We start from the raw sequence: 72,089 nt of genomic DNA on the forward strand, positions 1-72,089 counted from the left end.
TTTTACAGTGCATTTTTAAACAGGAACATGAATGGCAAATCATAACATCTGTCAATATTGTAATTGTAAACAAACCATTTAAGCTACCTATAGCCTTAAATATGTAAAACTCATCTATAGAAGATGACCAACATCTATCCATCCTTGGAACCAAATCTCACACAAAACATTTCAGAAACAATGTTTCAAAAAGTCAAAATATATAAAAATATATACTCTTATCTGTAAGTAGTAACAATTGGTTGTAGGGAGGGGATCCTATAAAAACTAGTTCACCAATACTGTAATTACTTCATATATATCGTTCACCATTACGGCTCTGTAATGGTTAGTCATTTCCACAGATTAATATCTTGCTTGAATCTACCACTGCTACTATAGACAGCAGTTGAATGTTTTAGTATAAATAGCAAGACATGGTGCCTTCATTCTAAGACGGTGCAATATCATATCATATCAATATGGCATATCTACGGATCAGTCAAGTCATTTTTACTTATAATAAAGCCTCAAATCATAACAAAAGTTATCTCATGACACTTTACATTAGGGCTATTATAGGCAATATCCATATTATATCAATATCATGATATGAGACTGATTTGGGATATTGATATTGTAGGCCTAATACATGGCATAAGCGTTGACTTTCCCAGGTTTTAAAGGCTACAGGACAGTAAAGTGAGGTACCCTACTTTTCTGAATATACCTGACTGTTAGTTGTTCTATAATTGCCTTTACCGACTTGGTTATTACATAAGCATTATTACTGATTACTGATTATTTATTTATTTTTGCTCCCAACAATTCTCCCACGAGCAAAGCACTTACCAAAGTTATCCGACCTGGAATATATACCCAAAGGAACCACTTTTCTGTAGTCCGTTTTTCCCGTTCTTCTTGTAGGCTACAGACAGTGATTAATTAAATGTCCATGTCTGGACAGCCACCTACCAACCAGAGCTTCTTAAGGCGTAGGCTACAACAACATGCTGAACAGCAAGCATCTTCATAAAAGCACTCTGTTGCTTGCCTGGCTGAGAACCCAATTGAGAGTTGTTTATCAAGAGTTGTTTATCAATATGAAGATGAGAATGTGTTGTCAAATGATTCAGCAAAATCTTGTTGATGTGTGTGTGTGTGTGTGTGTGTGTGTGTGTGTGTGTGTGTGTGTGTGTGTGTGTGTGTGTGTGTGTGTGTGTGTGTGTGTGTGGGGGTAGAAGTCATTGCGCAATAAGTGTAGCAGCAGCCAGTGCGTCGCTGAGCTCATTAAAAGCAGTCAGGTGCATGATGATGTTTTCGCCCCTGGTGGTGGATACTATTCGATCGACGACACAGAGGCTATTTGCAAAATATCCCCGTATGCAAATAGGATTGGAGCCTTTGCTAAACAAAATCCCTAAAAGTCTTATTATTCTGTCACCTGATATTTTCATAACCTGTTTTTTTCTATCTTTAGGCATAGCTAATAAATAGATAATAAAGGTGTAATAATACATACATACATACATACATACATACATACATACATACATACATACATACATACATACATACATACATACATACATACATACATACATACATACATACAATTCATATAGGCTAGCTTTTCTGAGTAGCCTACTCAAAGTCTATTTGCAGATGTTTTATCCAGCTTTTGTGGCTGATGACTAAAACTAAAATCATCATCACATTTTGAAATTATTTTATCAGCAATATTACAAATTCCTACTCATGAGATGTAACTAAAAGAACAAACAAAAATCAACAACAAGTTGATATTATTGGTTACCTTGTAGCATGGGTGGCCAATGGGGGCGTGATAGCTATGAAGAAGTGGCGTGATCATCAAAACATTGTTTTTCCCTAAGTCATATCAACAAGGCCTCGTTTCCAGTTGTTTACTTCAACTTCCATTTCAATCTGCGCAACACCACCTGGAATGCGGACATTGGCAAACCATGAGTGGAAGGAATAGGCACAACAACAAGGCAACACGACCAAGCATCTCCCGCAGCATGGGGAACAGAGAGTATAGGCAATAATCGCGCATTACAAAACATTAGATGGGATTCGACCAGGATCCCATCCAGAGAGACACAACCACCCATCATCATCATCACACTCACACATTCAGCGCGCAGAAGCACCTGCGGTAGAGAATGACAGCCAGAACACAGAGCCCACTGAGCAGTGTTGCCAGATGCTGTGAGAGAAACAAGCGACCAGGTCTAGGAAAACAAGCCCAAAAGAAGCAACTAGGCCAACATGAGCACTTTAAAACCTATAGCCGATCTATAAGCTATTTGAAAATAGCCGATCTACAAGCTCACAATGCCACGGGTTGTCGATCTGCTATTTTCAAAAACTCTGGATTTTTTTTGGAATATTGAATATTTTTTTGAAACCTTCTAACAATACAAATGCTCCCCTGGGCACAAAACATTTTCATGAAAATATTTGAGAACCACTGGTTTAAATAATTCATAATAATAATTGAAAGCAAGACTAAATAAGCAACTACACTTTAGAAACAAGCCGAATAAAACAATATATCTACAAGCAACTTTACAGAAAAAGAAGCCCAAAGTCGCTTCTAATAGGCCGACATGGCAACGCTGCCACTGAGGCTGCTGCGTATCAACCCAGCCGCTGCAACAAGCCCGAGGATATTATTATTACTCAACTTCACACTCACGCTGAAATGAAATGCGCTCCTTCTTTGCAGCTCCCGGTGAAGAATGGATAAGAACAAGTGCGCTTCTCTTCTCTCCACTAAAAGTGTGTTTCATATCATAATAGATGACAGGTGCAGCCGCGAAGCCTGAAGTCCCCGTCAGTCAGTCAGTGTGATTAGTCGCATTCTGCCCCGGAGCGCAGCGCTCTGGACGGTAACCGGAACGCTCGTCCCAAAACACGCTCGCCCCCAGGAGGACCGCCCCTGTTCCTCTCTCTCTCTGGTGGTGCGCGGAGGAGTAGTAGCCTAATAGAGGCTATATTGGGTGTTTGCAAGATGATTGCGTAGATTTTAGATCCCTTTCCCTCGGCCCAAGTCAAGACTAGAGTACACTCCGTCTTTCTCTCTGTTCCTGCTTTTTCATTATATCATGTCCATGTGACACACTGACTCAGGCCTCTCTCCGTGTCAATGGAAACTTAAAGGGACCTCCCACGTGATGCGCTCCTTGCGCAGTCACGGTAGGCTCTGTGTGTGTGTGTGTGTGTGTGTGTGTGTGTGTGTGTGTGTGTGTGTGTGTGTGTGTGTGTGTGTGTGTGTGTGTGTGTGTGTGTGTGTGTGTGTGTGTGTGTGTGTGTGTGCACAGGGAAGTCAGTCAGATGATGACATAAGACATCTGTCATTAAAATTAAATAATGAATGAATGAAGGAAACGAATGAATGAAAATAGACTAGCTATTTCAACAAAGAATACAAATATTTCAGCATGAATACTTTCTAGAGTTTAAAGGGATATTCCACTTTCGAAAAAAATGTGGGTCTTTTTATCGTCTACTCAGGCTTTTGGGAGCACCCCAGACAGTTTTTAAGTTGCTTGATTCAGTATTTAGATATTTGATATTCATTTTATCAGACACGCCCCCTTCCTATACAAACCCATTGTAACTTCAAACTTCATTTTAACCATGTTAGATTCATCGTAAACACCCGTCCTTGGTCCTGGTGAATGATACTGTCCTTCTAATACGTGAGGAGACCGTGTTTTTTTAATTACTGTTTTCATTTATTTTTAATATTTTGTTTTGAAAAAAAAAAATACAATACTTTTTTTTTTTAATAAATGAAAAAAGTAATTAAAAAAAACATGGCCCCCTCACGTAGGAGGGCAGGATGAGTCACCAGAACCAAGGACGGGGGTTTTTGATTAATCTAACGTGTTACAACTGGAGTTTGAAGTTATAATGGGTTTGTATAGGAAGGGGGCGTGTCTGATAAAATGAATATCAAATATCTAAATATTGAATCAAGCAACTTAAAAACTGTCTTTCCCCACAATACCGATGCTGGGGTTTAGTGGTTAAAATTAAATAATGAATGAAGGAAATTAATGAATGGAAATAGACTAGCTATTTCAACGAAGAATACAAATATTTTAGCATATAAATAGTTTCTAACTTTAGAAGAGGAAAATGATATGGCAGGCAGATGACAATTATGATTCCGGACCGGTGAGATGGTGCCATATAGGCTACTCCGGTGGTCATTTCTTACATCTTCGATGATCTCATGTTGTGTTTATGACATCATTACAAGATGTGACTAATGCAGCTGGGAAATAGTTTAAAGAGGTGATCTCAGGGCCCGCCTCTCCATGCACCATTCAGCATCCAGATAGTGTCAGACAGAACAACTACCCACAGTGACTGTCTGACACTATGATTGTGACTTTGAGGTACTTTTTCCAGTACTGTCAGTAGACGACAGTACTCTTTCAGTGTTGCACTGGGTAGTTCACCCCCCAATTTTTTTAAAATATCAATTACACACCATGAAGCCTTGAATTCATGGAGATTTTTTAGTTTTTGTCGCATTCCTGAGAGAATAATTTGATTACAGGCGGAGTCTCCGGTAGGAGACACAAAGAGTCTCCATTGAGTCTCCTATTGGGAGACTCCGCCGGTCATCAAATGATTAGCCTCGTTCTCTCAGTCTATCAAATGATTGACTTAGGAATGCGACAAAAACTAAAAACTCCCCATGATTTCAAGGCTTCATGGGGTGTGTAATTGATAGACAATAAGTAATCTTTTGGGTGAACTCCTTTAATGCCTAAAATATAAATGTAACATTTTAATTTTTAAATACTATCGTATAGAGCGTTCCAAAAATCCTGAAGGGGGCGTCAACAAGTGTGTCATTTGGTAGCGGCGGACATCTTTGTGCAGGTATAAACAGGTTGACTTAACATTGCCCCCCACCAGTATGTCTGCAGCTACTATGCCACGCCCCCCGTGGTGACGAGACATTGGCACGCACTATAGGGGAGAAAATGTGAACGCTTGTCTTTGTTCCATATTGCAAAATGATTGCTTGATGAATATGTTAAGATGTCTGTTTGGGTTCAGATAACTCGTGATGGGCGTTAACCATAATTTTGTACTTCATTACCAAATTTTACCATCATTTTATGGCATTTAGATTCATTAATAGATTAATAAAAGAATCACAAAATAATCAACAAATTAATTATTATTATGAAAAGATTACTTTTAGCCATTATGGCTAGTTGCACACATGTGTTAATAAGATAAAGCCATTTGTTTACATACAGAAAATGCTTCCTCGTTAGCATACTGACATTACAGTATGTTGCCCTCTGCTACAGCTCAATAAGGAACAACCGTCCTAAACCAATGTTACGTCTTTTTACTCCATGTGAGAGAGACATTTATGTACTGAAAATGTATGTCCATTTAACCTCTGTCTAAGGATTCAGTTGACCTTGCCAGTTTTACTCAATAATAAAACCATTCTCAGTTTCTCACTTGTCGACCCATTGACCAGGCTTACATCCTTACAAATTAAACTTGACCACTGCCCTTCCATTTGCAGTAAGTGATGCGGGCGCCTGCCAAGTGCTGGAAGGGCACTTAGAAGAAAGAAAGCCATTATCGTTCTTTTGACATCGCCAAGCCTTGTGGTACCAAGGTCTTAGGGACATACAGTAATCAAAGTCAAACTGAGGCTAAGTTATGTGTAACATATGCTGATAGTGTGGGGCAGAGCTGTAAGCTGTGTATCTACGTCTAGCCCCCATCCCCTATCCATCCCTTCCCAAGTTCCAAATGGTTACCCCTTTGAGTGTGGGCCTTGCCCCACACATACTGCCAGCCGAGACCGTGTGAACATACCAGAAGTCCAGTGTTTCTGTGGTTCGCGGACCCCCTGTGGTTTGAATTAGAGGGGATTACAATTCTCACCAACAAAAGACACCTCTCCATTCCCTCAGCTCGTTTTTGTCTTATCCTCCCCTCTCTTTCCCATGCCAGGGTTGGTGAAGTGACACTGCCAAGTACAAGTGGCCCCTTTGTGTCCTCAACCTGTGAAGGTATGAAATGAAATAGCAACAGTTTGTTGACATTTGTTAATACTCTTGTACAGCACTTTAGTAGAACAAAATGTATATAAAGCTGTAAAAAAAAATTATACAGAGCTTGTTCCGTGTAAAATAGATTTATCTATAAGGAGGGGGGCAAGGTTTTTCCACAATAATTAATTGCCAATACACTTTTGATCCACTGCATGCTTGCTAACCAATCAGTCATGGACCACTGACCTTTTTACCTTGGAGAAGCAGGGAGCAGAGAGATGGAGAGGAGAGGGATTGAGAGAGAGAGAGAGAGAGAGAGAGAGAGAGACAGAGAGAGAGAGAGAGAGAGAGAGAGAGAGAGAGAGAGAGAGAGAGAGAGAGAGAGAGAGAGAGAGAGAGAGACAGAGAGAGAGAGAGAGAGAGAGAGAGACACAGAGAGAGAGAGAGACAGAGAGAGAGAGAGAGAGAGAGAGAGAGAGAGAGAGAGAGAGAGAGAGAGAGAGAGAGAGAGAGAGAGAGACAGAGGCAGGGAGGGGGTCGTGATTGTCAGATACTACAGTAACCGGAAAAGAGCTTGTGTTTACTGGAGTCGTGCCAGCGTGCCATTATACATTACTCACCAGTCACCACATGATTCATCATTCTTTTAAGACTGAGGTCACCTGTATCTGTATGGGTATATTTTTGAAAAGGGTACACACAGTAAAAATCAGGTGTTAATGTAAATGTATCCATTTTAACTGAGAGTGTACACTCTGAGATAAATGAAGATAACTGGCATAACGATTTAACCACTTAAACCCTAACTCTATGCTTAAAGCCCAGCATCGGTATTGTGGGGAAAGCTTTCGCTGAAAATGATCGACAAGCTCACAACTCGACGTGTTGCTTCGCATTGTGAACTTGTCGATCGGCTATTTTTAGCCAAAGCTTTCCCCACAATGACAGAAAATACACTAGTATTGAGCCCTGTGGGACTCCGGTTACCCATATCACTATGAATTGAGTACATGGGGACCCCATTTGAAACAAGCCATAAGGCTTTCATGGGCTTTTCAATCTTAGTTAGTTGACCTTGTATTTAAACTGTACTTTCATGTGCACATTTCTAAATAAAGTATTCAATCAATCAAAACATAAGGGGTTTAGTAAGACAGTGAATGCTTTTGCCCACCAAAAAAGAAAGAAAAAAAAATCCATGGCGCACTCACACTGTCTCTTTAAGACGTGTCGTCATGACGTCACAGCTCAACCGTGTCGGGGTTAGCTGCCTGCTAGCCCGTTAGCTTCTTCTGCTTGTTATTTTATGTGCAACAAGATGGCTGTCGTTCCCGAGAACAGAGTCCTCTCCTTCGGCGTTTTTAAATGGAGCTCTTATTCCTCCACATATTTACCGGAGTGAGTAGTGCACGTAACAGCCGGCCAGATGTTATGCATTGTTTTTTCCCCCGGTAACGGGTGTTCTTTATCGTGTTTTCCCAGCTTTGGCCTGCTGCGGCCTGGCTCGGGTTGAGATCCAAAAAGCTAGCTTAGGTCGCCCTGAAAGCTAGCAGCCAGGCTAGGCTAGCTCTGCAGGCGCGTTCGGTTTGTGTCCCCGCTCAGCTCGCCCGCTGTTGTTGACACTGTTATGTTTGCGTTACGCCTCGTTTATACTTGTAGTTGCGTGCCGGTGTCGTGCTCAGTAAATAGCAGATCTACAAGCTCACCACGCGTCACGCGTGGTGAGCTTGTAGATCTGCTATTTACTGCATGCCATTGCCACCCAAGTATAAAATGAGGCTTTAGTTGTCGGTGGATGCACAGCATTTTGTCCGGAGTAGCTATTGGTGTTGACATGTTTTGAATCAATAACTTAACCATCGGAATGAGTGAAATACGGCCTGTGCACTCATTAATAATAGACAATAACAACTTATTATCTAGTAGTAAAATCAATTGGCAGGTGAACTGCTCCACCCACGTGACAAGACGCTGCCCCGGGTTAAGTCTGAAACGAGTGAACCTCAAGTGACTCCAGTCCGGGTCCATAGAGCTCTCTGCGTTAGCAGATGCGGCTAAAAGCAGGTTGTTTACTACAGTGGTTCTCAACCATTTTAATTAGAAGGACCCCCAGTTTGACATGCATTAGGCTACGGACCCCCATTTTAATGGCATTTCTATCTCTGGACCCCAATGTATATTGTAAAATCTATGTTAATTTAACTCTTAAGAGATTTGGTTCCATTTGTACACTCTCAGAGTTACAGACCCATATGGGTCCATTTGGTTCCTAACTATCCATCATTTAGCTGGGGACCCCCTCAAAGACCCCTGGGGGGGACCCCACTTTGAGAATCACTGGTTTACTAAACCCGCTCACTAGACAGCTGTCTGCTGCTGCCTGCCACTAAAATACCCCATCAACCAGGGGAGAACCATTTCTGTGCATAAGGGTTCCCAAATCACATCGCAAATGCATCATTATCATTCATTACCCATGTAGGACATTTTTGCCTGTTGCTGTTTCGTTAAACTTTGTCTCAAGCTACAAGTTTCGCCCTAAGACTGTGTGTGTGTGTATGTATGTATGTATGTATGTATGTATGTATGTGGATGCATTTTATCGAGTCTGACTTTTACTTTCCTATCTTGATCATAAATGTCAAACTCGATAGAATACATCTATGATCTTCTATCTATCTATGGTCTTGATCCAAGGCTAATATAGTGTATTAGTAGCCTATGGCTGCGACTATCACCTGTTAAACAGCTGGACAGTGGACAATATGAGATATATTGTCAGTAATAACACACTGAACCTCATACTGGTTAGGCTAGAAAACACCATATCGGTTTCCATCACAGTTTTAAGTTAGGTTATCACACACACTGACCTGGTTAATAGGCCTGTCACAATTATTACATTATCCCAATTATTTTTGATAATCGTAATTATTTTTGCATAATTGTATTGCATAATCTTTTCCATAGGTCAGCCAATCTTTAATGCCGAAAAGCACAATTAAATGCATGGCAATTAAACGTCAAGTGAAAATTAATGATCGTGCCAACCCTACCTGGTTATTATCGCCTAGCCGCAAGCAACTCTTACATGCTATAATGCTATTTGGCATCTACAATTGCAATACCAACCCTTGACAGCCCATTCATCCAAACAGAAAAGTCTTATCTGATTGTATTAAACAGAGTTAAACTCGCCAAGATTGCAGCTGTACAGAAAGCTTGGATTATCCTCTTTGTATCTGCCAAGTTTTTGTTTCATAAAAATCCACCATAGACATTTAGACGATATTATGAGCTACTTTCTGTCAATAAATTCTGTGCAGATGATAATTTTGTTATAAAAAGTGTTAAAAGTATTGAAGTGCTCATTGGAAATCACTCAACGGTCCTGCGTACCACCAGAAATTGCAAATAATGCAGGAGGACGTTGCATTATTGAAAACGAGTGCTTCCAAACTCGAACACTTCGAGTGTAATAATCACCTGCACCAAATGTATTGACAGAAAGTAGCTCATAACTTGTCTACGGTGGGTTTTTATTGACAAAAACTTGACAGATATAAAGAGGATAACCCAAGCTTTCCGTACAGCTGCCATCTTGGTGAGTTTAACATTGTTTAATACAATCAGATAGGACTTTTCTGTTTGGATGAATGGGCTGTCAAGGGTTGGTATTGCAATTCTAGTTGCCAGATAGCATTATATAGCATCTAAGAGTTGCTTGCGGCTAATTATGCCCTGCATTTGTAGAAACATCTTGGTGGATAAACCCAACGACCAGTCCTCCAGGTGGTCTTCTGAGAGCAACTACCCACCACAGGTAAGGATACTGTCCCTTGTCTTCTAAATCGTTTTTCTATATTAGTGGTTCTCAAACCTTTTCATGTCAAGGACCCCCACAATACTTTGTATTTGGCCGTGGACCCCCATCTCAAAATATTTTGTTCCAGGCAGGGGGACCCCCAGAAGCTAAGATTTGAGTGAAAAATGTTCTCTTTAAAAATATATATATATATTCAAAGATTTGCACACATTTTCCTGATAAAAAAAAAATAGCAGAACTACATGCTCAAAGTGACGTGCTATGAGCTTGTATATCTGCTATTTCTGAATAGCCAAGTATAAAAAAATAGTTAAAGTGGTTAAAATCTAAAATGACGCAGATGCTTTCCTGGTAATAACGGGTTAAATCACACCACCAGTTATTTTTTTTAATTTCTTTTACGTTTAGTTCCACTAACCTTATTCATTCATTTTTATCAAAACATATTATACGAAACAATTCTTGAGTAAAAATGACCAATATTGCTGCGCACTGCATTAAAGATGTGGTGTCAGTATCACAATGCTTACTTGCTATTGCATTTGCACCCCCCTGTAGTACTGCAATACTCTAATATAGAATATTCACCACTGTGGAAGACAGTATGTGTGTGTATTTGTAGACAATCCGTTTTTCACATACTCTGCCTTATTCATTCACCAAATCAAAGAGAAAATTGCATTTGAATGACATAACATGAAAGTAATTTACTGTCACCAAGAAACTGCTGTGGTATTCCTACTAGGATTTCCCAACTGTTGGGGAGGGAGATGGTTGAGAAAATGGCAGGTGCTGCTGGTGCCCCTCGCCCTTGTTGGCATGTAGCTCTTCTGTAGTGTGGACTGGCAAAGTTTGCTGTTTTGAACCATGTCATGGGAAACTCCAGTGTCTCCTCGGCCATGAATTCTATGACACCATCCACAACAGCCATGTTTGGTAGCCGATTTGTGTCTGTTTGTCATGTTGAGTTCCTTCCGCATCAAGGTTACTCATGATGATAGTTCACTGTGCGGTCGGTGGCACTTACGCTTGTGCTGATTGGTCAGCTACTGCTGTCTCAGGCCTGATGCGCCATATCACCTTCTGTCCCTTTGTCACTTCCCATACCCTCTCGACATGTCTGTTTAGATGGCCAATTAAGCAATTGCCTCATTTTGATTGTCAAATGTCTTGACATAGTCTTGAGTCTTTTTGTGGTTAGGAGCAGAGGAAAGTGCTCTTTTTCTTTTTTGTATGGCAAGAGGAAATGAAGCTTTTCAGAACATAGGTTAACCACTACCGCACAGAGTACACATGTTATGTAAGCAGTGTATTATTTGCCTCATCCACTAAATGATACAGAACTGTGGCATATGCGTCCGGGTGGTGCAGCGGTAAATGTCCTGCCCACCACTATGGAGACAGAGGTTCAATTCCTCCACAGTGTCTCCTGCTTGGCCGGGCTCTCCATAGCCGCGGGAAGATGTTTTAGGGTACGGGTGCTGTATGCGCGCACATGCACGCACGCCCAACGGTTATTTGCGGTAATTTTCCGCTTTTTAAAACCTTTTTGGGGGGGTTCTGTTACTTTAATTCGGTTGCTTCAGTTCCAGAACACATATTGCACTAAACCCCCCCCCAAATAACGACCAACAACAAACAAATATGTTTTTAATACTTTTTTTTATTTATTATTATTATTTGTTTTCATACATTATTTTCAGGGGGTGCTGCAGCCGCCCCAGCACCCGTACTTCCCGCGGGTAGTGGGGCTCTCCAACAAATACAGTTGGCCATGTTTCGCGTGTGGCAAGCTAGAAGGGGTGGACATTCTCTGTCGCTGAACTAGTGACTCTTACAGGCTGGTCATGATCAGGGCACCTTTTTAGCAAGGAGCGGAACCGGGAGGGACAGTGTTTTCTCATCACTGTCAGGTGAAAAGAAGCGGCTGGCTGTGTATCAGAGGAGACGTGGTTGTCTACACCTCCCCCAGGGCCCAACAGTAAGGTTGACACTGACTGGGACTATACACATGGGCTCGAATTTACAACACTAAATCAGGGGAGAAAAAATTGTTGATTAAACCATTGCCACAGTTCCCTCATCAGTTCAACAAAACAAATCAGAGTGTTCTCTATTATAGATAAGGTTCCTTTTTGTAAGTGATGTCTATCTTAGGCAGCACAAGTCATCAAAAGAGAAATGTTGAGAAGTGTCCAAGGCTGTGTTATCGTGTATGCCCTCTTATGCCAGATCAAGACGATGTCAAAAGAATGACATTGATACCAAAGATAATTATATGACAGTCAAATTTTAAGACATTTAGATCCAAGGACGCCATACATCATGGTGGGCAATGCATTCATTGTTGTTAAAGTTTCACCGAAGCATAATATTGGTGGTGACTCCCTGAGAAATGGGTCACGATTGTTAGAATATACAGTATACAGTAGCTGATGTAAAAGCATGACTCTGTGGGGCTGGTTGTCTGCGTCTGAGTGGCACGTAAATCTGTGTTCTGGAATCTGCTCTCTCCAATCGCTCTATTCTACATCTGAAAATAGCCGACCTATTTTTAGATGCCGTCATACAACGGAGTATAAATTAAGCATAAGTCTCCCCAGTGATTTCTTGTTAACTGTCCTGTGTAGATAGGAAACAATGACACGCGATGTGCCTCCAAACCATGTATTGATATTAGTTATCAGTTATCACATGGATAAAAATAAAAAAAAACATCTGAATGAATATACTAAATAATATAGTACTTTATATTACACATGTGTACTGTACTTGTGAATATATGAGTAATTTCTGCTGTTGTCCAGAATCACTAATACTTGAATATCTGTTTGCTTTCTCACCAGTACTTAATATTGAAACTAGAAAGGCCTGCAATCGTTCAAAGCATCACGTTTGGGAAGTATGAGAAGACTCATGTTTGTAACCTGAAGAAGTTCAAAGTGTTTGGTGGGATGAGTGAGGAGAACATGACAGAACTTCTGTCCAGGTGAGATACGGTAATATTGTGTTAACGGTAGTTAAATCCAACATATTGCTTACAGCAGCTCTGGTACAAATTATACTGATATTCTTTATATTATAAAATGTAATTTGTTCTATAGTTAAATTTAATTGATGTGTGAATTCTGATACTAATGTTTTATTGTTACTGCTAATTATGATGCTAATTGTATTCTCGTTAAAGAACTGCCCTAAATTAAGTGCAAAGCCACCCAAAACTTATTGGAAAACTGCTTTGGAAACTGCTTCTATGGATTTGTTTGTACAGTGATATTTTTTGACTCTATAAACAATGAAACTTTATACCCTTGCCAGTAAATCCCTGGCATGTATCTGGGTACCATAAAGGATGTAATGTGCTTTATGAAAGGGCTCGATCATCTTTATGTCTCTACCACTTCCTTCTAGTGGCCTTAAGAATGACTACAACAAGGAGACGTTCACCTTGAAGCACAAGATTGACGAACAGATGTTTCCCTGCAGATTTGTCCAAATAGGTGAGAACAGTTACTATTCTGGTGACTCACTGGGCTAACCAGCCTATTATTATATACTCACAACAGGATGGATTTAGGAGCTCGGGTGGCGCAGTGGTAAAGTGTCATCCCACCACCACAGAGGTTGTGGGTTCGAATCCACTGTGGTGCATCCGCCGGCTTTGTCGAGCGCCTATATACGAACACAATTGAAGGGAAGCCGGGCGGGGAGGGTGATGTTTGTCACTGCAGGTACTCCTACAGGCTGAGGAGTGTTGGGCGGGAGGAGTAGAACGAAGGCTCTACGTCCTCCCGGTGGGGGCTCCTCACTGACAGGTGAGTCAGAAGGATACAACAGCAGTGACAACACAGCAATGTGTGTGGGGAGGAATTGAATGGCATAATGACTAAATTAGGGAGAAGAAAAGGGTAAAAGGAAAAAACAGTATGGATTTGAGTCTAATAATAATAATATCTGGGATTTATATAGCGCTTTTCTAAGTACTCAAAGAAGCTTTACATGTTTCTGTTCTACAACATTTTGTTCTACCTCCATCCCTTATTCCATTTTTTATTGTTTTGTTCTATGGAAATGTTCAGTGTTATAGCTGTCTTTTATTCATTCTGCTTTAATTTATTCTTCTGTAAAGCACTTTTTAAAAAGTTCTTTACAAATAATGATTATAGTGATGATCAAACAATTTGTGAGCAAAATAGAACTGACTGAGCAAAGAGTGAACCAAAATTAAATGCACACAAATAACCGAGCATTCTCTGCCCCGCCCCCGACCCTATCCCTTCTTTGTGATAGTGCCACTGATGTCCTGGGGTCCTAGTTTTAACTTCAGCATTTGGTACATAGAGCTGCATGGCATTGAAGACCCTGATGTGGTGCAGCCCTGCCTTAACTGGTACAGCAAGGTAAGCCCTGTGCCCGTGTCTCGCATACACACACAGAGGAGTTGGTTGTTATAGTGGGAGCAGAGCGTTAGTAGGGACTCGTCTTGGCATCATTGCAAGTTGAACACAGGACCTATAGAGTCTGTATTACTGTGCCGTTTCCTTCCTGTTCCCGCTCCTCGCTGTCCCTGCAGTACAGAGAACAGGAAGCCATCCGCCTTTGTCTCAAGCACTTCCGGCAGCATAACTACACGGAGGCGTTCGAGTCGCTGCAGAAGAAGACGCGGATAGCCCTGGAGCATCCCATGCTCACGCACCTCCACGACCGGCTGGTGCTGCGCGGAGACTTTGACGCCTGCGAGGAGCTCATCGACAAGGCTGTGGGAGGTACTGTGGTCCCGGTCGATGACAGCGGGGGCAGGGCTCCCAATGACGGAGTCATAATCACGTCATTTCAGTATCATAGTTGACAAGCACATACAGGCACACATCATACTGGGACAATAGGACTTCCCATTTAGTGCAGCAGTTCAGTGCAGGGTACAGGCTGACATAATGCAATGATTTACATGTAGTTTACATATACCACTTACTCAGATATTCAGCATTCGTTCACAGTGTACGTTGGGAGCTGAATGTTCCAAAGGGCAGGAACATAAACATTTGAATATCACTGCTTGCACTAATGTTTGACCTCTCTCTCTTTCTCTCTCTCTCCCCGCTAGACGGCTTGTTTAATCAGTATATCAGCCAGCAGGAGTACAAGCCCAGATGGAGCCAGATCATCCCCAAATGTAACAAAGGTACACCCGCGCAAGAACCCAACCAAGACGACATGAACAGTGAGATCATCTATTCTCAAGCAGGGAAATATCTTCCCAACAAGCACAGATAAATAAAAAAAAAGTACACTATGGAACCCACTGCCTTCTTGCAGCTAAAGTGATGTCTCTGTTCTCTTCCCTCTGCCCTCTGCTTCCTCCTGTCATTTTCCTCACTAACTCCATCCCATTTATCTGTTCTACTCTCTCTCACTCTCACTCTCCCCCTTTTGTCTATATCCGCCTCACCCCTTCTCACACTCACGCCCCGCCGTCTCCTCGTTCCCTCCCTCTCCCCCCAGGTGACGGTGATGACAACAGACCAGGCATGAGGGGAGGACATCAGATGGTCATAGATGTTCAAACTGGTGAGTCTGGTGGTGACCATGACACATTGAACAGCCCGTTTTATCCAATGCCATGAGTCATGTGCCCTAGCACAACAGAAATTCATCAATTGGTTTTAATCAAATTAAAGTTCCCCCCTTTTCCGACAAAAAAGAACGCTGACACTGGGGGCATTTCAAAAGAGCACATTAATCACTGCCATTGTTTAGTCACAGACACACAACTATTGTTTTTATAGTATTTGGCTAAGCACTTCAGTGGTGTACTTCCCCACTGGCCTCACAAAACACAAAGACCTGCATTGTCGTGTGTGTGTGTGTGTGTGTGTGTGTGTGTGTGTGTGTGTGTGTGTGTGTGTGTGTGTGTGAGAGAGAGAGAGAGAGAGAGAGAGAGATGCAGTGTCTGTATATTGTGTGTGAGCTGTGAGAAGGCCTTGCATCCCTCTGGTCTGTGTCTCAGGTCTCACACACTGAGCTCTGTGTTTGGGTAGCAATAGGGCATAATCAGTTCAAACGCACTGCAGTAACCCAGAGACCCCGGGGTTAGATCCCAAGGCCAAACACAGCCGAGCCACACATGGTTAGAATCTATTTTAATGTGAGGACTGCGGTGGAAGTGGCACACTCCCATTGCCATTACGCTCTTATTCAAACAGTCAAGAGGGCTCGACGAGTGATGGGATGTTTGTTTACCGAGTAGAGGGTCTGGTTTTCTTGGATCAAGTAGCACCTGCTGCAGTTCCCACACTTTCAAGGTATCGGCATACATGGCAAAAGACAACTGTGATATGTTGTTGCTGAAGCCTGAAATGCTGTGCACTCGTTTGACCGGTGCCGTCTGTGTTGTCCTACAGAGACCGTGTACCTGTTTGGGGGCTGGGACGGCACACAGGACCTGGCTGACTTCTGGGCCTACAGCGTGCAGGAGAACCAGTGGGCCTGCATCTCTCGAGATACAGAGAAAGAGGTGAGACAGGAAGAATGCATGAGAAAGCCAGGGCAGTGCAGATTATGGTTGTGATTTGATCAATGAATGTCAGAATAGGACAGGTTATTGAAAAAAACATATAATTTGATACCAGTGGTGTAAAGTAACTAAGTACTGTACTTAAGTACAATTTTGACGTACGGTTACTTTACTGGAGTATTAAAACAATTCTATACTTTTACTTCTACTCCACTACACAATTATCTGGGGGCACCACCTTTTTGTGTAGAAACAGGAACTATGTTTGGCTCCTCCCCTTTCTTAGTCCTCTTCCTCCTGGGTGCTTCTGTGTTTATTCCTACCAACAACAACTACATGTTTAGGGCAGTGGTGCTGACAGATTCAACTGTTTGCAGAATCTCTCTTGAGAGCAGGGTTTCCGCTAGGCATTTTTTGGGCCGGCCACCAAGGCCGGGAGGATTATATTTTACCGGCCAAAGAATACATTTACCGGCCATATATTATAATTAACGTCACATGCGTGTTTGCACTGCATACATGCACCCAACTGATCATTACACCTTGTTACGTTAGATCTGCGCTTCTTTCCACTTTATCACAGATGCAATCTGTTTCTGTTTTTATAGATAACTAAATTATATGATCTACTATATCATGCAGAGATGTCGCTTGCCAAAAATGAAATGAATAAAGTGGGCATGAGTGAACTGCTGCGCAACGAATACCAAAACGCTCGGCGCTCGCCCCAAAACACAGTCGCCCCGGGGAAAATCCGGCGGTATTTGCCTGGTATTCCTAAAGATATCAGTAAACTATGCCTCAACCTAACCTTATTCCAGTGATGTGTTCTACCGTGGTACGCTGTATACGTAGTATGGCCTGTAGTTTTTTTTTCGTCGCCACCGTATACCTTCAAAAACTGTTCAAAACAGCGTATCTGATACGTTGGTACGCATCTGATAGGCCTACGCTGCACCCAGTTGTGGCTGCTGGCTGGGCTGGGGGGCGCAGCAATACAAACAGCAAAAATGACCGTCTGACTAGTCTAAAGGTCCTTACATACCGGCGAATATAGCGAATATACGCAAAATTCGGACTTGTTCCGAATAATTAAAAGACGCTTTTTCGCTTCGCTTTTTCGCTTTTTCGCTCCATGTACGGAGCCATTGACTTTATAAGGTTTAAAAAAAAAACGCATTATTCGCACGAATAAATCGCCCCGGTGTGTAACAACCTTAACTCTGAGGTGATGGCTTATCATGTGCGTGGCTATTGTTCTTGAGGTGATAATTATTGGCTACTGGTGAAGGAATTCACACATTTCAACGACCTGCCATTCACTTCATTGAACGTAGGTCACTGAATTGAGTACTTCATTAGTATTCAAATTGCGGGTCCCTTTATCGACAATTGGGTCCGGCTTGGTTCAGATTCTATCACCTCGGAAAATCCCGGTTCTGTTTATCAACACCCGAGCGAACCACCCTACTCAGCGCTGATTAGGAGGAGACACAGCTGTGTCTCTCAGCTGTGTTGTGGCGTATCAAAATAGCAGACATACAAGCTCACAACGCGGCGCATTGAGACGTGCTGTGAGCGTGTAGCTCTGATATTTTCAACGCGCGACACCATCGTACAACGAATAGGCTATTCTATAAATGCAGCGCACAGCAGCAGCAGCAGAGCAGGCTGTCAGAATTAAACCACACAGTCAGATCATGATAAAAACTTTAAATTATTATGATTTTAATGGTTGTAGCCAACTACTTTATCCAAATAATAATATTGATAATAGGCTTAAATGATAAAATAGCCTAATAACAGCATTTTCCCAACCGGCCACGGTGGCCGGTGGTGTTTATAATTACCGGCCAATTTAAACATTTTACCGGTCAATGGCCGGTAAATACCGGCTAACGGAATCCCTGCTTGAGAGATATCTTGTTCACATATGTCTTGTTATTTAGATTTGTTATAGCTAAGAATGTTATTTAGACAGATGCTGGCTTTGATGTTTACCTGGTACCCACTAAATAGTTTTTCTTTCCACTCTACTTTTGCATCTATTTTACCCTGTTGTTAGTTGACGAGGGTTCATGCCATTTACTCTGATCTCACACTTTTAAGTCACTCTGGTTAAGAGCTTCTGCTAAATGCCCAAATTGTAATTGTAGATTTATTTGCTGAGAAATTTCCAGTAACATCCAGCCCTAGCGCCAGAAACCTTATTGCATTAGGATAATTCCAAACATGTTTTATTAGTTACAGCCATCTCTCTTGCCCAGTGTCAATTTTGTCGACGAAAAATGTTTGTCGACCACCTTTTTGCACTGACGAAAACTAAATAAAAACTAAGCTATGATGACTAAAACTAAGGCTAAATATATTGACTATTTCGTCAATATATTTAGACTAAAATGTTAGGGAGGTACTAGTGGAGAAGAGATACAGTAGAACTAAAAGACAAGTCATTTTATGTTTGGTTGTGCTCTGAAAATGTCGCGCTGCGACACGTTGTGAGCTTGTAGATTGGCTATTTTCAGCATGCAACCAAGAGTAAAATCAGCCATTATGACGCCATCAAATCTAGATTTATCAGACTAAAATCTTATAATATTTAGTCGACTAAAACTAGACAAAAACCAAAACTTTTCAGATGACTAAAACAAAATGAAATTTTATTCAAAAGACTATGACTAAAACGTAATCTAAAATTTGCTGTCAAAATTAACGCTGCCCTCTTGCCATTTGTGCAGAGCGGACCGAGTGCGCGCTCCTGCCACAAGATGTGCATCGACTCCCAGCGACGACAGATCTACACGCTGGGCAGGTACCTGGACTCCAGCGTCCGGAACAGCAAGTCCCTGAAGAGCGACTTCTATCGCTACGACATCGATGCCAACACCTGGACGCTGCTCAGCGAGGACACGTCTGCCGACGGCGGGCCCAAGTTGGTGTTCGACCACCAGGTTAGTCTGCCTCCCATCTCTTGTGTCCTCTTATTGTCATCTGTCGGGACATTTGGAAATTAGGACCAATGACAGCCTTGATGAATGCAGGTAAAATGTGGCTGCGGCTGGTAAGTATGTGTAATTAAAAAAAGGATCTAGGACAGTGGTTCTCAGGGACTCTCAGGGTTCCTTGAGGGGGTTCCAAATGGACCCTTACAGGTCTGTAACTCTGAGAGTTATGGGGCTCACTGAAATTAACCCATTAATACCTGAAGCCGATTCTACAAAAGTCTTCCAAATCCCAAGTTTCTAAGTTTCTATATCAGTGGTGCTCAAACTTTTTCATGTCAAGGACCCCCAAAATTATATGTATTTGGCCAAGGACCCCCATCTCAAAATATTTTGTTCCTGGGGGTCCCAGAAGCAAAGATTTGAGTAAAAAAAATTAGCTTTAAAAATATATATATTCAAAGATTTGCACACATTTTCACAATTTTTCAAAAATAGCAGATCTACAAGCTCATAGTGCGGCACTCTGTGCCGTGCTATGAGCTTGTATATCTGCTATTTTTGAATAGCCAAAGTGTAAAAATAATGCTTTTCAGCTAAAAATGACACAGATGAGTTCCAGGTCTTAATGGGTTAATAATAGTCAAAGTGCAGCTAGAAGTTGGATAGAATAATACAAATAGTACAGCAATAGTATAAAATAGTAGTGCATCAAGTGAAGCATTCCAAACATTACTGTAAATGAAATGTATGTATGTGATAAATGACGTGGTATGGGATTGGCACAGACTGTAAAACTCACCGATACCAGCATTTTAGGCAGTATCTGCAGCTTTTCCGATACTGGTATCGGTATGGGAACATCTCTAGCACTAGCAGGTGTTCAGAGAAACACGATGTTGCCTGTTGAGATGTTGAAATTGGCTGGTGAATTTCGGAACCAATTACAGAATGTTACGTTTCCCCACCCTGGCTCCCGCAGACAGAACAGGCATAGACAGGATTGCATCAACGAGAAGCCAAGAGATGCCTGGGCTTCTTTGAGGCATTTAGTAATTCAGATGGGTTCCAAGAAACCTCTATATTTGAAAAAGGAGAAACTCTAAGGCAGCTCTTCTGATAGCAAAAATATGTTAAAAGCCAAGTTTTATTTCTTGGCTAGTACATTGAAGAACATTCGGCCAACACTGGCCCTCATATTAAACACATTCGCAGGTGGTATGGTTGCAGCTCAATGGGTGGAGTCCCACAATGATTCAATTATCCATTTAGGCAACAGTATCATTATCAGTGAAAGTCTGCCTATAAAACATAGATAATAGAGACAATCTTACAAAAAGTCAAGTACAGACTACTAAGTGTAGTATTTACATGTAATGACAGCAAGAACTTCTGAACTAATTGCCAGAAAACCAAAAGAAAGTCACGTTTCTCCACCCTGGCTCCTTCACACAGAACAGGCATAGACAGGATTGCATCTAATGGAAGCCAAAAGATCTCTGGGCTTCTTTGGCACATCAGATGGGCTCCAGAAAACCTCTAGTTTGTTTGATATACACACAAGCCAACAGTGGTTCTTCTAAAACTAGAATTTAGGCAGACATGTTTTAATATTGTATAACTGTAATCCATTGTTCCAAATCCAACAGAGTGGGATCCAGAGTCTCATCCCGCTGTCCTTTTTGTAACCTCTCTTTTCCTTCCTCGCTTCCTCTCGGATGTCCCTTGCACACACCCCCACCGTCCCCTCCCGCCTCCCCCCCCGTCAGATGTGTATGGACTCGGAGAAGCACATGATCTATACATTCGGAGGTCGGATCCTGACGTGTAACGGCAGCGTGGAAGACAGTCGGACATCGGAGCCTCAGTTCAGTGGCCTGTACGCCTACCAGTGCCAGGCCGGCACGTGGAGCCTACTACGAGAGGACTCCTGTAACGCTGGGCCAGAGGACATCCAGTCCCGTATTGGTCACTGCATGCTCTTTCACACCGTGAGTCATCCTTCTCTGTGCCGCTGCGGGCGCATTGGCCCCACAGGGCCAATAATAGAAGAGGGGAGGGGAGTAGTTAAGCACTTTCAACTTGGCATCCCTATTTTGGCCATGTCACAATACCACATAACACACATTTATTTAGGGTTAAAAAAAAAACTCCTCTATACTCTATTTTTTGTGCAATGAAGTTAATAAGGTTTAAGTAGTTAAAGAAGAAAGAAATAACATTGACTGCAGCGATTTACCAAATAAGGATGCATGCATTTCAGTCTGTGAGCAAGCAGTGTTTTGGTGCTGTGTTCAATCTGTCGTCAACAAATCAATATGTGCACGAGAGAAATTATGTTTAATTGTATTCAGATTGGCCAAATTCTGTCTATCCCAATAGTACTGAAAATGTTGGGTGAGTTTATTTATTTTTTGGTCAACATTGTTCAGTGCCAGAGGCCTGATGTCTGTTGTGGCCAGTTAGTAGATTGTAGCCAAGATAATGTGGAATAATGGGATATATGTTAATCGGGGGAGAAAATACCAATGTAATGTAGTACGCAGAGGACACGCCTTCCGTTTTGCGTCTTAGCCATGAACTGCATGAAATGTGCACCAGATTTCCTCTGCTTTCAAGGAGCCAAGGAAAATAGGAACAGTGGGAAAATGTCAGCTATTTAGAGTGTTGGCGTGAACGCGGTACTGACCGAGCTAGTCTTCTGCTCTCTTTCACCCTCGGTTGTTCTCACACCCTGTCTTCGCCTCTTTGTTCACGTCCCACTTCCTTGGCCTCTCTCTACAGAGAAACCGCTGTCTTTACGTGTTTGGGGGTCAGAGGTCCAAGACGTACCTGAATGACTTCTTCAGCTATGACGTGGATGGAGACCACGTGGAGATCATATCTGATGGGACCAAGAAGGACTCGGGCATGGGTAAGATTTGTGACATACCTGTCAGCTCACCCACTGCAGGGTTGTAGGTCTAACCTGCACTTAAGTATGGGCAGGAGGCCTGTTTAAGAGGCATTTGAAGGGTTAACTTCCAAAAGGCTATCTTTTAATTTTGTTCTATTTTTAGTATTCAGTCTGTCATGCTTTGTCAAGTAAAGCTAAAAGTAAAAAAAAAGTTAAAGTTAAAATTAACAGTTTTAAACAAGTAAGACATACCTCTGGTTTGAGGACCGTAATTCCGATTCAGACTTTATTGTCACATCACAGGTTTACGTGTGTAAAATTGGGTGAAATTCTTTGTCGTACACGCAGTTTCAATGGCATTTTCATGAAAGAGGTAAATAATAAAGAAATGAAAGAAGCAAGGAAAACAAGTTGGATTTGTCAAATATTTCTTATAAACTGCTCAAAAAAAGTTCGGAAACTTAACTTTGGTCAATTATATCTCCCCTTTAATTATACCAATTGGTATCGTGTTTTATATAATTTTTATCGTTGATTAGTCACCTTTACAACGAGTTACAGCTTGTAAGGATCGGGCATTCGTGAAATGAGCAACACAGCTAAACGTGTGGGTAGCGCCTCCAAAAAATGTGCCAAAATCACCCAATATGCTTCTGTTGGTAATCGCTCTTGTTTTGAGCAAGCTGAGCAAGGTGTGTGCCAGTAGTCAAAGGTGTGCGACTGCCTCACAGGTGAGTGACTGGCACCTGAACATGGGTTCTGCAACTTTGTTGAGTTAGTGTTGATGCTCCAAGCAGCAACACTGCCCCCATGGAAAGTTGCCACGTTTGTCCCTTCAGGATAAGGCCCGTGCAATAGGGCAAGTAAAGCTGGTGCTCCGTTACGCAGATTACGCATTATTTGATGTCAGCCCTGGTACCATTTGCAGGCATGTGTGTGCCAGTCACAGGTGTGTGACTGGCACCTGAGCATGGGTCCTACAACTTTGACATCTGTCTTTGGTACCGTTGTGCAAATCTTGCCTATAAATCTGGTTCCTCAGTGAAGCAAGGGGTCTTGGGTTGTTGTCTTCCTTGTTGACTTCACCAGTCTCACAGAACTTAGTTCAAGTGTGTATAACGGAACATCAGCTTCACTTGCCCTATTGCACGGTCCTTATCCTGAAGAGGCTGCAGAGTTCATGTGCAACCTCTTCCAGAGAGAGATAGAGACACTAGAAACTCTGCTGGAGACACAAAACAAACTGTGTAGACTTGGCCCTTTGAAATAAAATGTATTTAGGCCCTTTTTATTTTTTGCATTAGTCGACTGCCAGTCGACTATTGGCAATTAGTCGCCAATTAGATTCGACTAAACAAATCCTTAGTCAGGGACAGGCCTACCTCGTTGTAAAGGTGACTAATCAACGATAAAAATGATATAAAACGCATATTACCAATTGGTATTATTAAAGGGGAGATATAATTGACCGAAGTTAAGTTTCCGAACTTTTTTTGAGCAGTTTATAATAACAAGCAATGTCAAATACATTAAAGGTGCATGATTAAAAATGTGTTCGTTAAAAATAGCGGATATAGAAACAGTCCCTTTTGTGTGAGGTTAGAATAGCAATTAAATGAGGCAGAAATGGCAGTAAACTCCATGCACAGTGTTTTCTTTGAGTTCCAAGCAGGAACTCGTTAAGCACTGAGATGCTCGAGTGTTGTAAACCTGGCCCCACAGGCGCAGATAGGACATGGTGTGCACAGCGCTCGCCGTTTGGCACAACGCCAGGCAAACGGGAGAAGGCAATTGTCCTCCTAGTTGCATTTTGGGTATGTTGCTAGGCAACCAAAATAAACAGGAGTTTCTGTCACTGTGGGATCTTCATCAGACATGTAATTAGTATACAAACAATGGCCGACATACAGCTGTAGAAACATGTATGTCAACTCGTCTTCTTTGGCCAAATGGAAACAGCGCAAAGAACAAGAACAATGTAAGAGATTCACTGGCGAAAAAAAAAAACATTCAGAGATTATCAACTGCAAAACCAACCTTCACACTATTTAATTTTCACTTTCCAGCCAGACTGTTCATGCTGCATTTGGTGATTCTGTTTCATGCACATAGTGGCATGACCCATGATGATTGGTCTACTTTTGAGGAGACAGACATACTGTACATGTAACATACATCCTACTATAATTCGACGGGACGCGCGCGGGGGAGAAACTGCGCGACAGGACGTGCATTACCCCCAAGTTTGCAACTACTTTCACCTGCGCCCTTCACCGGGTATGGTCTAGTACAGATAATGCAGGCAAACCCTGTTCTGGACGGTTTGGCTGTCAGCCATGCTGTAAAAACGGTTGTCTACCATTTGTTTGTTTGTTTTTGTATGGTGGATATAGTTTCTCTTACATCTATGATAATGCCAATTTCTATAAAGAGCATCTTGTAGGACAAAATGAAAGCTTAAAACAGAGTGAAAGAAAAACTAAATCAGAATTGTTGGGATAATTACTGTAAATCACTGTAAATAGCATCCCTTCATGCCATGTTTGTAGTGATGACTGAAGCTGCTCTTGGGAACTGTAAAATGTCCCCAGAGAGGACAACATCGATTTCACCACTAACAGGAATTTTAAATTTAGTCCAGGCCAAATCGATCCCAAGAAATTCACACCTAGTCATCCTGTTCTCTACCCCTGTAGTGTTACTTTTAACACAAGCCTGCACATTATATTTCCTTGTAGGCCCTCTAACAGTTAAGACCTCTCTTCTGTCAAACAGAGAAGTGAGCACGTGTGTTGGCCTGCACATTAAGCCCCGCAAATAACAACAATGCGCTCCATTTACAGGTCAGCTGACTCATCGGCGGTCGTCTGTGTGTGTGTGTTTGTGTTGCGGCGGCACCGTAGTCTCATGGGTAAATGTGTGTCGTTTCCCGTCAAGACCGCGCCTCCATTGGATAAAATAAACAACCCCCTTCCGACTAACAACCCCCCGCCGACTATCTCGAACATATGTACGCCACCACACGATGCTGAAGACTCTAAATGGACACTGCGGGGTCCAGTGTGTGTCGTTGTGGATGTTTCTAGAAAGAGATAGCATCTGTTCCTGTCCTCTATGAGAGAGGATGTGACAGATTCTCTGCAGCACCTGGTTAAAAGCTCCGGCAGCACAGCAGTCGGCCACTTCCTGCCCAGATACACAGATTGAGTGTGATCCCTGCCACCCCGGCAGATTTCGCCCGCAGCACAGTATAAATAGACGTCCATCCATAGGCCTCGTGCCTCTGTATCATCCCTAACAGCAGGGAGGGACCAGGGGAGAGGGAGGGCAGGGCTTGGGACTCGGGCCGACTGTGAGAGGGAAAGGAATCAAAAATATCTGAAGGGATGAGCAAGAATGAAACAGAGAGAGAGAGAGGAAGAACACAATGTATTTTGGCAAGAAGGAAGCTGCAAGCTCGAACATTGCTCTTTCTCTGTCTCTGTCTCTCTGTCTTTCTCTCCCTCCCTCTGTCTCGTAATAGTTCTTGAATGTTTATGGTTGCAGCGGTCGGGGCCAGACGCACTAGCACTGCAACAACAACATCTCCACGCTGTTCATTTCCATTTCATAACTCCTGCCTAATGAGCTCTTCCTCTGTACGGGGGCGCAGGCTGTCTGCTTCAGTATGCCTGTGTGTGTCTATTCTCATCTCATTCCCTTCAAATTAAATTGAAAGAAACATCGAGCCAGTTCAGTTTGGCAAACGTTTATCCTCCTTAGATATCAGTGCGGCATGATATGTTTGCCACACACAGGCCTGGTGACTTGACTTACTTGGCTTACCGGACCTGGTATTAGTAATAAGTTAATATGTCAGCATTGGAATGTAACAAGGATGAATAATAGATCAACAGCCTGGCTCTTGTCAAGCTCACTAGATACACAGCTTATTTTCTTTATGGTGCTTTGAAAAATTCATTAGCATATGGATGTATTAAAACCTACGAAGGCTGACTGACTGATGTTTGGATCAGTTGTGCTTTAGGATGACTTGTTTCTCTCCCATCTGCAACAGAGGCTCACTGTCCAAACAAGACATTACATTAGGCCAGCCGAGTTTGTAAGCCACCTCCGTATCTAACCTGTTCCCTTGCCATGTTTACTCTGCAGAAGGAAGTCCAGCATGTGTTGACATTTATCCAGTGAACCGCTGTGTACTGCAGGGCGCTGGGGGGTGATCATACCGGTTGAAATTTGCATCACAGTCCAGTGTTCTTTTTCCGGCTCCTCCGGGTCACGTTGCCATGGTGGCATATTGCTATGTTATCAAGCTGTTATGCTTCAATCGCCTCTCGTTCTTCCATCCGTCGATTGGTTAATGGTTTAAAAGGTGCATCTTTAACAGCGAGATGTCAGATGATGCTCCTCTGCTGTCTCCTTTATGTTTTACTATGCTAATCTGTCCCACTGGCCCAGCTAGCTTCTAAACATTATCATATCTGTCATTTCTGGCTGCTTGCTGACCCAGGGCAGCTTTCTACCTACTGTGTTAAAGGGGATAGTTTGGAATGGATAGCTAAGGCATGTGTGATATCTCTTGACTTGACCTCCATTTGTAAGTGCTACTGTTGTGTGTGTGTGTGTGTGTGTGTGTGTGTGTGTGTGTGTGTGTGTGCGTGTGCGTGTGTGTGTGCGTGTGTGTGTCTGCCCCGCCCCTCAGTACCAATGACAGGTTTTACCCAGAGAGCCACCATAGACCCTGAGCTTAACGAGATCCACGTCCTGTCAGGCCTCAGCAAGGACAAGGACAAGCGGGAAGAGAACGTCCGCAACTCATTTTGGATCTACGACATCGCCCGTAACAACTGGTAACCAACCGCGTTATGCTTTCTTTCTTTCTCTCCCTCTCGCTCTCTCTCTCTCCCCCTGTCTCTCTTTATCTCTCTCTCTTTCTCTGTTTCTGTCACACACTTGCACAAACAAGTTGCATACAAATAAGCGGTTTATATTAGTCAAGACCTTTCGATACAATCGCCACCGCCGCGTATCATATTTCAAAGGATTTCCTGACCTTCCGAAAACGACTTCAGAATTATCCCCCTTGCCCTTCGAAAAAGAAGCTGTGTGTGTGTGTGTGTGTGTGTGTGTGTGTGTGTGTGTGTGTGTGTGTGTGTGTGTACCACCTCAGTAGTGAAACTCAGTGTTCCGCTCTCTCTGATGTAAGCTGCTTGGAACAGTAATTCTGAAAGAACAGTCTGTAGCCTCTCTTGTTCCAGTACATTGGTCTCAGTAGCTGTTCTGTTACAGCATGTCAACTGAAATAAGTTCATAAGACACTTCAAGCGTAATGTTTATGTGCACCCGTTCCTCTATACTAGAGGGGGGGGGGGGGCGTACAGCGTCCGCTCCAGGGCTTTTTCTATTGCCTCTAATGTGCGTCTGTTGTGCGTGCGTGTGTGTTTCTGCTTAGGTCATGTGTATATAAGAATGATCAAGCGGTGAAAGAGAACCCCAGCAAAGCTCTGCAGGAGGAGGAGCCTTGTCCGCGCTTCGCCCACCAGCTGGTCTACGATGAGATGCACAAGGTGACCACACAGACACTTGTTTTATTGATCTATTGTCTTTTAACCACATCAACCCTAGCCCCGAAAATGACCATTCTAACACCAACATGGGCGGAGCTACAAGTTCACAAAGCATCGCATATAATGCAACGTTGTGAGCTTGTACTGTGGATCGGCCATTTAATCTTTCAGCGAAGAGATTTGGCGTAGAGGGGGCGAAAAAAGGAACGGGCTAAGTACAGACCCCTGGGGGACACCTGTCAACGAAATGCATATCTAGAGGGTTGAAGTGGTTAAGTGGCTTGTAAATCTCTGATACTAGTTTTGTTTTCCCCCTGGTAAAAATGTATGTGGAATCTTTGATGGCTGTTCAGGCCTCTAGATATAGTACACACACACACAAGTACAGTACACACACACACACACACACACACACACACACACACACACACACACACACACACACACACACACACACACGTGCGCACAGACAGACATAGACACCAGTTAGACCAGGTTAGCTTAGCATGTACTCATTCAACATCCTGTGTCCAGGTGCACTACCTGTTTGGCGGTAACCCGGGAAAGTCCTGCTCTCCCAAGATGCGTCTGGATGACTTCTGGTCCCTCAAACTGTGCCGGCCCTCCAAGGAATACCTCCTCCGCCACTGTAGATACCTCATCAGGAAATACAGGTGTGGTATTCCACCAGTGTGATCATGCCACTGAACTTGACACTGCCAGGATAAGAATTGTTTGACGTTTACTGCCCTCTAGTGTTCTTTTTTTGGAACCGCAGCCCAGTTTCCCCAACACTCTTGATCTTCTGACTTATACAATTGATGTTTCTTTTTGGTGGGTCCGGGTCGATTGCTAGGTTTGAGGAGAAGGCACAGTCAGAACCACTGAACGCCCTGAAGTACCTGCAGAATGACCTCTCTCTGACTGTGGACCACAGCGACCCAGAGGAGACCAAAGAGGTAGGGAAACCGCGATAGGAGATGGTAGTATTTACTAAATACTACCATCTCCTATCTACTTATCCTAAATACTATTTAGGATAAGTTCAATCCGACCGATGCCAGATTTTTGGTTCCAATCCTGATTTTGGAGAATCATAGAACACAGATTACCAATGTTATGATCGATACGTTGACAAAAAGTGTAACATTTTCTAATCAGTAAAAAAATATGTTGATTGATTACATTTTCTGTTTCAGAACATTTAACGTACGTATACAGAAAAAACAAAAAAACATTTTATTTAACCACTTAAGCCCTTTTCCTGCGTTGCGATACGTAGATCTGATATTTTTGAAAATAGTTTCAAATTTGTTTTAACTATCGCCTATGATGACATGCCCAAAATGGGGATGTCAGGTGAAGTGGCACATCGACTGCATAATCGCCGATAAAGATGTCACCAAAAAAGACAAATAATGGCTGATAAGTTTGTCCTCGGGCCAATTTCTTTCTACGTCATTGGATGATGGGCCTGAACACAGATCTTAATTTAAGATCTGAACCTTTGACAGACCGTCTGATACAATGATCAATATATGAATTGCTATTTATTGCTGTAAAAGGTACTAAAGAAAGATTTATTTTATGAATGCATACCGATGCATTCATCAGAAAGTGTGTGTAATCAAATGTCACAGGTGTGTAGCTAGATATACTTGGGGTAATCATGAAGGCCACATCCTTTATTGGGGGCATTCAGTTAATTAAAAGAGAAAGGGGGGAAAAGAACACCTGTAGACAGACATACGTACTCCCTTTTGAACAAAGATGAACAAGCTCTATAGAATTGGAGGTTCAAGGTCTCTTAGATATGGAGAGAAACTTTATGAAACACATGCCTGTGAAGCACTCCCAACATGGATAAAAACATTCTTACGGTGGGGGTAGATTCTCTTATTTTGACATTACAGTAGAGTGCTTCTCACACTTTGTAATTAAAAGGATCTCCAGTCTTAGGTCACGGACCCCCATAACTCTGAGAGTGTACAAATGGAACCAAGTGGACCCATAGGGTCCACTTGGTTCCATTTGTACACTCTCGGAGTTACAGACCTTTTTTAAGAGTCCATTTAGTTCCAAACTACAATTTAGCTGGGGACCCCTCGAAGCCCCTCAAGGACCCCTGGGTCCACTTTGAGAATCACTAGCCTATATGTGGGACTGTCAGATATTGTAAATAATTTACAAAAATAATTTGTATATCATCACTGGCAGGCAAAGTTTGGCACAACCTGTAGCCTAATGCTGTGTTCACACTCGCAGTTACAAAAGATGCAAAGTTATTCATTAGAGCAGCATAATCTGTCAGAGATGCTGTTTGCACAGCGAGCTTGTTGACGACATCAAAGCGTGCATTGGCAAGCAAGAAAAATATAAAGGAAAATAAAGCCGGGGGTTTAATAAGAACATGGAACTAGCGGACAGAAATAATTATTTCAACCCCCCCATTACAAGCAGGAATTATGTGGAGAGCAATGGAAGTGGTTAAACATCACGTTTTGTAGCTTTGTAGATTTTGTAGCAGCTACAAACATCGGCTGCAGCTTTGAATCTTCATTGAAAATGAATGGTAGACTGTAGCTTTGTATCTGCCAGTGTGAACACAAGCATAAAGGTCATTACACACCAGCGATTATGCGAATAATACGCAAAATTCGGACTCGGCCCGAATAAATAAAAGATGCTTTTTTTCACTCCGCAAAACTGATTTGGAAGCTTGCATTGACTTTATAAGGTGTTTTTAAAAAAAACGTATTATTCGCATGAAAAAAAACGCCCCGGTGTGTAAGGACCTTTACACCGCACTACAGCATGTCCAGAGCGGCCTGTGATTTTTACTTAACCCATTGAGACCTGGAACTGTGTCATTTTTAGATTTGAGCTAAAAAGCATTATTTTACACTTTGGGCTATTCAAAAATAGCAGATATACAAGCTCATAGCGTGGCACCGAGTGCCGCGCTACGAGCTTATAGATCTGCTATTTTTGAAAAATCGTGAAAATGTGTGCAAATCTTTGAATATAGTATATATATTTTTAAAGCGAACATTTTTAACTCAAATCTTTGCTTCTGGGGGTCCCTGGCACAAAATATTTTGATGGGGGTCTGCGGCCAAATACATATCATTTTGGGGGTCCTTGACATGAAAAGGATTGAGCACCACTGATATAGAAACATAGGTTTTTCAGAATACTGTTGCGATTTAGGAGACATGTAGAATCGGCTTCAGGTCTCAATGGGTTAATCCATGAGGGGAATTCACTCCTTGAACGGCTTATTGATGAACTATTAGTGAGCCTGCAGGTGGAAGTGCTTAGTCACCGCCATTGAGCGTGAATCAAATGTTGTTTTCTCTGTGTTCAGTTCCAGCTCCTGCCCTCAGCCCTCTTCAAGTCCAGCTCTGACTTCATCCCTCTGGGTAATTCTGCGTCCTGTTCAGTATCCTTCACAGCAAAATCCGGAGTTTTAAATTCTTTAAAACTCCGGATTTTGCCATGTTCCTCAACCCAAACACCAATTATTATGACGCATTTATTCAGTATAAACCACATTACATAAGAAGTCCTTGTTCTTTGATCCCATGGGTCCTTTTGTACAGTTTCCTGACCTTTAACTATCTGTGGGAACACACCTTCCTGTTGGAATGGAGTTGTAAGAATCCTCCACCCACAGACTGAACTCTCAGTCTTTCTCTCATTCCATTTCTCTGTCTCTTTGTCTATTTTTTTTGTCTACTTTCCTTTCTGCACATCTCCTTTTCTCTCTCTCTCTCTCTCTTTCTCACCGCCTCCTCTCTCTCTCTCTCTCTCATTCTCCTCCGCCTCCGTCAGGTTTCTCAGACGTGGACCAGACCTACGCCCAGCGTACGCAGCTCTTCGACACGCTGGTCAACTTCTTCCCAGACAGCATGACCCCGCCCAAGGGGAACCTGGTGGACCTCATCACCCTGTAGCCCCCATCCCGCTACCAAAACACAGCCCACACCGCTGGCCCCTCGCGCCAATGGGACTTCCCCCTCGTTGGACAGAGGAACGGCAAGTTATTTTTCTAGACACGAAACACTCTTGTCACCCCGAACCGTGACCTGCCCGTGGACTGCATTCGTCTGCTGCTCCTCTCCCCTATGCTGGTATTAGCTGTGGTAGTGAACCAGGCGGGCGAATGAGGGGCCCGTAAGCAGACGCACACGTACGTGGGTTTGACAGAGGGGGTGGGTGGACACGAATACTGAACAACACTGTGTTTATTTGATCACGAGGAAACAAAAAAAACGCCACAGCGGCCCGTGTCGGTGTGTGTGTGTGCAAGGTCCTGATATCGTTTTCTTTCTTTTTTTGACAAAGAATTAGTTTGAATTGGGAGTGCGTAGAGAACCCCATCGAACTCTGCCAAACGTAGCTTTAGCGTTAAACTTTTTCACTTGATTTCAGAAGGTTTACATGAAGAGGATTTGCACGCAATGTTTGCTTGGCATTAGTTGCTCATGTTCGTGTAGTTATTCCCCATTTTTAAGTTGTTGTCTCCCCCCCCCCCCCAACTCCTTACTCTTTGTTCTCCATTGGAAAACATTGACGTATGTGCAGTCGACCACAAGCTTAGGCATTCATCCTTGTTTTGGGAAAGTAGATGGTGAAATGAGACCCATTGAATCTTGCTTGTGTTAAGATTATCGTTGCTGTCGGGCAGAAACCTTGTATGTCCAAAACCATAGCCTGTATGGATCCAATATAATTATTATTTAGTGAGAAATTAGGATACATTTAACTTCATCTAAATATCTATTTATAATAAGCCCGCAGACAGATTTAACCTCTTAGACTTTCAACCTGGTAGTTTGGGCTTGTCATTATACAGCAGGTGAAATGGTTTAAAAAAATGTTCAAAACTAGCAGATCTACAAGCTCACAACACCTCGCATCATGATGTCACGCAAAAGTAGCAAAAAATAGTTGCAGACCTGCAAGCTCACAATGAATCGCATTGTGAGCTTGTAGATCTGTTATTTTTGCCATTTTTATAATGTCACATGACAAAATTTAAAAGGGTGCAATAATTTATGGAGAAAAAAATACATCCAATTTGGAGATAAAAGGTTTATGCCAGACAACGACGTCATGTTGAAATAGTCCTAGGTGATTCTTTAGTTTGTTTGTTTTTTGCTCGCTAACTGCCCGTAATATCCATCTCTATGATACAAATGGTCGTTCAGACATGGGTGGTCAACATTTTAGTAGTGCTGTAGAAAGAATAGAGGAATGATCCTAAAAATATAGGAATAATCCTAACATATAAAGTATATAATTTATAAAAATATAAAAATATATGTGTGTGTGTGACTTGAGCCTGCCAGTGCCAATAATCCAATGTTCATTGAAAATTCTTGTAGAAGGAGCCGTTCTTCTATTTATCCTGTTATGTTGCCATTGCATATGGTCAGTGTGATTATATGAATGGATGAAAACCCCAATTGTTTTTCTTCCAAAATTCTGAGTGTTCACCACCGTTATTTCCCATAGTTGGAGCAGGCAGTATATATATATATATTCATTTTAAACACACTCTCGCATGCACGCGCAGATGGCTCTAGTTTGCAGTTGAAAGGATTTATTGAGTTCTGACATACATCAAGTGGTCAAAGTTGGGACAAGCCTGTTTGACACGTAACCTTATTCTCCGGCTGCTCTATGCCCTGATCATAGGTGCTCTCTGCCCACTTTATGCAAAATGTACACACTTGAAATTCACCACACAGTGATATCTGTTTATAAAAAAACACTGTAGCTTCTCAAACTGTCCTATTCGAGAACTGTCTACGGGGAACTAATAGTGACACGAGGAATCAGTGCTTCAGACCCATTAGGAACCGTTTTTATTTGGTTGAGGTTTGCCTGCTTGGAAGGCTTGTGAACTCCTTTTTTTATTTAATTATTGTTATATAAGCTGCTAAATTTGACAGGCTTGTGATTTTCCACCCTGGTCATTATTACAATGCTTGTGGAAGTGAACCTACTGTCTAATATCTGTGTACAGTGATAAAAAACAAAACCACAGTCTTTCATAGCTCTCAATAAGACTAATGGGTTGTTTAATATAAAAAATATTTATTGATAAAGCAGCACCCGACTGTCTCTCCTGATGATACACTAAGAATAGTTGTGATGTATTTTTTGTTTTGTTTTTTTACCAATGGAATAAGACTAGTCTGTATTTCAGTAAAAAAAAATATTCCAATTATGTTTGTATCAACCAGAATTTTCAAATTGTGTAATATTATTTGTACAGTACACTTCCTCTCAACCACAAAAATAGGATCATGTGAGATGTTTTCTATGGAAAATTCACTCCATTAATCATTTAAGTCATGTGTTATAACTGCTAACACATCTTTTCAAAACGTTTTTTTCGCTTTGGTCACATCAGTAATCAGAGAGTTAACCACTTTCAACCTGGCATTCCTATTTTCGGCATGTCATACAGGCGGAAACCTTTTTTTTTTTTTTTTTTTCAACATTGTGAATAGGGCTTCAGTGGTTTAACTCATATACTGCCTAGAACGACTAAAACGACTTCTGTCCATAAGCCATGCCTGCCAAGAACGACTAAAACGACTTTTTAAAAAATTAAAAAAATTAAAAATATTATTATTTTTTTTTTTTTTTTTTTTAGATTTTTTTTTTTTTTTTTGACCCAAAGACCAAGGAGATATGATTTTTCGAAGATATAGACTCCCATCCACTTCCTTGTTAACTTAAAACTTAAAAATTCTTTATCTCGGCTCCTGAGTACTTTTTTTTTTCAATGAAAAATCTTGGCGGTGTTCAAACGGGCCAGAAATAATTCTGGCAGTGAATGAGTTAACAAACAAACAAACAAAACAGGAAAAGTTCAGATCTGTGGAGATTGGCCGTTAAGAGGTTTAACCACTTAAACCCTATATACTTATTTGACCGGTGTCCCTAAGGGAGCTATACTTTGCCCCCCCATTTTTCCCCTCTTCACCAATTGTCTTCGCAGAAAATGGACAATCTTCAAACTAGATCTGCTACTTTTGCCGAAAGTTTGCCCCAGAATAGGCACTCGAAGGTGAATTAATAAGCAAAAGGCGTACTTTAAAGTAAACTTTCTGCATGGAATGGCTGTTTGTAGACACGCCTTTAAATTTTGTGTCGATTTATTTATATTCTGCCACAGTGAAATCTCTCTGGTACTACTGACATCGGAACATTAGCCCAGCTCAGCTTTGCTGCTTGACTCAAGTGGTTGAAAATGAGTCCTGAAGGAATGAATCTCATCGAGTTCCAATTAATCTGTTAGACCTGGTGATTTCACAGCATTCAATTTCTTGGCCATTACCATTGTCATGCATATGTTTTTGAGAGTATGTGTGTTTGGTATTGTGTCTGTGCAAATGTTTATTTGCCTATGTGTCTGCTGCCCTCGTACAAGCTGAGTGGAGAAAGTTCTGTAATATCAACATGTACTGGAACAAAGACAAAGTACAAAAACAAAGGCTACTTTGAGAATTTCTATTTATCATTTCACAAAACCCTAGGGCTTATTGTGACTGCTTAAAGATTTGTTTATTTTTGTTTATGCCTGAAAAAAATGAGAACCGTTTGAAAAAAAAAAGGAAAGCACCTTTTGTAAAAACAAAATGCCAAATACACTTTTTTTTGTGTGCAAATTGTAGCGTTAAGATTCTTGACACAAATTTAGCTGGATGGAATGTTATTTTTTCATCTCTTTTCTTTTCATTTGACCCTTCCTCCACCCCTGATCATGACTCAGGAGTAGACTGGTACTCTTGGGTCGGGAAGCACTACTCTGTGGATAACGTGAATGTGTAGAAATCCTTGTAGTATTGCATTGTATGTAATGTATATAACGAATAAAGATTGTATTTTGTTCAGGTTTTCTTAATTCACTCTCTGTGATGTTTCTTCAACATTGTGATCATGCATACTGTACATAATAGTCCTGCCCATGGATTTGATTGGAAAAAGAAAAAACACTTTATTTGCAAATCTTACAAGAAAATGACATTGCCTTCGTCAAACTGCAAGGCAATTGACAATTTTACAAGTTCCAGTGTGTCAGACCCCTGTTGCTTGGCTTCATCAGCAAACAAACCATAAATATATAAAATACTGGTACATACTTTGGTGAAAACTTAAAAAGTATCATAAAAGTGAGACTGTACACAACAACACAATGAGAAACAACATAAATCGGGTGTATTTTCTTAGGCTTGTGGTATGAATGTATGAGCTTGTGGTATGAATGTAAATATATAACATTTTACTGAGTGAAAGGGAAGTGAAAGATATCAGTTGATTGACAGTGCAAACAATCAAACGGCAACAAAAATAAAATAAAATAAAGTCTTAAAATGTACACACAACGCTGTGTGGTTCGGGTCCGTAATGACAAGTCAGCCGTTTCGGAATATAAAATGGCTCGACTATGTACAGCATCAATAACAGTATAGTAGTGTACAATCATCCTACTATTTACAGTGTTCATTTCCCTTCGTTTTGTTTCCGCAGAAACTTCCATCCTGGCAGTGTCTCTACCGACACGCTTGTTCTGCATCAATAAGTTCAAATTTGTACCTCTGCGGCCTTCACAGCCATCGGCAGGTCCTTCTTGAGCTAAGACACAGTAGTCAAAATCACCAGGATGACTTAAGCCCGATTCATACCGGGGGTCGCATGCTGAAAAAAGCCAACCTACAAGCTCACTACGTTTTGCGGATGCAACGCGTAGTGAGCTTGTAGGTCTGCTATTTTCGGCATGTGACGAGCATAAATTGGGCACTAGATTATCCTGAGTTCTAAAACATAAAACTTGTCAGGGCTGTTGGTGGTGCACCCCATTCGGATGCTATCAATGTATTGAATGGGAGATTAGTTTCGGACCAGTTTCGGAAGCGCGCAGTCTCAAGCGAACTGGAGCCACGTGAGGTACCACCGAGCGAGCTAAAGCGAGCGAGTTGCCGTCCTGAACGTTGCGACATTAGCTTGAGCCTACTCCGCGCGGTTCGAGTTATGTACCCATAGGCACAGAATCGTAAATCATGTTGTGGGGACTGCGCTGCCTCCGAGTAGGTCAGTAGCTCCTGATTACGCCCAATGAATGGTCTGATAAATCGCGGGTAGGTCAGTATGTTGCCTACTCGCCCATTCAATGGTCTGATAAAATTCAATGCATTGATAGCATTGGAAGCCGCTGCGTAATGCTGTTATGGTTTTATCTTTCTGTCCTGGCATCATCTGCCTATGGAAGCCCATTTTTGTCATACAAATAAAAACAGCTTGATTATTTGTTCTTGCAATTCCCACTTTATAGCTCTTCTGAGGCTGTTTATTCTTCTTGTAAATTGTGTATGATTACCTATTGAGAGCGGAAAAAAAACACAGAATAATTTTCAGATATTAACTACACTTTAACCCTTAACCCTGGTGTCCCTATTTTTGGGCATGTCATTATAGGCGAACATTTTCAAAAATATTGAAAAATATGATTCTTTAAGAATAACAAAAACAGCGGAAATGGAGGATGTTCAAGCTCACAATGTGTCGCATCGCAACAAAGTATGTAGGGCTTAAGTGGTAAAGTAAGTGGCTAGATACGTTTTTAAGGATTCAGGCCTGTTTATTTTTATTCAGTGATGGAAATTAGTTTCCATACGGACGATCTTGCAAGTTGATACGTTTGCAAGATTGTTTACTTCACAAGACTAACATTTTTCAAAAAATATATTATTTACAGGTGCTTACTGCTTATGTATAAATCAACACTCTTTTACTGGGTATAAGAGAAGATGGAGTGCATGCCTCTACCCATTTGTCAGTGACCATTTGTTCACTTAAATTTACTTGAATCTATAGAATTTCATAAATCTAAGTGGCACTAGGGATTTGAAATTGTGCTACGTAGGTTAGCACCAGATCTAAATGTCTGTTTTAGGCCTATACAAAGTAGGCACAGACAGAACTCAGTCAGCCTCCTGTTCTGTGCATCACATTTCCAAAGCCATTATGTCAGTGGTATAGGGCATAGCAGTGGCGACAATTTTCTGGTTCCACTCAAAAAAAGGCGATGCATTTTTCTATAGAGATTTCCAAAAATATTTATATCAATTATTCACAGAATAAAATGTTTTATGTTCATGAATCACCAGGACACTGGATGGCTTGATACTAGGCTTAAAATAATTGATATTAATATTTTTAGAAATCTACAGTATATGGGAAAAATGCATGGACTATTTTTGAGTGGAACCAGAAAATGGCCGCCATTGCTATGCCCTATTCCCGTGGTTCCCCCCACCCCCCACCCCCCGTCCAGCAAGTACTTGTCGACAATACAACATGTATGACATTCTCCATTCCTTCAACCCTCCTTTTGTTTCCTCTTTGTTTTGTGCCATTGGACGCTAAAAAGCTCCAAAGTCTTTATCGGTGGGTGTGAAGACTGGAAGGTGGAAGCAGATACAACACATCTAACAGAACATGACTGAAGTTCTCACTCTCAGTTCTATGGGATGTATTTCTATCTGTATCACTCTCTGGAACAGCGGTGTCAGTGAGCAGTGTAGATCAGGGTTGTGGTGGAGGCGTGTTATCGGCGGTTCAGCTCTATTAGATCCTGTCCTTTTTGTCTTGTTCTCGTCTCTCTCTCTCTCTCTCTGTCGGTCCTCCTCGCTCGTCCCTACAGGTGGGTGTCCTCCTCGTCGGGAAGGTCTTCCTTCAGCAGGTTGTCGATCGGGACGATCCAGCTGTCGTTGAACTCGCCGTTCAGGGCCATCTTCTTCTCCTGCATCTCCGGCTGCACCTCCATCACCTCCAGCGTGGGGTTGTCGTGGTACCCGTTCTCCACCGTGTGCAGCTCCTCTGTCAGATGTTGCTGTGGAGCCAAAAAAAACAGGTGATCGGTTTAAAATTGGTTATTGGAATTGTCCATGCAATGGATTAGGCCTTGTCATAAACTATAAATACAATTTACTGTAACACAGTAAAATCCTCAATGTAACTCAGAGAGTTTACAAAATGTAACCAAATAGACTGCTACGGTTCCATTCGGTTTTGTACACTCTGAGAGTTCAGAGGATTTTACTGTGAAGCCTCCACTGAATACAATTTCTGAGACTAGCCTCAACTCTTAAACTGGCCCATTTGTGTTGGGTCTTCTTACACTGCCAAACCCTATGTGATCATTTAATATAAACTCAGAGGGTAAAGATGTATCCTTTAGAGGTCAATTTCAACACTCTGTGTTACAGTTAGCCCTTTAAGACCTGAGGCCGATTTACACATCATACTATAATTCTAGTAACCTCTGTCCGTTTGTAGTGGGTCTGTAGTGGTAGGTGAAGCTACCCGGTTCTCCTCAGTGTCTGGAGCAATTGCTCTGAATTTGCACACAGCCATTGACCATTACCATCTGAACTTAACTGTGAAGCCCGTTTTTCAATTTCATCAAATCTCAGCTTCTTATTAGCGTTGTAGTATAAAACACTGTCGCCATGGTTACGGGGCTGCCCAGCTATGGGACGAACTGCCTCCCGGGTTGCCAGATCATGTGCGCATATCCCCCCACGGATGCGTCGACCGGGTATGGTCTAGTTTCTTCTAATTCTCCTAATTTATACATCTTTTCTGAAAAACGTATGTTTCTATATCAGTGGTGCTCAAACTTTTTCATGTCAAGGACCCCCAAAATTATATGTATTTGGCTGCCAACCCCGCATCTGAAAACATTTTGTTCCAGGGACCCCAGAAGCAAAGATTTGAGTAAAAAATGTATAGATATTCAAAGATTTGCACAGATTGTCACGGTTTTCCAAAGATAGCAGATCTACAAGCTCATAGGGTGGCACGAAGTGACGCGCTATGAGCTTGTATATCTGCTATTTTTGAATAGCATAAGTATAAATGACACGGATGCTTTCCCGGTTTTAATGGGGGTTACACGTTACAGTGTACCTGGTTCTCGTGGTAGGGTTTGCGGTGGTGGGCATAAATGGCGAGGCCAACGATCATGACCAGCAGAGCTCCACAAGATGCCAGGATGGCAATGAGGGTCGAGTTGTCGGCCGACTTCTGTCACAGGAAAGGGGAGAGAGAAATTTGAGATGAAGCCAGGGCCTTTTTTCAGAGACAAAAACATCAAATCTTAGTCCAAACTTCTGTTTGATCATGAAATAAAAAGATATGGGTGTTGCGCTCTGAAAATAGCAGATCTACAAGCTCAGTAGCCTGTAGATCGGCTATTTTCAGCATGTGTAAAAGTGTAAAATCAGCCATTACGACACCAATAAGGCACCACCAAAATACACTTTAGTCGACTAATTCAACTGTAGATTTAGTCGACTATAATCTTGTATTTAGTCGACTAAAACTAGACTAAAAGTAAAACATTTCAGGTGACTAAAATATGACTAAAACTAAATGGAATTTTATTCAAAAGACTATAACTAAAACTAAATCAAAATTTGCTGTCAAAATCAAAACGTACACGTTTTGCAACCTGTTCCTTGCGACCACACTGACCTAATATCACACCATGGTTCTTGATGAAGACCTGATGAATCCAATATCATTGCGTACCGTATTTAGCTCTACAAAGCAAGGAGACTTACCGTTCCGTTTGCCTTTGTGATCTCTTCGTAGTACTGGGTTGCAAGGGTTACATTCACTGTAAGAACAAAAACAACTATGATTATGATATGTGGGCAGTGGTGTAAAGTAACTAAGTACATTTACTCAAGCACTGTACTTAGGTAACATTTTGAGGTAGTTTTAATTTACTGGAGTATTTCCAATTGTCTATACTTTTACTTCTACTCCACTACAATTATTTGAAAACTTTAGTTACTAGTTACTTTGCAGATATAAATGATTACATTATAAAACATACATTAACCACTTTTAGGCCTATTTTACACATAGGCTATTTGAAAATATACTTTGACACCAATACTTTTGTACTTTTGCTCAAGTCAATTTTTACTTGTAACAGAGTATTGCTACACTGCAGTATTGATACTTTTACTTAAGTAAAACATTTGAGTACTTTTTCCACCACTATGTGGGTAGATGATAATATTAGGTCAAACTGGTGTACACCATGATTATCCATGACAGTTCAGTGACTGGGTTTGGCAGAGTGGATTGCTGAAACAGTTTATTCGGTTGGGTTACCTGTGCCCTCAATTTGTACGCTGTGGAAATGTGTTTTGCCGTTGTGTTGCCGCACGGTCATGGTGCAGTTGGCAGCATTCATGGCTTCCATCAGCTTCGTGCACACTTTGCCGAGCTCCTTATTTTCTTTGTTCTGACAATGAGACCAAACATGTCAACTTAAAGGGATTGTTCACCCAAAAAAAAAACATTTTTTTCTATCGATTAGTAACCCCATGGAGACGTGAATTCATGGATATTGTTTTGTTTTTGTCGCATTCCTAAGCCAATAATTTGATAACCAGGACCGTTAGGCTCTTTGTGTCTCCTACCGGAACCGCTGCCGGTCATCAAATTATTGGCTTAGGAATGCGACACAAACAAAACAATATAACAATATTCAAGTCTCCATGGGGTGACCAATCGATAGAAAAAGTCATTTTGGGGGTGAACTATCCCTTTAAGCGTTAAGCCTGATTTATTCTTGTAACACAAGTGTACAAAGAGCTTGTAGATCTGCATTTTTCAGTGCGCAACGCATACACTGTATGGACAATAAATCATTGGAAAGAAATCCCTTCTCCAGACTCCCCTGATTCTCTGACCGGAATCCAGTCCATATTCGCCGCCTCAACCAGTATATTATTTTAAAGTAACCGGAGGTGTCCCCCTTCGTTACACGCACAACTAAATATAAGTCTGTACACATCTCACACACACAAAGTCACGTTGACCCAGATTGCACCATCCCATTTTTATCCTTGCCCTGAACTGTCAACGTAACAATGGTTGTACTGCTGATGTGACATCACTGTCCTTTGATCGCTGTGTTCTAGAGTGCGACGAGGGGTCAAAGGTGAACGCCGAGGTCATAACTTCCTCTGCTGTGATGCGTGGATTATTCCTGGCGTTTTACAGAGCGCCGCCAGCTGTGTCGTGAGCCCCAAAAAAAGGAGACCGAACGTTAAAGAGGTGTGGGAAAGTAGGAAACTAGTGAAAGGCAGGAAGGGTTCCCATTAAGATAGTTTTTCCACCCGGCGGCTGGAATCCTTTTATTTTTAAAGCGTTGCTTCACTGTTTCCTGCCTTGAAGCTGGAAACAGAATGTCTAAGATCACATCAGTGTTTCCTCTTCCTGTTCCCTGGTCTTTCTACAGTGACTTCCAATTATGCTTCCAATTTGTGCGTGGTTTGGTGCTGACCAGCGCTTCAGTCCACATTGACCATATTGACATGGTGGCCATTTTGCGCTTTATGTCACTGCCAGGAAAACTCACCCTTTTGGGGTGCGGTTATGTTTAGGCATGGGTTGAGCGAATTAAATGTACTTAAAGGTCAGCATGGTTAAAGGAGTAGTTCATCCAAAAAGTTACTTATTTTCTATCAATTACACACAAAGCCTTGAATATATTAATGGAGATTTTTTTGTTTTTGTCGCATTCCTAAACCAATAATTTGATGACCGGAAGAGACCCAATTGAGTCTCCTACTGACCAGCCACCCCATCAACAAATTATTGGCTTAGGAATGCGACAAAACAATCTCCATGAATTCAAGGCTTCATGGGGTGTGTAATTGATAGAAAATAAATATCTTTTGGGTGAACTACTCCTTTTAAGTTTAGAAATGGTTTAGTATGGTGTGACAATTAGTGACAATCTCAGGGAAGGGAGGCTAACCGGCCTACAATCCGGCGTCTTTATCCCTGACGTGCCCTTGAGCAAACCATGAATCCCTAAACAAGCTCACAATATTACTATGGCGCAGGCAAAATAATGTAAATAATATATTTAAAAATATATATCATTTAAGATGATTGAAATTACTTTCCAAATTGAAGAAAACATTTGAAAGAATTATCTGTATAAAAACATTTGATTGGAAAAGGAAGAAGCTCACTTCCCATGGACAGGAATAATGACAACATGACAACCATGATGAAGAATGAAGGCCACTGGGTGCAATTACAGAAACATCTTACCTCTTGCCCTTTAGTAAACTGTAAACAAAAAAGAAAGCAGAGAATAGATTGTTAACATTCTACTTGTGTGTAGAAAAGATAACTGTGAACTTAGAGGTATATGTTGGCATCAGAGTATCATCACAGATGTACAGTGGTCAAAGATATCTGGTTAACCCATTAAAACCGGGAAAGCATCTGTGTCATTTTAGATTTTAACCATATTCTATACTTTGGCTATTCAAAAATAGCAAATATACAAGCTCACAGCGCGTCACTTCATGCCACACTGCGAGCTTGTAGATCTGCTATTTTTGATAAATCTTGAAAATGTGTGCAAATCTTTGAAAATATATAAATATATATTTGGTCCCTGGAACAAAATATTTTGAGATGGGGGCGAGGGGGGGGCGGGGGGGTCGGCGGCCAAATACCACATTTTGGGGGTCCTTGAGATGAAAAAGTTTGAGAAACCACTGATATAGCAACATACGTTTTTCAGAAAAATCGGCCTCAGGTTTTAATGGGTTGATATAAATCAAATATGCCATTATTTTTCTCACATAATATCAGCACTGGCTATCTGGAATTGTCATCCGAGTCTTACCGAGATTGTCTTTGTCGGCGTTTCTATGGCTGTAACTGTTGTTGGTGGTGTTGGTGGTGGTGGTGATGGTGTTAGTATTTTTGAGGGGGTGGATACAGCAGCTGGTGCTGTAGTTGTGGACTGTAGCAGTGGTGACGTAGTGACCTTCTTCTCTGTGACAGCAATAGTAGTAGGTGGTAGTGTGACCCCGTTAGAAGTCCTGGGTGTGGTCTTCACAGGGCTTGTGGTTAATGCCGTGGAAATGACATTTCCTGATGTCCCTTCATATCAAAAGAATAAGAATAAGCTTTATAGAATGCAACAGGGAACTGCGTCAAAAGTAATGGGGACTTGTGTCCCACATGAGGATAATTTGACCATTGCATCCCGGTGGTAGAATTAACCACTTTCAACCTGCCATTCCTATTTAGGGCATGTCATTAAAAGGCAAAATAAATAAATAATAATGTTCAAAAGATTTCAACATTTGCAAAAAGAGCAAAAATAGCTTATCTAAAAGCTCACACAAGGCTATCTTCAATTATCGTCCAATGAAGTAGGGGTTTAAGTGGTTAAAAGCAGATGCAACATACTCTGACATCACAAGACGTCAGGGTAACAGGCTAACAGGGTGTCTTTAAGTATACCCCAGGTACACTTTACCTAGAGCAGTGGTTACCAAACCGGTGGTCCCCAAATTATTTTGGGGGGTCCCCAGATGATTAGCTTAATGTGCAACATTGTTTTCTCACTCAACAGTAAACAAACCAACATACAGTATATGTGTATACAGGGTATCTGCACATTTCTAAATGTAATGACTTTTAAGACCTTTGTTCTTAGAGAGGCAAACAAAGAGGCAAATATTGTGAAAACGCCTCGCAGTATTCCAAGTGTGCGTGGGTGCACTTGGAATTGGGGGGGTCCAGGGGGGTCCCCAGTTAAAATACCAGTTATTTTTCGCAACTGTCAAAAAAAGTTGAATATTTAGGGTGCCTGATGGTGCAGCCAATTAGCTTACTGACCACATGCTCTTTCTACGTAAAGTCGTGTCAATTACAAATGCTGAAAGGCCCTCAGTTCGGGGCTCTCCCCAGGCTGGCAGAGGGAGAGTAGCACCCAGGATTACGGCTTAGGCATTTGGCACTGGGTGAAAGAATGGGTAACAAAAATCGTGGGATAAAAAAAACTAAAAAAGAATAAGATAATGCCACACTGGCCCTTTTTGAAAATAAATGTACGACTCACTCTGTCATAAATGTGTATGGTTCCTTTGCTCTTAAGAGCTCCCACACGTGTATATGCACCATACGTGTTGCAAACAGGCAACGACTGATTGAAAAACAGCCTCATCGTTGAATTCAGACACAAATGCATTTGTTTGTGTTTTCTGATTGGTTTGTTGAGCATGTTTATAGGAAAAGAACATGATAAACGTCTATGCAACCACTGAAAACAACTATTATTACTTTAATTCTGGCGAAAACAGGGACAATTTCGTAGTGAATGTCAAAAACCTGGACATATTAGTGTTTTAGAGATATTTGTCGGGACTCGGGACACACAGCTTGAAATCGGGGCAATCCCAGCCAAACCGGGACATCTAGTCACCCTATCTTAATCAGACTTTATCTGTTTTCAGAATCTTGTGTCTATACCCACACTGTGAAATTCCTACAGGCTCATTTGGGCCAATACAGTGATTTATCCCGCACTTCATAACAGGGTAGTTAAAGGGCATCCTAAAACAGTGCTGGTCGTACCATCCGTGCCCTGCTTGGCGGTGGTGGCGGAGGGTGTCGCAGAGACCTTCCCGGCCTCGGTCAGTCCGGGTGACTTGTTCTGGGTTGGGACTGTCGTTTTTGCATCGGTACTGTCCGATGGGGCGGCTGGCGCTGTTGGTACAGCGGCTGCTGTCACTGTCGATGCAGCGGCTGTCACTGTCGATACAGCGGCTGTCACTGTTGTTGCGGCGGCAGGCGTAACAACGGATGGCGTAGACCCAGGGTTAGGATCTGGATTCGGCTGCGTCGTGGGACCTTCTTTCAGCCCACCACCGATCGTTGTCACCGCTGCAGAAGTCGCTTGAGTCGCCGGTTCGGTGGGCTTGGTGATGCCGGCACTGGCAGCAGACGCAGTGGCAGCTGTGGCTGACGCGATAGGCTGAGGGGTGGTTAACACGGTGGGGGTGATTGACACGGTGGGGGTTGTCGTGGGGGTTGGCGCTGCGTCTATCTCAGGTGCTTTGGTGCTTTGGGGCGCTTTGGTAGGCGTAGTGGTCACGTCGCCGTCGGCCGTAGAATTAGAGACGCAGTGAAATAGAAGGCCTAGAGGAAAGTGAGGAAACAGAAAACATTACTTTTGGGTACTGTATGGATAGTAGGGCTATTAATACAAACTAGGTAGTGGTAAAGAGATAATAATGTATACATTTGAATATACTCTCGTAGATCCAAAGGTGAGAACCACTGGAATAGTGAAAATAGGTGATCTACAAGCTCACAACGGTGTGTCGCCCTGCGACATGATTTCGCTTTGAGTCGATCAGCGAATCAGCTGTTTTTGCCTTTTACACGGTTTCGTCTCATCGCGAAACTTTGGTCTGAAAAGGCTTTCTGAGAGACAGCCACGAGCTCCAGCGGTGAACCTTCAGACACTTCTGTTCCTCTATTTATAGTCAACAGGACAGGATGTTCCAAACAATAACTTAGGAAGCTCCACACCCACCAGCGAAGGTTTACCCCAACGCACCCTGAACAATCCTGGCTCCATCTTAAGGCTGCAACCCAGTGGAATGAGAACAATGGCCTCCAAATATCAGCCACAGTTCCTGCTGTATGTATGGTTCAAGTACCTAAAGCCAGTTGTGGACAGTAACGAAGTACATTTACTTGAGTACTGTTGACTTGAGTATCTGTACTTTACATGAGTGTTTGTATTTTTTGATACTTCGATGACTTTCACTCCACTACATTACAAAGACAAATATTGTTCTATTGTCTCCACTACATTTCTAGGAAGGGAAAAAGTACATTATGAATTGACCGCATTTCAAATATAGTGAAAATAGCTGATCTACAAGCTCACAGAGCTTAGATTCTTTATAGAACTCTAGATCTGCTATTATTGATATTTTTTACAATTTCAGGAAAATCTTTTATGTCTACATTTCAATACAGCAATGCATTGATATTAAAAAGAAAATGTACTTTGTAATTAGAACTTCGAGAACTCGAGTACAAACAAGACTACAACTTTCACTTGAGTAATACTTGACTAGGAATAGATATACTTTGACTCAAGTACTGGGGTTGGGTACTTTGTCCACCACTGCCTAATACCCCGAGCCAAATATCCAGTGTATTATATTTACTACCAATTACTTTTAATTGGTTGATTTTTTGATTTTTCCTTACTGCATGTGAATCACTTTGTCAAAGTTGCTTTTAACCATTTAAACCCTCTAGACTTAGTAAACTGGATCTGAATTGTCTCTGTACTTGGACCGCTTTTTTCTGTCTCCAAATCTACAATCACGTGTTGTGAGCTTGTAGATCTGCTATTTTTGGCTAATGTTCCCGCCAGAATATGGATGCTGGGGTCCAAGTGGTTAAAAGGAGCAGTAAGAATACACATATGATTTAACCACCATCTAACCCTATATACTTGATTGACTAGGGTTATGAACACAAAATATTTATTTCAAAATGGGCAGATTTTCTACGGCTCAAATATGCTCAATTCACTTTCATTATTATGGTAAGTGATTATCTGAGATAATCGCAATTATTTTGCATAATCGTCAAAAATGTTCATACATTTTCAAATATTTTCCAAAAATAGCGGAAATAGCAGATCAAGCGTGTAGATCAGCTGTTTCCGCATTTGTTTTATTTTTTGGGAAAGTATAAAGTTATTATAAATGTGTCAGTAATTTCTTTGTATTTGTTATTTGTCATATCTGCCCCTTTGCAATTTGTGATTATGAAGCCTAAAAACCAAACTGAAATCAAAATTGTACTCGGATGTTTTAATGTTCAATGCCAAAAACACAATTAAAACGTTAATCGCAATTATTTGTGGGACAATTAATCGTCAACTTAAATTTGTAATCGTGACAGCCCTACTCATCATTTAAATTGGGCTAAGCTCATCCGCCCACAGGCCTGTGGGCCAATTACAAGCACACCTGCTTGTGTGCTTTGAACAATGGCTGCCTGCAATGCGTGCCTACATATTTGCCTTGTTTACAATACTGCAGCTACTCTCTACTTTATGACATTTTCATTCAACGCATGAACAAATGTGATTTATTGTGGACCTTTTCCTAATGAAAATCCAATAGATCTAGACTGAATATTAATACACAACGGGTATGGGGAATAAATATATATATTTTTTTAAAGCGTTTTTTTTTTTTTTACTCAAATCTTTGCTTCTGGGTGTTCCTGGAATGAGGTCCTTGACATGAAAGCGTTTGAGCACCACTGATATAGCAACATAAGTTTTCAGAAAACTGTTAGGATTTAGAAGACATTTGTAGAAACGGTCTCAGGTCTTATTATCTGACACTCGGAGTTGAAGCGTTATACAAATAATAACTCAAGTTTGACCCTGTCTACTTAGCTCCCATCCCCTCTCACCCGTCCCGAGGTGTGGTGTCATATTCGGGATGACCCTGGTTGACCCTTTGTGTCACTGACATGCCTGTTTCTTGGCAGGTGACAGCAGCACCCCCTGATACTGCTGCTATCAGCTCCAAGACTGCTTTTACCTCTCCGGGACATTCCTACTGCTACAGTACAAACACCCCCCACCACACACACACACACTCACACGCACGCACGCACGCACGCACGCACACACACACACACGCACGCGCGCACGCACGCACTCACTCACTCAAAAATGCAGCGAGTGTTTATAAAACTTTTACTTTTATCAATGTCAGTGGTTCTCAACTGGTTGAGCATCAATGATGAATTCAGGAGTCAGGACCCCTATACTCAGTGAGATATACCGTACTGTCAACCCACTTTTGGGTCACTGTCGGTGTCAACTGGTTGAGAAATGCTGCTCTCTGCTGTAGGTCTCCCCTGTGCATGGCTGAGATGATCAAACTGGATCTTCTCTCTCATGGGACAGACTGCAGAGGGTGTGAGAACCTACCCCTAATGTTTTTCTACGGCTCTTCCTTTCCAACCTTGGCTCAGTTACACAATAGGAAACAACCTCTCTTTACTTAACTTTACTGTGTGTGTGTGTGTGTGTGTGTGTGTGTGTGTGTGTGTGTGTGTGTGTGTGTGTGTGTGTGTGTGTGTGTGTGTGTGTGTGTGTGTGTGTGTGTGTGTGTGTGTGTGTGTTTGTCTGTCCGTGTGTGCGTGCGTTCAGGAGATTCCAGGGCATAATAACATTCACCATTCACTCCTAGCTGTGGCTCAAGGTTATCTGAGGCTATCAAAGATACCATGCACAGTAACCAATGGTGGAAAAAGTACTCAAATGTTTTACTTAAGTAAAAGTATCAATACTGCAATGTAGAAGTACTCTGTTACGTAAAAGTCCGGAATTCAAAATTGACTTGAGTAAAAGTAGATAGTCTATTTTCAAATAGCCTAGGTATAAAATAGGGATAAATAGGTTAATGTATGTTTTATAACGTCATAATTTTGATCTGCAAAGTAACTAGTAACGTTTTCAAATAATTGTAGTGGAGTAAAAGTACAATATTTGTCTCTGAGATATAATGGAGTAGAAGTAAAAGTACTGATAATTAGAAATACTCCAGTAAAGTAAAAGTACCTCAAAATTGAGTACATTTACTTATTTACTTTACACCACAGTAACACAAAATGGAACCGTTAACAGCCTCACAAGACAAGTACTACTAGGGTATATCTTCTTAGACCTGGATGGCATCTCTGACCCCGCGTCTGCCTTTGAAGCCTATAGTTCCATAATAGTAAAGCCCTGGACCTTGACTGTGTTGTGTTGTGTTGTGTGGGGGTGTGAGTGGAGGCCACGGAGCAGGTCACAGGGTGCTCGTCCCCGCCGCCCCCTCCCCAACGGGAGGTTCTGTTGTTTGGTTTCAGCGGGCGTCAACCCAATCCTGTTTAGTGTGGAGGCTCCATCCGTACGCAGTTAAAGCAGCATGACAATCGGGCCGGAGGGTGGAGACTTGTTGAATTGTCCTGCCTTCCTGTCTGCCATGCTGTAAAAATACCCCCAGACCCCACACAGTGGTTGAGGGAAGACTAAAAGGGACTTAACACTTAACCAATTTCAGCCTGGCGTCGCTGTTTCGGGCAGGTCGTTATATTCAAACGTTTGAAGATTGCCAAAAAAAAAGATCAGTTTTATTTTATTTTCAAAAAATATCAAAATCTTTCAAAAAAACTACAACCAGGAGGCCTGGTACTGCCAGACCCCTAGTGGTTGAAATCTGAATGGCGGGGCTTCGCATGACATGTGTCCCTTCTATGTCCCTTCTATGACGAAAGGGGGACAGACTTTTTTGGCTGGGGCCGGGGGACAAAGTGACATACCATGTATGGAGAAAACAGATACAAAGCCTCATGTAAGCCCGACCCCTTGGGTCTGGCAACAATAACAGATCAACGAGCTCACAATGCACAATGTTGTGTGCTTGTAGATCAGTTTTCGGGGCGGTGTAGCCGCCCCCTATAAGTGAGTTTTGGACACCGACCAAAAGATTTGTATACCCCCTAACCCTTCCATTGTTAATGCAAATCGATACTTTTGCAAAGTCAGCCAATCACATTACAGCTAGTGTCATCACCACTAACTGTAATGTGATTGGCTGACTTTGCAAATTCAGGACTGTGATTGGCTAGCGAAACACATGACACATGTGCAGCCCTATGAATAGCAGTATGGACTTTTAAAAAAGTAATTTATCCTTTTTTTAAAGTGAGTCATGTTGTGATGACCACACACCGCCCACTTCACACTGGGTGTGATTTTTTAAATATATATTTGTATTGGGCTCAAGTAGTTAAAACGTAACTTAACTTAAGGAGCATAGGATATTATTGACCCCATCCCTGAGCAACTAGTGTGTGTGTGTGGGGGGAGGGGGATAAAAAAGAGAAAAGGAAACTTTGTGGCCGTGTGTGTGTGTGTGCGCCTGTGTGTGTGTGTGCGTGCGTGCGTGCGTGTGTGTGTTCTACAGTGCAGAGTTAGCTGTTCAGTCAGCTATCTGGCCAGTGGTGCCAGGAACGCCGTGACCCCCCCCCCCCCCCCCCCCGGCCCCAGAGATTAACGTGTGTCTGAGCGTAAACGTGCTCCATATGCGCCAAAGGGGAAGAGAGAGTAAATAAATAAATGTAGCTGTCGCTCAGAAGCCCCGGCTGGACAAAAGCTGCCCCGTTAGCTAGGTGACAGCCCACACAAAGGCCCCACTCGCCCCACGTGTGGGCTCTGCCAGGGTGGGTTACTGCCTCACTCTGGCCCCCTGCTGTTGTGGCTGGGCTGGGGGCCTTGCTTCCACTACTGTCTCCCCCTCCCTCCAGAAATGCTGTTAGAGTGAGAGAGGTACTTCTGAGAGAGAGAGAGAGAGAGAGAGAGAGAGAGAGAGAGAGAGCGCGAGATTGTTTTTGCACAGGCCCTATGCAGAGTGCACCCTAATTCAATGCAAGGAGCGGAGAGAGAGAAGCTGTGAATGCAAAACTCTCCGCAGGCATAAAAGAAGTACAAGTGAAAGGGAGGAGAGGAGCGCTGGGCGGGACAAGGGACAAGGAGAGACAGAGGGGTCTTAGACACCGTAAATCTAACTGCCAAATGGAAACGACTGACCACACACACACACACACACACACACACAGGCATGCGCATGGGCACACACACACACACACACACACACACACAACCTTACGAATGTACTACATAGCCGACAGGCACTTGTCAACCAACACACACGCACATTCCCCGTCCTTAGCTACCAAGCTGCTATGTGTGTTTATGCATAGGGCTGAACTGCGGGGGTGTCTCTGATGGTAAAGTTCAATAAAGTTCAATGTTGCAGCTATGATGACACCTCTCCTCCTTCTCTGGAAGAAAGGTGGGGGAGAGGTACAAATGAGCAACAGGCAAGTAGAAGCTGGAGGCCCCATTAATCTACTGCCCTGTAAAAGACATCAGTCAACCTCGGCTCGGTTTCACAATCTGGAGTGCTAGAGCAGTCATTCTCAACCTTTATAATTTCATGGAGCCCCATTTAATACAATATTCATCTCTCTGAATTTAACTCTGAGAGTCTCCAAATAGAACCGATAGAATTGATAGTTCCTATATCAGTCATTTAGCTGGGGGCCCCCTGGAACCCACTCAAGGAGTGTGGAAAGGCCAGCCTTTCATTCAGCCATAAGTCTTGTTGGAAAACAGATACTGTAGGCAGCACGCACATACATATACACACACACACGTGCATGTTTAGCATTTAGCAGACTCTCTTATCCAGGGCAACTTTACAAGCACGAGATCGGAATAAGCTGACACTTTGTTTGCCTAGCTAATGAAGAAACATCTGCTTTGTTTTCTTTCTTAGAAGTGCAGGGAGTTGCCACGAAAGTGATGAGGCCAGGGATATAAGTATTAAGAAAGTAAAAGCAGTGTTATAGGTTATGGTTACAGACCCGTTAGGGTCCATTTGGTTCCTAACTATTAATAATAGACCCAAGGACCCCTGGGGGTTCCCGGACCCCACATTGAGAACCAGTACAGTAGATAATGTATACATCTTGCAGGAGTGTGACTGCATGGCACGGGCATGCGAGGCTGAAGAGGGATGAAGGGGGGTTCGAGTGAAAGAGAAAAAAAGAGCGAAGGAATGAGGAGGATGAGTAGGAGGTGGATGAGGGAGGGAGGGAGGTGGAATTCGAGTGAAGCTCCGTGGTGGTGGTGGTACCAGCCACAGGCGCGATTAACGGACACCTGGGCATGCAGCGCGGCATGCTGGGTAGCGCCAGGCGTAGGAGTCAGTGTGAGGTTACAGTGGAAGGTGAGGGCGAGCCGGTCTTTATCAGCTGCGTCGGGACAGTGATGAAATGCATCGCTTGCTCCCTGAAAGAAACTGTTCTCTCTCTCTCTCTTTCTCTCTCTCCTCGTCTGAGCTCTGACCTTTCAAAACATAGAGGCCAGTGTGATGGATAATGCTCCGTTAAACATCTTCCCACTTCCACACGTTTTCCCCTCCCGCGCTTCTGTCCCACTGTCTTGTCTGTCTTGTCTGTCTGTCTGTCTGTCTGTCTGTCTGTCTGTCTGTCTGTCTGTCTGTCTGTCTGTCCGGCAGCAGGAAAACGTGTCCCCTTGAAGCTCGGTGGAAGAAGGAGACAGAGTGGGAGAGGAGAGAAACCACGGCTGTCCGGTGGTGCCACACCTTCCTTTGGGAACGGGGGGGATTTGTTGATAACGTTTTCATATCAATTGTTCTCCGCTCCCTCGCCGTGGGAGGGGTCCTTTTTTCATTTCAAGGACCCTAAGTTTGAAACGCATTTAGGCCATGGACCCCCCATTTGTATTATCCTCCAGTGTTCATTTCACTCTGAGAGTGTACAAGTGGAACAATTTGTACCATTTGTACACTATCTGTTTTAGAGACCCATAAGGGTGCATTTGCTTCCTCGTAGCTATCAATCATTTAGCTGGGGACCCCCTGGAACTCCCTCAAGGACCCCTGGGTGTCTGGGAACCACTGGAACAAGGGTTCTAGCACAGTGGTTCTCAAAGTAGGGTCTGGGGACCCCGGGGGTCCCTGGGGGAGTTACAGGGGGTCCCCAGCAAAAGTAGTTAATATAGCATGAGCGTCACAATCTTTTAAACCAATTAATCCATTTACATGTTGACTTCGTGCCGCGCTGCGAGCTTGTACATCTGCTATTTTTGAACGTTTTTGGAAAATGATTTTTTTTTTTCTTACATAAATCTTGTCTTCTGAGGGCCCCTGGCACAAAACCTTTTCAGATGGGGGGGTCCTTGGGCCAAATTCATATCAATTTGGGGGTCCTTGGCACAAAAGAGTTTGGGAACTACTGTTCTATAGCCATAGAGTTGGTTCTAGCACATGAGCCTGAGAATGTTGGTACAACAATGCCACGAAACACCAGCATGGCCGCTGACCAGGCAAGACATCCTGGCTGTCTTAATCTTGCAGGAAAACGCACATCATGAACCACGGCGACCCCGCAGCGTGAAGATGTCATGGTCTGGTTGTGACTTTAGGAAGTGGTTCAGACCCCTGGAGAGGACTGATAATAATGATAATAACAATAATAATGACCCAGCCATTTTTCTACAGCATATCCATAACGTGATATGGTATTCTGTGTGTGTCTTATCACGTCAGGCAAAACGAACTCCTTCCTTCTTTCTTTCTTTCTTTCTTTCTTTCTTTCTTTCTTTCTTTCTTTCTTCTTCTCCTTTTTTTTTTTTTTTGGACAATGTGCTGACAGCTGTTAGTAGGCCTCTGTGTTTTTCTTTGGTCAGAAACAATAGCCTCCCGTCTGGTTCCCCATCTGAACGAATTCACACATACTGTAGTGAGGGGGCAGGTGCGAACCATGCATAATTAAAGAAAAACACTTTCCTCCCGTCGGTCGACCAGGGAGGAGGGCTCTCCAATACGAGGTCACGGGTGCACTTCATTATTCGGGCCTGTTGTGTCTCCGGGCACTTGAGGGGGGACTTGAGGGAGCGAGGGAGGGTGAGAAGGAGGGCAGATCTTTTACTTCTACAGTCAGTGTGGCTCTTGCTGTGCCACCTTCGCACCTTAGTAGCTTTAAAGAACTGCATGTTTAAAACTGCAATCAGTAAGCCTGGAAAAAACCTTAGGTTTGAACCCCGGTTTCCTGCGCCGGACACCAAATCAAACCACTATCAAGATGGAATCCCTGCTTGATCAGACAGGGGATAGCCTATTATAGGGGTCCTTCAGAGAGGGTTCCATGGAAGTTCGCAGTAAAATGAATGAACATCAAAATCAGTTTAACCACTTTAACCCCATACATCGGTTATTTGACAATATAGGCGATCTACAGCTCACAGCGCTTCGCAATGCAACAGGTTGTGAGCTTGTAGATCTGATTTTTTTTTTTTTAAAGTTGAATTTTGTCTAAACACTTTAACACACACATCTTGTATGGGGGGGGGGGGGGGGGGGGGGTCCGCGGCCAAATATAGCCTATATTACATGAAAAAGTTTGAGAACCAATAGACTATTGAGTAGCATATGAGCTTCAGGCAGTAGGTTACTACACCTACCTTGGCTTGAATCTTGTCAACCATTAGCCTATGTATGTGTCCTACCCAAAACCATGGCAATGTCTACATTTCTCAGTGGAAGGGTAAAGACCACCTCCAAACACTCCAGATGTTTATATTGTACAGTACTACCATATTGCACTACCATATTGTACTACCACGTTGTACTACCATATTGGTTAAAATGATGTTTTATTCATTACTTCACAGTTGCACAGTGGGAGGTAGGTTAGATAATGATCATTTTTATATTTTGCTGCTGATGTAGCCTAAATGATAGCTTATGCTACTTTCAGTGGTGTAAAGTAATAAGTACTGTACTTAAGTACACTTTTTTACTTTACTGGAGTGTTTCCAATTGTCAATACTTTACTTCTACTCCATACTGTACATCTCAGTGGCAAATATTATACTTTTACTCCACTGCAATTATTTAACAACTTTAGTTACTAGTTACTAGTTACTTTGTAGATTTTGATTATTATTACAAAACATACATTAACCACTTCCGCCCTATATGCATACTTAGGCTACATTTAAAGTGACCTGGCTGCAGACTCCAAAGCGTGCAGCGCACCTGTTGCAGAAGGCTGTTTAAAAGTTAGACACATGTCTAAGGATTGCATTTGTCTGGTCATTATTGGAGCACGAGCAGACTTCCTATATAGTTTCCCATCAGCAGACTGTGATGCTGATAAGCAATAGGTATAGATCGACTAGTTGACAAACAAAACAGTCCAAAACATGCTGTTACTCACCCAGTGATACAAGCGCCCACGTAATTCGCGCCGTCGTTTTCATCCTGCCTGTCGTTTTCTTTCACCCAGATCAGTGTGTTATTCTTCATTCAACGATGCGATGCAAATCCGTTATGTTTCACACACACGCACGCACGCGCGCGCGCACACACACGCAGCAATAGTCCTCTTGATATTGAGTCAGTGACGCTCTTGCGGCTGTCACGCCTGCTATATAACTCCTAAAATCTGTATTACTTACTAAGTTGTTTTTCTTTTTTCTTTTCTATTAGTTTTCTTTTGTTGTTTTTTTCTTCTTCTTCTACTTCTTCTTTCTTTTTTGCTTTTTTTTTTAGCTTTTTTTTTTTTTTACTGAAAGCGAAGAATGCTTTTGTCTGCTGTGCGTCTTTCCTTTTGCTCCGTCTGTGTGAGTCTGTGGAGGATTTGGGGGGGACGTTTTTCTCCCGTCTCCTTGGCTGCGCCCTCTCTCTCTCTCTCTCTCTCTCTCTCTCTTCCCCCCCTCCTCTCTCTCTCCCCTCTCTCTCTATCTCTCTCTCCCCCTCCCTCTCCTTCTCTTTCCCCTCTCTCTATCTCTCTCTCCCCTCTCTCTCTCTCTCTCTCTCTCTCTCTCTCTCTCTCACACTCTCTCTCTCCCCCCCTTTCTTTCTCTCTTTCTCTCTCTCTCTTCTCTTCTCTTCTCTTCTCTTCTCTTCTCTTCTCTTCTCTTCTCTTCTCTTCTCTTCTCTTCTCTTCTCTTCTCTTCTCTCCTCTTCTCTTCTCTCTCTCTCTCTCTCTCTCTCTCTCTCTCTCTCTCTCTCTCTCTCTCTCTCTCTCTTTCTCCCCCCTACCCCCCCTCTCTCCCCCCCCCCCCTCTCTCTCTATCTCTCTCTCTCTTTCTCTCTCTCTGGTACTGCCCATTCCTGGCCCTTATCATGTGAAGCCAGGGAGGGGGAGATCCAAAAAGCTTCTTTGGGTGGGCTCACTCTGGGACTTGGGACATAATATAACAAAGGGAACTCAAAGACAATGTTATACTTAATTCCCAATTCATTCCAAAAATGGCCCATGACAAAACTACCAGCCAGGGGAAATTGCTCCAGGACACACACTCTGAGAGTTTAATTAACTCTGAGAGAGAGTAAATCTGGGAGTTAATTATTTGGGATTTCATAGTCATTGGCCAGTGGTAGCCTATTATTTCACATGTGTTGCCTCAAACCTGAATGAACAATGTTTGCCCTGAGTCTAGAGCAGTGGTTCCCAAAGTTCGAAACCCAAAAGAAAGACTTGAAGACTTTTTCTTAAACATTTGTTTTCTAATTGATGGAATTTCTTAGATTAAAAAACAAAAATGTATTAATTACATTATTTATAAAAATCTGTTTAGATTTTTTTTGTTGCTTTTTTAAAAACAATTATTAAAAAGAAAATGTAGGAAACAAAAAATGAAGGGATATTTACTCGCGACCCTGTGTTTGGGAACCAGTGGTCTATAAGAGTATACAGAAACAGTCACCTTTCTTCATTTCCCACAGCTTTGGTTCCAGTATGCTCAGCTCTCACTGATGACAACAGTTAGCCACTGACTGACCTTTGGTGACCCTTTGCCACAGGGGCAATTAAGTGCTCATTGCCAAATGCCAGTCAGTGGCCAGTTGTTTATGCATCAAATGGCTCGTATATGCTCCACCTCATGTTTACATGTTATAGGACTTAGGTAACATCTATCACAGTGGTTCTCATGATGTTTTGGGGGGGTCTCCAGATGACAGTGAAGTGACAATTTAAAGACTTTTAAGACATTTTTAATACCTCAAAAAAGAAAAGAAAAGACCAACAAATTAGTATAAAACTGGTCAAACATTAGCCAAATTGTCAAATAACATATAATAACATTGTTATATAACATTGAATATAGCAGATCTACAGGCTCACAACGCCTCACGTTGCGAGGCGTTGTGAGCTTGTAGATCTGCTATTTTCACAATATTTATCTGTGGAACAAAGTCAAACTAAATATAATGCCTCAACTCCTACATTCCAAGTGCTTATCAGGGTGGGGGGCCTCCAGTTCAAATATGATTATTTTGGGGGATCCCCAGTTCAAATATGATTATTTTGGGGGTCATGGCCTGAAAAGGTTGAGAACCACTGATCTGGAGCAGCATAAAGAACAAAAAGTTCAGAAACAAAGTTCAAGAGTCACTATGGTTGCCTTCCTTTGTCTAGTAGCCTACCTGTCATATCCATCTATCTATCTATCCATCTATCCATCCATCTATCAACCAATTAACCAATCATAATTATAGGTCTCCAGAAGGTAGTAAACCGTAAAAGCCTGAATAACTCTGCATTACAAATTACAAAGGATTTTACTTGGACACGTTCATTTGTCAATCAGTTACACTCTGTTAAATAAAGCTGGGTATGGCAAAAAAATGTCCAGTCAGTCACAGTAATTAGTGTCCATTCTCATTTTCTGTTGATGTTTTAATAATATTTTTTCTGTTTGTGATATATATTCAGCTATGCCAGGGTCAATTAAAAATAATTCTTATGTTTAGATACAGTCTACAGTTTGTTAAGACAAGTAAACGTTTATACCTGTAGTGTAGTCCTGTTTGTGTAAAACAATGTGTTTTATTTTTTTGCTGGCAATACTTTTTTGAAAGTAAACTGCAAAAAGTGTTAATTATAATGGGTCACGTTTTACACCTACAGACTTAAACACTCAAGATTTTGCAGTGTTCACTTTTTTTTCCTATGATGCAATTTTGAGGCTAAACTCTCTTCACTTTCACCCTTCTATTAAGTTCACGCTTTTCATTCATTTTGGTTTCGAATTGAAACGGCACATTACAGTAAGTAAGTAAGTAGCAGTCCCACAGGAAGCAGCCAACTCCTGATTTGTCCTAATCAAATGTCACATTTCCACTTCAATTTTCTGCCGCATGCAGTGGTGGAAAAAGTATTCTCGTATTTTTACTCAAGTAAAAGTATCAACACAGCAACGTAGAAATACTCTGTTATTCGGTATTCAAAAGTAAAAGTACTCAATATGCAGAATGTCCCATTTCACAGATTGTCAAACGTCTAAACAAATCTTTTTAAAATAGCAGATCTACAACGTGTCGTGGTGCGACGCGTTGTGAACTTTTAGATCAGCTATTTTCAAATAGCTGAAGTAGGAGGGCTGAAGTGGTTAATGTATGTTTTCAAATAAAAATCAACAAAGTAACTAGTAACTTGAAGTTTTTAAAGTGTGGACTAAAAAGTACAATAATTGCCTCTGAGATGTAGTGGAGTAGAAGTGAAAGTATTGAAAATTGGAAATATTCCAGCAAAGTAAAAGTACCTCAGAATTGTAGTACAGTACTTGAGTAAATGTACTTAGCCTGACCACATGAATAAAAAGCAAAACCTTTCCAGTAAACTGTTTTAGATTCCTTCCTGCCACACTCAAATCCTCAGTGTTCATTTAAGTCTGTGTGTGTGTGTGTGTGTGTGTGTGTGTGTGTGTGTGTGTGTGTGTGTGTGTGTGTGTGTGTGTGTGTGTGTGTGTGTGTGTGTGTGTGTGTGTGTGTGTGTGTGTGTGTGTGTGTGTGTGTGTGTGTGTGTGTGTGTGTGTGTGTGTGTGTGTAAACAAATGGGTTCATTTGGTTACATTTGTGCACTCAGTAGTTATAAATGGATTGAGGATTATACTGCGTAGACGTTCTTGTTACATCTACTTTATGTTCAGTTTATTTTCCCCTTTGACTGTGAAATGCTTCACATATTAACACAAACTGGTTATACCATGAATTCTAAGTCAGTGTATATAATCATATGCACAGATCACATAAAATCAATATCATATAAAATCATGAATGTTCCCCTTTGTGGGTCCATTCTGTCTACACCATTAGTGTAGGTTCCTTTGCTATTAGCCAGCAATGACTGTTTAATTTGCTCTAGATGTGGGTACATAGAGCCAGCTGGTGAGGTGTTTGCCTTTTGGATTAGAGTCAGGCCGGCTGGGCAATGCTGTGACCCTGCGGGAACCAGAGAGTTCACTCTCCCCGTCGCCATGACAACGCATATTCACAAACTTCCCTGGAATTGCTTTCAGGCTTTACTTTCTGATGCGACGCTGTTCCACTTTAGCTCCAAATGTGTATTGACCGTCTGGCTGAGCTGAGCTGAGCTGGGTTCGGTCCAAGATCTTTCCTCCAGTATGAAAAGCAACAGCAGACTTTGTGATTGTCTAAACTGCCACTGTGCTGCTGGGGGACATGATGTAAGTAAGTGAGTCCCCAGTGGCTGTTGGTGGGAAATATGGCAAAGAAAATAGGGGGCGATAATATCAGGGGTGTGGAGGTTTCCTGGGCGTCGCCCTGTGAGCTGGAACAGTTAGGGCTCATTAATAATAAAGTGGTTTAGATGTTTAGCTTCAAAGGCATGCTGATGGTCCGCACTCTGTGCATCTTCAAAAATGACACTGGTGATCCCATGATTTAAAGTTCATCGTGCACGTGTGAGTGCATGTGTGTGAATGCTAGACGGGTGTGGGCCACAGAGTCAAACTCCCTGTGTGTGTGTGTGTTTGTGTGTGTGTGTGTGTGTGTGTGTGTGTGTGTGTGTGTGTGTGTGTGTGTGTGTGTGTGTGTGTGTGTGTGTGTGTGTGTGTGTGTGTGTGTGTGTGTGTGTGTGTGTGTGTGTGTACGTGTGTGTGCCCACAGTGTTAACTGTTTTAAACCCTTGTTAAGATTAAATTGTTTCATTATATAACTGTGATTTAAAGTATAACTACACCTCTATAATAAAACACACAGAGAACTATTATATTTAAACATTTATTTCACACACACACACACACACACACACACACACACACACACACACACACACACACACACACACACACACACGTGCGAGCGCGCATACACATTGAGTATCTTAGGGCAGTAGTTCTCAACCTTTTTAGGTAGCGACCGCCCAAAATAATCATATTTGAACTGAATTGTAAGAGTTGAGTTGATCTACAAGCTCACAACGCCTCGCAATGTGAGGCGCTGTGAGTTTGTAGATCGTCTATTTTCATTTTTTTTGCCTCTTTCTTATATTATTCGACAATTTGGCCAATGTTTCACAAGATTTTATTTGTTTGTTGATTACTTTTGATTCAATAATGGTCTTTTTTCTTTTCTTTCATTTTGTCTTCTTTTTATGTATCAAAAAGGTCTTACAAGTCCTTAAATTGTCACTGTACTGTCATCCGGGGACCCCCCAAAAAATCATGTGGGGACACCCCCTGGGGGTCGTGACCCACAGGTTGAGAACCAGTGGCTTAGGGGGGATAGTCAGGGTGGTGGAATCAGAGTAGAAGAATTCTTCTTTTGGCCATGTGTTTGTAAATATCAGTGACCTCATCTGAGTCATACAGGATGTCGCTCTCAATGGATCGCAGCAGAACATCTGAGAGCCTGCCTTCCACACACATCCTGAGCTGGGTCTTGATCAGCTTCAGTTTAGACAATGACTGAAGGGGCTGTCACTGGTAATGTCACGTAATACAGTATTTTCAGCAGTTTGGGCATCAGGGCAGGGAAGACTGTATGTGTATAGTCCACATTGTTTACTTTAAGGCATTGGTTCTCAACCTGTGGGTCGGGACCCCTCCTGATATGATTTTGGGGGGTTCCCCAGATGACAGTGAAGTGCCAATTTAAGGACTTTTAAGACCTTTTTAATACCTAAAAAAATTGTATGAATGAAATGAAATGAAAAAAGACCATTTCTGCATCAAAAGTAATCAACAAACTATACTATTAAAACTGGTCAAACATTGGCCAAATGGTCAAATAATATAAGAAAGAGGCAAATATTTATCTGTGGAACCGAGTCAAATGTAATGCCTCAACTCCTAGGATTCCAAGTGCTTATCAGGGAGGGGGGGGTGGGTCCCCCAGTTCAAATATGATTCTTTTTGGGGGGTCGCGGCCTGAAAAGGTTGAGAACTGCTGCTGTAAGGCACCTTAGCATATAGCTTGCACATTGCTGGTGGAAACCGCACGACAGATACTGGCCACAGATGCAGTAGATATAGAACAAGGTCATGTTTACTCAGTACTGAGGGTTCAAGTGGTTAAACCCTACATAATCCGCTCACTGGGATCCCGCAGGGGTTTGAACTTGGCCCCCTCCTTTTTTCCCTCTGCACCACATCTTTTAGTTGAAAATCGCGATCTACAAGCTCACAACATGCCACTTTGCAACGTGTTGTGAGCTTGTAGGTCTGCTATTTTCCAGGGATGTCCGCCTATTTGTTTGCCTAGAATAGGGTTCATGCGGTTCAAGGTTCAAGGTTGTGCTTTATTGTTACATCTTGTGTACAGGCAGTGGTGGAAAAAATACTCAAATGTTTTTACTTAAGTAAAAGTATCAATACTGCAGTGTAGAAGTACTCTGTTACAAGTAAAAGTCCGGAATTCAAAATTAACTTGAGTAAAGCTACAAAATTATTGGTATCAAAATGTACTTAAATTACCAAAAGTAAAAGTACAAAAATGTTTGAAAATAGCAGATCTACAAACTCACAACACGTCGCATCGACGTGTTGTGAGCTTGTAGATCGGCTATTTTCAAATAGCCTATGTATAAAATAGGGCTAAAGTGGTTAATGTATGTTTTATAATGTAATCATTTATATCTGCAAAGTAACTAGTAACTAAAGTTTTCAAATAAATGTAGTTGAGTAAAAGTACAATATTTGCCTCTGAGATGTAGTGGAGTAGAATTAAAAGTATAGACAATTGGAAACACTCAAAATTACAAAAAAAGTACAGTGCTTGAGTAAATGTACTTTACACCACTGTGTACAGGTACATTCTTTCTTCGGACAATGCAGCAGCATAGGTAATAACAACAACAATAACAATTTATAAAAATAGGCTCATCCCTTCTCTTCTGGTGATCTATAGACACACACACAACAGGCCTTGTATTACCAAGGCCAAGTTACGTGGACGTGTGGCTGCTACCAATCACGCTAATTCCAGCATCTGGTCAGAGGAATGCTTTGTTGGATTTAGGGCGTGCGTGGTCTGATCCTGGAGCTCACCACACATTCTTCCCCTCCATTACTCCCATTTGACTGAATGAAGGACTGGACCAGGCCATTGACACCATGGGGAGGGTGCATGGGGCTTTGGGAACATGCACGGACGACTGAGCGTATGTGACCATGGGGCGGTGGCAAACGTATTATGGATAGAGTACAGAAAGGAAGCTGAGAGAGTGACAGACGGATGGAGGGATGGAGGGAAGGAGGGGGACCGGAAAGTGTGTCACGCAGATTGGTGCTTCCTTCCTCTGCGACCATATCAAACCGATGTGTTGTTGCCTCTCGTAATTTCCTCTGTGTCAGTGTGTGAGTGTGTGTGTGTGTGTGTGCGCGCGCGCGCGACATGAGCGCATGCGTGCGTGTGTGATTGTGTCTGCACATGGGTGTATAGTGTGTGAGTATGTGTGCCCTCTCCCATTGCATTTGCATTTACACTGGGAGGTGAGAAATCCGCTGGCATCGAGCCTCGCTCTTTCACACGTCTGCCGTTTTGGAATTCCTCCCCCGTTAGCTCAGTCACTCCATGCCGGCCGGCGTTCCGGGTGGGGTGGTGGGGGGTGGTGGGGGGGTGGTCTTTCTCTCTCTGCCCGGGGATCGGTGCTCGCTCCCTCCCCTCGCCTCATTAGCTGGCTACAATGAGGCGGGCATGCCTGGAATGTGGGGGTACATTCTTCCTCGCACCCCCCCTCCCGTACCCTCTTCGTACATCTCCCGTGTCTCCCTCTCTCCCCCATCCCTTCCCCAGCCTCCTCACACACACTCTGTCAAGTGCCAGACCTGTACAATCTCCTCATCCCTCCTTCAAACCCTGCGTAAAAGTGCCTTAAAAAAGTACATGAATGTCATCAAATCATCAAAGATCCACCTCTGTGTTCCTCGCCACACATATACTGTGTGCCCTTTTCCCCACATATTTACGCAGGATGTGGTAACAACCACAGGGCGATATGGTTTCCATCATTCAGTGCATAGTTTTTTCCTCTGCAGATCTAATGGAAGTGATTTATTTGGACTACTTATGACATTTAAGAGGGGGAAAGAATCTCTCCAGGTACCGCCTGGTGAAAACGGATTTGGCTCCCAGGTCTCTGCCATAATTCAAATCCCTCGCCCTGTCATTTGGGTTTCGGTCATGTTTTCTTATCATTGGAGAGACCAGCCTAATGGAAATACTGCTCATTCCTTTGCTTTTAGAGGGCAAGCTCGGAACAAGAGTGTTAAGGGTGATTAATACTTTGGCTGCGTGCCGGTGTCGTGCACCGAAAATAGCCGATCTACAAGGTCACAACACGTCGCAGTGCGAAACTTTGTGAGCTTGTAGATCTGCTATTTCTGGTTCGTGACAACCAAGGATGAATCAGGCATTAGTCTGTTGTAACTTTGTATAAAGTGATAGCAGGGCGGGTCTTTTAACCATTCTTCAAAATAAGCATAAACACATCAAATGTCGGCAATCGGCATACATTGGAACACCCTGTTTCCACATACTTTTTTTTTACACATCTTGTGTTAATTTATATTTGTGTTTGTTCACATACCTGAATGAATGAACATCATGTTACTGTCTTGTGTAGGCTATCCTTTTTCTCAGGTGTTGACCGAGTTAAAGGACCATACTGGTGATCTGACATGTTTATCCCATTGCCAATGACCCACGGTATGTGGTTGCCACCCCATAGGGTGACCGTAGAGCGTGGCTCAGAAGGTAGAGTGGCCGTTTGGAAATTGGAAGGTTCCCAGTTCGATCCCTGGCCAGTTCCTGGCTTTGTGTCAAAGTGTCCTTGAGCAAGACATGAACCCCTAACTGCTCCTGATGAGCAGGTGGTGAATTGCATTGTTTCCGTTGGTGGGTGAATGTAGTGCACATTGGTGCTATACAAATGCATCCGTTTCCCAAAGCATACTGTGGTTACATTGAGGTTTGAGGAAGACAGTGGGGTACACTATTACATTGTGTGTGAGTCTAGCTAAATATTTAATTATTTCAAATGACTTTTATGCTGGTGATGTTTTTGGTCTGTCCCTCACTATGACCACTTCAGCAAGACATGTCATATGTAAAATGTAGGCAAAGTTTTACATTTTTCTTGGAGAACACGCCATGACTTACAGTATCAACCACGCAATGATATTTAACCCAATTCAGGTATACGTTTGGTAGCGTTTTAATGAAGAAAATTTAAACAAACACATCACCTACAGAATTGCCCACATTTACAGTATGATATTTACGTATAATAAATGGCTGAACAATGACGTGTATTGACACTGGTGTGGTCCTTTAAGATTTAGCTTATTGTGTCTGTTCTAACTGTTAGCTTTAGGGATGAGAGGAATTTGACTGGGTGATGGAGACTGCTCACAAAAAAACCCAACTGCATAGTGTAATGATAATCCTTCACCGTAATTTCACTTTGTGTGTGTGTGTGTGTGTGTGTGTGTGTGTGTGTGTGTGTGTGTGTGTGTGTGTGTGTGTGTGTGTGTGTGTGTGTGTGTGTGTGTGTGTGTGTGTGTGTGTGTGGGAGACTTGCCACAGGCAAAGTGATGGGACACAGAGCATTACACACCTTGTTATCATAAGCCTGGTACCAGCTGGAGCTGTATCTTCCAGAGCCTCTGTGTGTGTGTGTGCGTGCGTGCGTGTGTGCGCGCGTGTGTGAGAGAGAGACACACAGAGAGACAGACAGGAGAGAGACACAGAGTGGGTTGTGTGATAAGCAAAAGGAGAGGGAGAGAGCAAGAGTGAGAGGCAAGAGTGAGCGAGGGAGGGGTGATTTTTAGGGATTTTGGCGTAAGCAAATACCTTTTACTATGCTTTGACTGTGAGAAGCTTTGTAGCTGCACCCTCCCTTCTCCACCTCCTCTCTCCTCCCCGCGGTCATCACCCCCTTTAGATAGTTTGAGGAGGACCGGGGGTCAAAGGTCACATTTTAGGAGGGAGGTGATGTAGGATAACCCGGGATAGAAGTGGAGTGTGTGTGTGTGTGTGTGTGTGTGTGTGTGTGTGTGTGTGTGTGTGTGTGTGTGTGTGTGTGTGTGTGTGTGTGTGTGTGTGTGTGTGTGTGTGTGTGTGTGTGTGTGTGTGTGTGTGTGTGTGTGCGTGTGTGTGTGTGTGTGTGTTTGCGTGTGTGTGTGTGTGTGTGTGTGTGTGTGTGTGTGTGTGTGTGTGTGTGTGTGTGTGTGTGTGTGTGTGTGTGTGTGTGTGTGTGTGTGTGTGTGTGTGTGTGTGTGTTGCGTGTTTGCGTGTGCGTGTGTGTGTGTGGGGACGTGCACTTCCACGGGACATTCTCCAGATGTGAGGCCTGAGAGGAAACTATCAGTCTGAAGAACCTCAGAGGTATCTGTGTGACAGCAGAGGTGAAGCTGATAGACAGATAGGCCTCTATCTGTCTCTGATAGGACCCCCCCCCCCCCACCCCTAACTTATCTATAGGTGCTACTGTGTGGCTATACATCCACAATGTCAACAGGGGGATCCATCCATGGCAGATGTCCAGTGTGTCCATCGCCCATGTTTCCCAACAGAGAAGCACTGTTTCTGGGCCAGCGGTGGCTCAGGGTGGTAGAGCGGCTGCTAGCTTTGATTGATTGAATACTTTATTCGTCAAATGTGGTGTAAAGTAAGTACTGTACTTAAGTACAATTTTGAGGTACTTTTACTTTACTGGAGTATTTCCAATTGTCTATACTTTTACTTCTACTCCACTACATCTCAGAGGCAAATATTGTACTTTTACTCCACTACAATTATTTGAAAACTTTAGTTACTAGTTACTTTGCAGATATCAAGTATTACGTTATAAAACATACATTAACCACTTCAGCCCTATTTTATACCTAGGCTATTTGAAAATAGCAGATCTACAAGCTCACAACGCATCGCATCGCGGCACATTGTGAGCTTGTAGATCTGCTATTTTCAAACATTTTAGTACTTTTACTTTTGTTACTTTAGGTACATTTTGATACCAATACTTTTACACAAGTACATTTTGAATTCCGGACTTTTACTTGTAACAGAGTTCTTCTATATTGCAGTATTGATACTTTTACCTAAGTAAAACATTTGAGTACTTTTTCCACCACTGGTCAAAACTGTAAACAGCACGAGGTACAGTCAGACATTCAGGCTAAAAGGATAACACAAACAAATCCGTGGGACTAGTTTCCATTATGGTCCTACAGTACGTATTCAATTCATCAGCATGGTATAAAAATAACACAATAATACATGTCATCATCATCAACAAATACAAAACATTATCAGAAGGTTTCCGGTTCAATCCCCGGCTCCCGCTCGCTATGTCCTGTGTCCTTGAGTAAGACTGAATGATTAATGTGTTTCTACTGTCTGAGTACTATGTCTGTGTGTTATTTTATTAGTGACTGTTCTGTTTTGCATTTTTTTCTGACCTGTGGCACACTTTGGTACAATGTGAGTTGTTTTTAAATGTGCTATTTAAATACATTTGATTTGATTAACTGCTCCCATGCAATGACCAGGTTTGTGCCCTGCATGGTTTCCTCTTTTGATTGACTAAATACTTTATTAGTCAGAAATGTAAACAGCACAAGGTACAGTCAGACGTCACTGCCAGAATAAATAAATAAACAAATAATATATAAATCGTCTACCGAGCGATTTTACTGTACCTTTGAAAAATCATGGAATATTCTCCGTGACCTCCGTCCTCACGGAGATCGGCTCATTACACGCACGGGGGTGTCGTAGTATAGGAGAAAAGAAATGATCTGCTCGCCATAATCCATTGCACAGCTGTGGCCGTTTGAATGACAACACTTGTTTTTGCCATAAAGCAAGAGGAACGGAGATATAGCGGTTTCCCCACAGGAAATAAACAGGAAGTAAATTAGCTTTTATTTTTCTAAATTACGTCAATTCCTCGATGTACTCTTCTTTGGTGGTGCTTGGCTCATTCGCAGGCTGCGGCGTCATAGTCGTCCTTGGCATTGAATGAGTTAAGGCTAAATAAAAGAATAACACAAAAGTCCTGGGGACTTGTTTCTGTCCATGTGTGTATGGTTGAATGTAATGACCAGTGTAGTAAAGCACTTTGGAGGAAGGCGCAATATAAATGCCCATATTCCATTTAGGACATGGGTCTCAAATGTGAACCCTTGTTTTCCTCTTCCTTCTGTGAATGGCACTTTCATTTGATGCAGCGGTTCTCAACCTGTGGGTTGGGACTCCCAGGGGGGTCCCCACATGATTTTGGGGGGGAGGGTGCCCCAGATGACTGTAAAGTGACCATTTAAGGACTTTCGAGACCTTTTTAATACCTCAAAAAAGAAAGAAAAAGAAAAAAGGCCATTACTGCATCAAAAGTAATAAACAAACTATGTATACAATCAAAACTGGTCAAACATTGATCTAATTGTCAAATAATATAAGAGGCGAACATTTTGAAAATAGATGATTTACAAGCTCACAGCGAGGCGTTGTGAGCTTGTAGATCTGCTACTTTCACAATATTTATCTGTGGAACTAAGTCAAACAAAATGTAATGCCTTGACTCCTACAATTCCAAGTGCTTGTCAGGGTGGGGGGTCCCCAGTTCAAATATGATCATTTTGGGCTGAAAATGTTGAGAACCACTGATTTTTGATGCATCATCATTCATTTGATAAACTTATATTAAATATAGTATAGGACAGCAGTGGCTCAGGAGGAGGTAGAGGGGCTCTCTTGGAATCTTGAGGTTCCCAGTTCGATCCCCACCATCTCCTCCTGGCTGCATGTCGAGGAGTCCTTGACCGTTAACCGCTCCCAATGAGCAGGTTGGTGCCTTGCATGGTTTCCACTGCTGTCAGTGTGTGAATGCGTCTGTGAACGGGTGAATGTAATGCACATAAAGTGCTTTGGAGAAAGGGGCAATGTTAATGCACCATTTAAAGCACCAGGGCAGGGCGGCAGTGGCTCAGGGGTAGAGTGGCTGGTAGAGCGGCCGGATGGGAACCACAAGGTTCCCAGTTCGATCCCGGATTCCCCCAGAGTTAGTGTCGAAGTGTCCTTGAGCAAGACGCTGAACCCCTAAATGCTCCCGATGAGTAGGTTGGTGCCTTGCATGGTTTCCTCCACCATCGGTGTGTGAATGTGCGTGTGAATGGGTGAATGTAATGCACAATCTATGCAAAGAGCTTTGGATAAAAGCGCTATATAAATGCACCATTTACTATATAAATGCACCATTTACCATTTACTCGTCCATTTCTCACACCCAGACCTTGAGATTTCACCCACTGACATCCCAGAGTGTCACCTGAACCTGGGCTGTCCATGTGACAAGGTTGATGGACAGACAGACAGGTGGGTCAGTGGATGAATGGATGGAGGGGTAGATGGATGGATAGATGGAGGGATGGAGGGGCAGATGGATGGATAGATGGAGGGATGGAGGGGCAGATGGATGGGTGGGTGGTTGAATGGGTGGGTATTTATAGCATGTCTTGAATGTGATGAGCGGATGGGAGGATGAACAGACAGCCCTGCGAGGCAAGGCTGGAGTAGGAGTAATGAAGGAAAAGGAAAAGGGAGGTGGTTGAGTTGTGTTTGCGTGCGCGCGTGCGCGCGTGCGTGCGTGCGCGCGTGCGTGCGTGTGTGTGTGTGTGTGTGTGTGTGTGTGTGTGTGTGTGTGTGTGTGTGTGTGTGTGTGTGTGTGTGTGTGTGTGTGTGTGTGTGTGTGTGTGTGTGTGTGGGGGGGGTGGTGGTTGTGTACATGTTTGTTAGGAATGACTCTCTAAGACGTAATCGATGTAGCAGGGAGGTTATGGGAGTGCGTAAGTGAGTAAGTGCGTGCGTGTGTGTGCGTGCGTGTGCGTGTCCATTGACATGGGTGTCTAAAGCCGTGCAGACACAGTGCTGCGTGGTGTTTATTCACAGAGAGGGAGCGGCTCAGGAAGCAGCCAGTTGGAGCTTCCCGGGGAAAAGGCGAGGGGGGCGATCCCCGCGTTTCTATAGGAGGAAATGGGCCTCGTGGGCGTGTGCCTCATGGAGACCGCTTCCAGTCTGGGGCGCCCCCAAGGTTCTGCCCAGAGAGGACAGAGAGAGAGAGAGAGAGAGAGAGAGAGAGAGAGAGAGAGAGAGAGAGAGAGAGAGAGAGAGAGAGAGAGAGAGGGGAGGTGTCTCCCCTCTAAGATAATTTATAATGACATTCATCATAAGTTAGGAATGATTCAATTATAGCTTCATCCTTTCACGAACATGCTTGGTGTGTCACCAGGATGTCTTTTGTTTTGGCTCCAAGCATCTTGAAGCGTAATTTATACTTCGTTGACCGACCGTGTGTCTTATGACATAGATGCATTTAGCCTTGACTTAACCCATTAAGACCTGAGGCCGATTCTGCAAATGTCTTCTGAATCAGTAGTTCTCAAACTTGTTCGTGCCAAGGACCCCCAAAATAATATATATTTGGAGAGAGAGAGAGAGAGAGAACACGTGAGAGAAATAGAAAGAAAAATAGACAGAGAGATAGAAGAGAGAGGGGGAGAGGCAGAGATCACTGAGAGAGAGAGAGAGAGAGAGAGAGAGAGAGAGAGAGAGAGAGAGAGAGAGAGAGAGAGAGAGAGGGAGAGGGGGGGGGGGGCATAAACAAGAAGTTGTAAAATTAAGTCTGATAATGATGTACGTGCGTGTTCACATCATGTATACTTCACATTTTCTGGTAATATTATTGACCATTTGTTTTGGATGTCCGTGGCAAAAATCAAATTTTGAGGAACTGTCCACCACATGCTGGCATGGCTGTGACCCCTGAGAGTAGCATAATCTCTCTCTATCTCTTTCTCTGTCACACTGTCTATCTTTCTCTGTCGCTCTCTCTCTCTCTCTCTCTCTCTTTCTCTCTATCTCAGTTTCACTCAGTTTGCCTCTGTCTCTTTTAGAATACAGTAAATTCTTTACCTTGACCCTTTACATCATGACCCAGCGGCCAAGTGTCTGTAAAACCATTCAGCTCACAAATTATGGGAAGACCTCTAACATATAGGTTTACACGGTCCAGTATAAGCAGCGGTGGGGGAACGTGATCTGTTCAATGTATGTTATCACCCACAGGCACCGTGATATTTATGATCTGGGATCAAGTTTAATTTGGACGGCTCGCCAACCCACCTGACCCATCTAGCTGACTGTCAATGTGTTTGACGACCCACTAAACACAAAGATTGTGTGCGGTTCCGGTAGGAGACACAAAGGAGACTCTTTGTGTCTCCTACCGGAACCGCTGCTGGTCATCAAATTATTGGCTTAGGAATGCGACAAAAACAAAAAAATGTCCATGAATTCAAGTCTCCATGGGGTGACTAATCGACAGAAAAAAAGTAATTTTGGGGGTGAACTATCCCTTTAACCGAGCTGAAGATCCATAGAGCATTGGTTCTCAAAGTGGGGTCCACTCCGGGGACCCCCAGGGGTCCTTGGGGGGTTCCAGGGGGTCCCTTGCAGCAAAGGTAGTTAATGTAGCATCGCAATCATTTGAACCACTTTATCCATGTATACATTGCCTATTCACAATAGCAGATCTACAAGCTCACAGCGTGTCACTTTACATCTGCTGTTTTTGAAAAATATTGGAAATGTTTGGAAACTTTATTTACTTTTTTCTCTTTTATTTTTTACATAAATCTTCCCTGGCACATAACATTTTCAGATGGGGGTCCGCAGCCAAATACATAATATCAATTTGGGGATCCTTGGCATGAAAACGTTTGAGAACTCTTCAACAGGGGGTCCGGGACACCCAGGGGGTCCTCAGAGTTACTACGGGGGGGGGGGCGCCAAATCTTTGTGCGATAAGATATTTATTTTTTACATTAACCACTTGAACCCTAGCATCCCTTTTCTGAAGACAACTTTAGCCAAAAATAGCAGATCTACAAGAGCGAGGCGTTGTGAGCTTGTAGATCGGCTGTTTTTTGACAAAGAGGTATAGGTGTAGAGGGAAAAAAGAGTAGACCAAGTAAACAAAAAAAGTTTAATCTGCAACACAATTGTATACAATACAGAGGGGGTCCCTGCTTCATCTCTCTCTCAGCTAGGGGGTACTTGGCCTGAAAAACGTTGAAGACCCCTGCTCTAAAGAACTATGTAAGAGCTTTGTATGTCAGTGGTGCTGTAACCCAACAACCCCAAAGAACCACTGAAGAACCACCATTTCTTTGTGTGTAATGTGTGCACAGAGATCCTACACGCAGAACCACAAGGATGGTTAAGGTGACATTGGTTGCTTATCACCAGCGTCCCTTCGTTTGCTTGGTCCACTGGAATGCCTGGTTCCTCCAGTATCTCTCATCCCATGGCTTCTGACTCCACCATGGCTTCTCTGGAATGTCTGTGGAATCCAAAGTTCTTCTTGACATGATGGTGGACCTCGATCCTGCTGCGTGTCATCTCCTTGGTACGGTTTGCCACGGAGGGAGG

The 72,089-nt window shown here is 42.6% G+C and overlaps 2 protein-coding genes across 3 annotated transcripts; one reads left to right on the forward strand and one right to left on the reverse strand.

The window, feature by feature from the left end:
• Positions 1-7,356: 7,356 nt before the first annotated feature.
• Positions 7,357-34,336, forward strand: mkln1 (muskelin 1, intracellular mediator containing kelch motifs; the record flags this gene model as incomplete). 2 transcript variants are annotated; one of them, XM_084050093.1, is made up of 18 exons in its annotated part: positions 7,357-7,448; positions 9,804-9,873; positions 12,723-12,865; positions 13,288-13,376; positions 14,167-14,276; positions 14,450-14,642; positions 14,981-15,058; positions 15,379-15,444; positions 16,278-16,390; positions 19,129-19,341; positions 21,102-21,323; positions 22,117-22,246; positions 26,931-27,078; positions 27,681-27,795; positions 28,330-28,469; positions 28,652-28,754; positions 31,163-31,217; positions 31,630-34,336. In XM_084050093.1, 18 exons carry the CDS (start codon positions 7,357-7,359, stop codon positions 31,749-31,751), a joined length of 2,202 nt encoding a protein of 733 aa, XP_083906219.1. In that variant the 3' UTR covers positions 31,752-34,336. The 2 variants fall into 2 exon arrangements, with proteins under 2 accessions (XP_083906219.1, XP_083906218.1); XM_084050092.1 differs by having other exon boundaries at positions 7,360-7,448; positions 14,981-15,097.
• Positions 34,337-35,787: 1,451 nt separating this feature from the next.
• podxl (podocalyxin-like) lies at positions 35,788-56,019 on the reverse strand. The gene is made up of 8 exons (XM_084050094.1): positions 55,564-56,019; positions 45,292-45,855; positions 43,550-43,809; positions 42,964-42,981; positions 41,005-41,137; positions 40,443-40,498; positions 39,787-39,903; positions 35,788-38,707 (listed from the first exon to the last, which is right to left on the reverse strand). Exons 1-8 carry the CDS (start codon positions 55,604-55,606, stop codon positions 38,513-38,515), a joined length of 1,386 nt encoding a protein of 461 aa, XP_083906220.1. The 5' UTR covers positions 55,607-56,019; the 3' UTR covers positions 35,788-38,512.
• Positions 56,020-72,089: the final 16,070 nt, after the last annotated feature.

This window comes from Gymnoscopelus microlampas (assembly GCF_963454915.1).
Source record: "Gymnoscopelus microlampas genome assembly, chromosome: 23".
In the NCBI taxonomy this organism is placed as follows: domain Eukaryota; kingdom Metazoa; phylum Chordata; class Actinopteri; order Myctophiformes; family Myctophidae; genus Gymnoscopelus; species Gymnoscopelus microlampas.

Excerpts from the sequence above, each read along its gene's own strand:
- podxl (XM_084050094.1), bottom strand. The coding sequence starts at position 55,606 with ATGAAAACGACGGCGCGAATTACGTGGGCGCTTGTATCACTGG. Across the intron at positions 45,856-55,563 it reads GTGGGCGCTTGTATCACTGG|GCCTTCTATTTCACTGCGTC; the intron begins GTGAGTAACAGC and ends ACTTTCCTCTAG. Across the intron at positions 39,904-40,442 it reads TCACAAAGGCAAACGGAACG|AAGTCGGCCGACAACTCGAC; the intron begins GTAAGTCTCCTT and ends TTCCTGTGACAG.